At 33.3% G+C, this 72,089-nt stretch overlaps 1 long non-coding RNA gene across 1 annotated transcript; it reads left to right on the top strand.

Annotated features, from left to right (window-relative positions):
* The first annotated feature begins 16,889 nt into the window (after positions 1-16,889).
* Positions 16,890-40,875, top strand: LOC108358059 (uncharacterized). Its single transcript, XR_001846704.1, has 3 exons — positions 16,890-17,137; positions 29,564-29,583; positions 40,865-40,875. It is a non-coding gene; the product is annotated as an uncharacterized LOC108358059 (long non-coding RNA).
* Positions 40,876-72,089: the final 31,214 nt, after the last annotated feature.

The following is a 72,089-nucleotide window of genomic DNA, read 5'->3' as shown; positions in this document are numbered from 1 at the left end:
CATTAGCCCCTAAGTCTACATAGTCAAATGGAATCGTTGGGCTTACCTGCAATTAGAAAAAAAATTTCTTAACCAAGATATATAACAAAAAATCGTAAAGAATTTACTTAATTTTTATAATAGCTGTAGCTGTAATGAATGTCGGATGCAGTGTTGTCACAATATTTCTGCATTTGTTACCAAAACTCCAAAAAAGTTTACCAAATTCAGCAAAAAACTACCTAATTTATTTATTGTACTATGTAAGTAAGTATACTTATGTATATATATATATATATTAGAGATAGAATCGCTAACACATATCTGTTACGTTAGATATCGTAACGTTATAAGTCTACATTCAGGTGTTCGAAGCTTTTCAGGCTTTAAGCGCTCTATTAAGTTCATAAATGAATTGCGGAAGCTGCAATGCCTGAAAATTTCGTTACGCAGAGTCTAAGAGTATGGCGAAGAGCTGAATTTTCCGATTCGTTATGCCACATTGTAGTGTATTTTGCATTTAGACTTAAACTTTCAAAGGCGTTTAATTTTTTATTATTATCTTACATGTAGGGTCAACGGGATTTGTTAATTATTAAAGACTTTCATGGGGAGGATTGATAGGTTCAGTTATTCCCTATCGACTTTCGTGGAAGGCAGCAATTCTCCCAATCCCAAAAAGTGACAGCACTGAAGAATATATTACCAAGTTACCGAATTAGAAAACGTGTTAAAACATATTTTCTGCTCGTTATACGGTGAAGAAAAATACCAATTTCCTTAGCGCTATTTGGAAATAATTTATTGCAAAATTACTAGAGACGTAGAGCATTTAAAAATCGAATAGTTAAGAGGAACAATTTAACTACATACTAAATTCGGTCGGTTCAAGTCGAGTGCTTAAATGTTTTTCATCGATATCAAAGTCTTACCCATTACTTTATGTACATACTTTGGAATCTAAACGAATAATACATATCCATCTCGTTCAAGCTACACGATATTTATTTGTATCTGTAAATGGGACTATACATATACTGTACATATATAATTGCGTATGTCTGTCAAATTCACAGTCTTTATTCAACTATTTAAAAATATGTTCTTGGAAAACGAAATAAACTAAACTCAGATGATTCTATCTGTGTGCCAGATGAAAATAGAAAGATTTCTATTTCGTATGTACGTGCATCTGCTTTGTACAGAAACAAATCTAATTGGCTTTACGCGATATGTTGGCATTTCCAAAAGTTACTTGTACACATGCAAATACATATCGTGTAAGATCACCTTTATTAAACATTATTTTCTAACTAAAGGGTGATCCATATAGACCTTTTTTAATTTTATTATTAATATAATTATTTATTTATCATACAAATTTACAATAAATAAAGTAAAAGCACGAGCAACGTAGGCTATCGGCTATTTTTTCAGTTTTAAATAAAACATTTAGAACAGAACTGAATGTCGGAATCTTTATTATCACCCGAAATAAAAAAGTTCGCCGCGCCTCCGCTGTAGGTGGTCCATTCGGAAGCCCCATTTTTCAATTGTTATTTCCAGCATTGCGCGAATTATGCGAGTAATGTCGGCTTCCAAGTTTTGAATCATAGATGGCTTATCGACAAAGATTTCCGACTTCACATTACCCCAAAGTAAAAAATCCAGAGGTGTGATATCACATGATAACTTACTGAAACCAAATGTTGCCAACATAACTTACATTAATTTCAGGCAAAAAACAAAAAGGCTCTTATTATGGTGCGGTAGCGCTCGGTTTTTATAGTTATGTTCTGTCTGCGGCCAATATTTGAATGAAATTTAAAAAAGACAAATAGATGTCAAATGTTAGGAAGACACTAATAAAGATTCAGATATCCAGTTCCGTTTTAAGCAGTGTTGTCAACTTTTGATTTTCAAAAAGCACCAAAAACTTGAAAAAAAGGCGTTTTACCAAACTAAAAGCACCAAATTTTTTTGAATCAAAGGATGCTTTTTTCATAACAGTTTGTATTTAATAAAAGCAAAAAATTAACAATATTTACAAGAATACATACATAAATCAATACACAAAACATTTTCGATCATAACGATTGTATAGCCTCTACACATGCTATGATAACTCATGCTTACGACGTAATACCGAAGTACTATTAAAACTACTGTACCTCGAGAAAAAAATCGAATCGCAACACACGAAAATAATGCCCTAAGTAGAAATGAGCAAAAAATTTGATATTTTCATTATATAACCTCAAATATCGCTAAAACCTGTGTTGTTGGCAATCTGGGGGTAGGATATCTAAAAACTCTAGTACTAGAGCAACTGTGCGGGCAGATTTGGATTCAGCACCAAGAAACGATGTGTTTTACTCAGGTGGTAAAAAAATAAAACTTGTACAAACAATTAGAAAAGAAAAAAAGAAATACTTAACTTACCTGCGTACTACCATTTTCAACGCGACTTGAATTCAACAAGGTGGGTTTGCAACTTTAGCTTTTTATCAATCATGGTTGATTTTAGTGCATTTATATTTGTATATTCTTGTAAATTCCGCATCTTCATGAGACACCGCAGCTTATAACATTTCAAATTATTTCAGATTTTAACTATCTCGGAGTAATATTAGTTCAAAAAAAAGCACTAAAAAAGGCACTTGGCACTAAGTAATTTTTTTGGCGTTTTAATTTTCAAAAAGCACTAAATCTAGTGCTTAAAGCACCAAGTTGGCAACTATGGTTTTAAGTGTGAATCACCATATATAAAAAATTTAAAGAGAATTTTTGGCCACTAGTATGGTATTAAAAAAGTCCCGGCTTATTCAATATTCGTGAAATCAAGGTTTCAAAAAATTCTCAACGAACCTTGGATATTAAATTTCATAAAAACCTAATAGTTTTTAAAAAATCCATCTGCCATATTGTATCCGCCATTTTGAGCTTTTAGAACTGATGTCGGATTCGTAGTGAGCAACAACCAAAAATCCTTGGATACGCAGTTTAATAAAGTTTCAAAAATTACAATGTAATATTCTACTGACCGATTCATAGGGGTGGCTAAAGGTTGTTTTCCCCCATAGAAACCATAAATAACTTGATCTAGACAAACGGCAGAATACGGGTATGATTTGTTTTTGTCTCTACTTTCCGAAAATGCTTTATTTTTTTATGGGTGCAAAGTGTAATTTTGTCGGACGGTTTTATAAATGCAATGTCTTACATTTTAATTTGTATCCGAAGTTCTTAAAAAAGATTTAAGCTTGGGGATTTTTCATTTGACGTACCTACCCGCATGAGCATAAACGACTTTCAATTAACTTATCTTTGTATATATGTATACAAATATATATATGCAAGTGCACTAGGCTGGCCCTTAAAAAATCAAGTGAACGATTTTTTTCAGTCTCATCCCCTCAATCGCTAATAAAACAGTCACAGAAATCACATATAAATTTTGGTCTCGATGAGTGGCGTAGCCAGGATTTGGCTTTGGGGGGGGCATATGAGCAAATTAAAAATACAAAATACGATACAATTTACAGTCGAAAAGTACAGTTTTTTGTAGATTATAGATTATTTTCCAACACTGTGGGGAACTAAGCAAGCTAATCCACCAACCGATAATTTTATATATTCATTAAAAGATAATTTGTCATCAGTTTGAATAAAAAAAAAATTATAACTCGGAAGGGTAAAATAGTATTGTGTTATTAATTTAAAAATAAAAAGTTTCATTTCACTGACGAAGGCGGTGGGGGGGGGGGTATCTATCCCCCCAAATCCCCCCTCACCCCTGGCTACGCCACTGGTCTCGATTGAAGGCGGTTAAGTCGTGTCGCACAGACTCAAAAAAATTAAAATTATTATTTTTTCATCAAATGCCCAAAATCGATACTAGCATAGTCTAAGATATCACATATAAATTTTGGTCTCGATTGAGGTCGGTTAAGACGCGTCGCAAAGGCCAGATGCCTCTATGGAGACTCAAAAAATTAAAAATATGTTTTTTTTTTTCATTTAATGTCCGAAATTGATACTGCTAAAATCAAGTATATTACATATAAATTTTGGTCCCGATTCGAGTCGGCAAAGACGTCTTCATAGGGTAATCTGAACTTTGACCTGGGTGCGACACGCCTTAACCGTGTGCAATCGGGACCAAAATTTATATTGATGTTGAGGCTTAGGAAATCTGATGTAAAAATTTGCTTCCTACATTTAAGGACCACCCTAATGTGCATATGTATGTGTAGTGTTATGCAAAGCGCCGAATAATTACGTAAAAATAAGTGCTAAAGCTTGTAATACATCTTTTTGAATTAGCATAATATTAGTTACTAAATAAATCTCAATAGAAACAAATTCCGAATAAATCACAAACACTCAATAATAAATCCAGTATACGATCAAAATACATCTTTCTCAGGTACAGCACTTACTTTTCAACAGAAGTGATACACCATTTGGCGTATCCCAACGACACAAATATAAACCGGCAAGGAAGTCTTGAACGTGGTCCTTCGTGGTGCTTATATTCTACAATTACCCCCACCTCATAGCTGCAGATAATCACATCTGTCAATCACTTGAATTTTTAACAGGCACAATGTTCACCAATCACCCAAAATCACAAATTAATTTCAATAAAATTAGTGTTTCCACCCATTATTTCGTCAATCATTGATCTTCTGCTAAGTAAGCTTTTGCCTAGAGCAGTACTTATGTATGTACGAACGAAAGTAAATATGTATATACATGTATTATTTATTCACAAGTATCACATGCACACAATATTCGCGATTCGTTACTAAAACTCAATCAATCTCATCCTTGTCAATTTTTGGTGGTGGCTTTATGCGGCACAAATTCGTTAAGACCCAATTTACGCCATCACGTTGGTGTTTAATTAACCACCACTGATTGTTAAGGAGTTCAAACAATGGTAGGTAAACAAATTTATTATCGCAGAAGCACAGGTGATATAACATCATTCGAATTTTAAACACACCCCGACTAGCCAATAACGAAAAGCGTGTATGGTTCACAGATGTAAGAGAAATAAATCGACATCAAAAATTGTGCGCAGTTTTAATAAACGTTAAAGGAATTGTTCAAAATTTTCGGTCTATTAAAAGAGACTTGCATCAGCATAAATCTTAGTAAATCCCTCTTTTTTGAAGACCTTAGCAAAAGCGGTAGAAGGATTCCTTTAAAAGCACACAGGAAGCAACACCTAATAAAGTAACAAGCAAACAAATTAGAAAGAAAAGCAAATCAGCAAAAAACACAATTAAAAAGAGAAATTTTCATAAGGCAAACGAATAATAAGGCTGAAAGGAGGAGGTCCTTTGCCGGCACAAAAAAAAAATCATAGCTTATTTTAATTATGCGCAGCGTGAAAAAATCACCTTGACAGGGGTTTTACGCAAAAGCGTCGCGTGGCGTGGTCGTAAGCTAGTTGGTCAGCTAAGAAAAAAGGAAGAGTTAACCTTAGACTTTGTTAGCTTTAATCAACGCAAATGCTAGCAAAGAAAAAAATTGACAAAACAAAAAGAAATAAGAGTTTTTATGGCAGTTTTACTACCAGATGCAAGAAGCCGTGTCCGGATTTTGATATTAATATTTACTGCAAAGTGCTGCAACACTTTGAGATGTAGAAAATCGAGAAAATACAAAGTATACCAAAGTAAAGCAAGATTTTCGCTAGAGTTGAAAAGGTTTACATCTACATTTGTATATAACAATGAGATACATTTTTAGATCTCATAAATAAAAAAAACGTAAGCCAGCATTAGTGTAGAGTGGTAAAAACTTAGCATGCTTTTTGATAGAATCAATTCCACGATTTAGTTTCTGTAGATCTACATTTACTAAGCAGCAAAAAAACCAGAATGACCCATTTTTATTGTGTTTAAGTGAACGTTTTTATTAATTTCTACTAAAATAGTGTAGAAAATTCTTCCAAAATCAAGGAAATGCTCATTAAAAGAAATAAGTTTCATTAATTTAATTCTTGAATTAATTGAGCGAGGTTTCTTTTTAATTATTATGAGAAAACTTTTTGATAAGTAATACTTTCTGAATGACACTTTGTGTGATGGGCAAAATTGTATTTATTACATAAATACTAAGTGTTATAGTATTTAGGAATTTATGTGAAAGTTCATAAATAATAAGTTATTACAAAATACTTATTTTATACATATTTAAATACGATTTCTTGATGCAAGAACACCAAAAATATCTGTTTTAAACTTTTTTTAAAAGTTCACCTCGTACTGTTCCCAGGTAAAAAATGAAAACAATTGAGAACGTCCTAATTTGAAGGTGATTTGAAAGGTGAAGGCAACTTTTTTTTGTCCAACGAAATTATTTTTCCACGATTTTCTTTCGAGATAATCCAGTTTGTCGATATCTACACTGTGCGGTGTTTAACAATAAATAAGTTGAAATAAAATAAGTTGAAATAAAATTAAAAAAAAAGAATCAAATAATTATATTAATCGTATAATTAAAAAAATAGAAAACAATTCAAAATAACCAAATAATTATATTAATAATGCAATTAAAAAAAATCAAAAATAATTGAAAATAATCAAATAATTACATATATCATTTAATTAAAAAAAAATCAAAAATAATTGGAAATAATCAAATATAACAAAATAATTATGTAATTAAAATTAATTAGTTGATTAATTAAATTTTTTTAAAGTAATTAATTATTAATTATTAAAAAGGTCGTATTTAATCATTAAATGGTTACCCAAAACAACATGCTTTAATTAATAATCATTATGATTATTAATCATTATTTAACAGGTCTGCTTAGGACTTTTACTAGCTAAGAGGATACTGCAAGTTAAGATACCATTTGAACAAATTGGCGTTTCTGTCTAGGTCGCAGTGCAAGTATTCACCACGTAATAATAATAATAATAAAGAGATATACATTTGTACAAGTTTGTGGAGAAAAAGGAATTACTATACGGAGTAAATTGGTTTTTATTGTACTAGCTGTGTGTGTACTGAGTAAGAATCGCGAATACTACAAAGTATGGACGTGTTAAAAGCTTTTTTAAGTAATTTTTTTTTATAAATTACATACAAAATTACGTTTTTTAAATTACAATATTACCCAATAAACATTAAAGCAAAAGTTCGAAAATTATCTTCGATATACAATATGAATGTCGTGTAATTGAACATAACGGCTCATTTGTTTTAGTATTGTCATAACTCAGAAACCAAAAACTCGAGAAAAACAGCTTAAAAGTTTTTAAATTAATACGTATTTTGTTCTAGTGAACTATTGGTAATCGGTACAGCTATGAAATTTTTACAAAACATAAATAGAAGAAGTAGCGGTAATTTTAACATTGGACTTGGTTAAGAATTCTTAAATAATTCGAAAACGAATTTCTTGAATGGGGGAAGAGGGCGGCCTTCGACTCGATAACTTGACCACTCTCCAGCATATCGGCGCCTTCGTTAACCAATGTATTCTACCTTTATGTTGAATTCCAAATCCAGCCCATTCCTCTAGAAAATTGGCTTCGCCACTTTTGTGTCTCGTTTAAACTTTAAATAAGCTTTTTGCTATAAACATTTATCTTACACTTGTAGGTAAACTTACTGCAAGTTTATTTCAAAGCCCTTTTAGAAGTAGTTTATTGGACAGATTTCAGCTATTAAAAGCACTTTGTATTATTGCCTTCAATTTACAATTTTAAAGCCTGGACTTCCAAAACGTACCAATACAATGTTTGGATACCGTTCTAGTAATTGTAGGTGTTCCTTTTCTAGCCTATTTCGTTATTTTATTTTGCCTTTTTTATAAGTTCTTATGTCCTGAAAATCCGTTCCCTGCTCATAAGCGTAAATTGGTAAGGTTTTGGCTGAGGTACATTCAAATCGGTCAAGCTCACGTAAATCTTAATATTTTTGCGAGATATTTTGGTGGAAGTCTTAAAATATAATAGATTTTATAATTCCAGTGGAAAAACAGTACCAATTAATAAATGTTAGTTATATTCTTCTTCTTATTTGGCGCTGTAATCGCCTAAGCGATTTTGGCCGAGTTCAACAAAGCACGCCAATCGTTTCTTTTCGTTGTTAACTGACGCCAATTGGAAATGCCAAGTGACGCCAAGTCCTCCTCCATCTGGTATTTCCTTCTCAGTGGGGGCCTCCCTCTTCCTCTGCTACCACCAGCGGGTTCCGAGTTGAATACTTTCGGAGCTGGAGCGTCGTTGTCCATTCGAACGACATGGCCAAGCGAGTGTAGCCGCGCATACTTTCCTTAAGTGGATTTTTTAAAGTGGTAAGTCAGCTAAATAGTACCAAGGTGATTTGTTTAGTAGGTTGCATGAGTTGTGGAATTACAAGTAATTTTTAGCAAAAAAAAAAGCCGACTTCAACTCTCATATAAAAAAAATATATCGGATCTTAACCAGATTAGTAAGGGACCACCTCTGAGACTTTACCTTTCCGATGCAAAAAGAATTATCGAAATCGGTTGACGTGGTCCAAAGTTATGCGGTAACATACATAAAAAATAAATAAATAAAATAAAAAAATAAAAATATTCCGACGAACTGATAACCTCCTCCTTTTTTGGAAGTCGGTTAAAAATGTTTATCATCGGGGTGACAATCCACTTAAGCCAACGAACCATCCATCTAAACCACAATTAAACTGTCAATGTTTCTATTTACACAATATTGTCACTTTCTACTTGATAAATATGATACATACCGCCCTATTATGAATCGTACGATGCACGATAAACGCTTGCATTATTCTGGGCGAAAATCGTCACATACGATACCGTATTACTCGTCACGTAAAAAAAAACATATTTCAGATTATGAAATACGTCAACGTACTCTTTATTCAATTCAGCTTATATGACTTTCGTATGGTTTTCGATCCGTGATTTGCACAACGACGATAGGCGGTTCACAATAAAAAGTGAACAAAAACCACAGCCATTCATTCACAACAATACATCTGTTGGGTGTATGAAAATGATAACACGAGAACTAATTTTATACGATACGCTTGCAAGCGTTTATCGTCTATCGTATAAAAATTCATAATAAGGAAGATAAAGATGTATTGTATTTTGAAGTGGATTGTTTTCGTTATTTTCTTGTTAAAATAAGTACTTGTGTACCGGTAAAAAATATTAGAAAAATATTTTCAATTCCATATTTTACTAGTTTACAGCGCATATTTTAAAATATTGAATGCTTATTATTTGCGCATATTTTCGATTTTGTAGTGCATGAGATACCGAGCTCTAGTTATAAGTATTCGAAATATAGCTTCTTAAAGGAAACACGAGAATAAATCAGTTTTTCCGCTGGCACACTTATTTATCGATAGGTGAATGGTGTTTTATACTAGAAAACGATTGTTCTACACTTGTGTAATGTGTTCAAAATTGCTAAGTGTGTAAGGACAAAATTTTAAGCTAGTACACAGGACCACGAAAAAAATGCATGCAAGGTTATTTTGATAAGACTATTTTTAAGTAGTATTTTATACTTTAATCTTGGCACCCATGCGGCTTTGTGCCGCTGATTACGATTATGAAGTCAGATTTTCAAAATTCAAAATGGCGATCAAAATCTAAAAACAAACAATGATTCTTATATGATTTGGTACCTTAGACCGCCACATTGGATCCGCCATTTTGAATTTTGAAAATCTGACTTCATATTCTTAACCAGCGACCTCAAAAACCGATTGGTACCTATATTAAAGTAAATACGTCAATATTTGTAAAAAAAAATATATCAAATAAAGTTCGCCGTGTTTTTTGAGGTTAGAAAAAAATTTTGACAAGACCTAAACGGACTTTAGTGAACCTAAACCCATATAAAACACCTAGTCCGGTCAAAAGAAACTTTTTTGTAGTCCTGTGATATTTATTATTTATTTAGTATTGTATTATTCTTTTTTTACGTTAATAATAATAATAGATTGGCGCTTACACATACAATCGAGAGGATTTTCACCGATATGAACTCGTTTTTCTTTAAGATAGGCCTTCAATTCAGCTTTAATTTCATATTGTTAATATCTCTTTCGCTGGAGGAACCTAAAATTATTTCTTATAAGACTTTTAGCAATATTTGTTGTAGGCCCATCAATGTTGCTTCATATATAATGTGACCCACCGTACTTCTTTCGGAAGTCCAGTACTTCTTTTTGAGCCATTGTACTTCGTACTTCGAATGTACTTCTTTGCAATATTTTGTACTACCTTCTAAGTTGATTTTTTGTTTAACTGATTCGAAAAATTCCAAAGGTTAGTCATCTCAGTTAAAAAGGGTACTCGTAGATCAACACGTATGTAAATTATGACTGTCAATCACTTCACATCATTACTTTCACACAATTTTTTATTCTCAGGTCCTGTACTTCTTTGAGCTATGAAATAGTTGGTCACATTATTCATATACTACTTAACCGTTTGACGTAGTCTTGTAGTCGAACAAACAAAAAATTAACATTTGTCATTTTCTGATAGTGTGACTTGTGAAAAATATGATATTAAATTTCCCGCGCATTAATGAAAAATCACATTTTCTTCTTTTGTCTCCAATTTTTGAACGCTAATGACACGTTTCAACTTATAGTTTTCTCATTCAGACTTTGCCAACATTATACGAACCATGCAAAATAAAACTTTTTTTAGGCAGTTCGCCGAAAGTTTCCACCTTTGTTGACAGTGAACACTGAAAAACAATTCAAATATCAAATTTCAAACGTATGTACATGCATATGTATGTACATACATACATATAATGGTCCGACTCTGTGATGGTTTCCCGGTGGGGTGTGTAGTGTCCATAATGATGACACCAACATGGCGCACTAGATATTACAGTGGGGTTGTGTTTATGCCAATTTAAAAATAGTGTGCGCATACATTAATTTTTGACGATTTATAAATATTTTCTATTTAGCAAAAAACTAAACTTCTGGAAATTATATTTTCAGTATCAAAACTATGTAATCCTTTCTATTCGAAGTCTACTCGTGTATATTTACGGTTTTATGTTGTACACTGTAGAGCGTAACTTAGATGCATTTACTTTTTCGAAAGGAAAATATCGATAAACGTTAAAAAGCCGTTCTCTCAAGTAGGAACTAAAACCATCAAAGGGATAACAATTTAAAGTTTTTAAAGGACTACAAAAAAACGCAACAAATTTTCACGCAAATTTCAAACTTTTTTCTTAGAAGTGTTAGAACTTTTTCGAGTACACAATTTTATAGCCCATTCAGTTTTAGTCTAATGTGCAACTTTCAAATGGCTAAAAATTACTGTTGATTTTTTAGAATTTTTTCGCCGAAGGTTTTCCATATATGTACAAATAAATTGTGTTTATTCGTTATATGGAATAAAATGAGACAAAAAAATTTAAAAAAAAATCAACGGTAATTTTTAGCCACTTAAAAGCTCAGTTAGACTAGACTTAATTTTCGTGACTTAATTTTACTCAATATTTTGGCCAACATATAACAGGAGAAACGGTTTTGGCAGTTAGTTAAAACTTAGCTTACCGTAAGATACTTAAGAACCTGTAGGTTTTAGATTCTTAGGTTACGGACTCACGGAAATTGCGAGCGGTGAGAGAATCAGGCTTGCCAGAATTTCTTTTCTGTATTTCTTAAAAATAAATGAACGCAAACATATTTTTTACGTGCATTTTCTTGATGTGGTATTTTAGGCGGCAAACTGTCAAACAGCTGAAAAAGAAAATACAAAAACAAAATAATTCCGCTTCTGGCTTAAGTTGACGTGTTGAGTAATCATTGATGATTTCTTACGGTAAGTTAAATTAAGTCTAGACTAACTGAGCTTTAAAACTTGCACATTATCAGACTAAAATAGAATGGGCTATAAAACTGTGTACTCGAAAAAANATCATCGGGGTGACAATCCACTTAAGCCAACGAACCATCCATCTAAACCACAATTAAACTGTCAATGTTTCTATTTACACAATATTGTCACTTTCTACTTGATAAATATGATACATACCGCCCTATTATGAATCGTACGATGCACGATAAACGCTTGCATTATTCTGGGCGAAAATCGTCACATACGATACCGTATTACTCGTCACGTAAAAAAAAACATATTTCAGATTATGAAATACGTCAACGTACTCTTTATTCAATTCAGCTTATATGACTTTCGTATGGTTTTCGATCCGTGATTTGCACAACGACGATAGGCGGTTCACAATAAAAAGTGAACAAAAACCACAGCCATTCATTCACAACAATACATCTGTTGGGTGTATGAAAATGATAACACGAGAACTAATTTTATACGATACGCTTGCAAGCGTTTATCGTCTATCGTATAAAAATTCATAATAAGGAAGATAAAGATGTATTGTATTTTGAAGTGGATTGTTTTCGTTATTTTCTTGTTAAAATAAGTACTTGTGTACCGGTAAAAAATATTAGAAAAATATTTTCAATTCCATATTTTACTAGTTTACAGCGCATATTTTAAAATATTGAATGCTTATTATTTGCGCATATTTTCGATTTTGTAGTGCATGAGATACCGAGCTCTAGTTATAAGTATTCGAAATATAGCTTCTTAAAGGAAACACGAGAATAAATCAGTTTTTCCGCTGGCACACTTATTTATCGATAGGTGAATGGTGTTTTATACTAGAAAACGATTGTTCTACACTTGTGTAATGTGTTCAAAATTGCTAAGTGTGTAAGGACAAAATTTTAAGCTAGTACACAGGACCACGAAAAAAATGCATGCAAGGTTATTTTGATAAGACTATTTTTAAGTAGTATTTTATACTTTAATCTTGGCACCCATGCGGCTTTGTGCCGCTGATTACGATTATGAAGTCAGATTTTCAAAATTCAAAATGGCGATCAAAATCTAAAAACAAACAATGATTCTTATATGATTTGGTACCTTAGACCGCCACATTGGATCCGCCATTTTGAATTTTGAAAATCTGACTTCATATTCTTAACCAGCGACCTCAAAAACCGATTGGTACCTATATTAAAGTAAATACGTCAATATTTGTAAAAAAAAATATATCAAATAAAGTTCGCCGTGTTTTTTGAGGTTAGAAAAAAATTTTGACAAGACCTAAACGGACTTTAGTGAACCTAAACCCATATAAAACACCTAGTCCGGTCAAAAGAAACTTTTTTGTAGTCCTGTGATATTTATTATTTATTTAGTATTGTATTATTCTTTTTTTACGTTAATAATAATAATAGATTGGCGCTTACACATACAATCGAGAGGATTTTCACCGATATGAACTCGTTTTTCTTTAAGATAGGCCTTCAATTCAGCTTTAATTTCATATTGTTAATATCTCTTTCGCTGGAGGAACCTAAAATTATTTCTTATAAGACTTTTAGCAATATTTGTTGTAGGCCCATCAATGTTGCTTCATATATAATGTGACCCACCGTACTTCTTTCGGAAGTCCAGTACTTCTTTTTGAGCCATTGTACTTCGTACTTCGAATGTACTTCTTTGCAATATTTTGTACTACCTTCTAAGTTGATTTTTTGTTTAACTGATTCGAAAAATTCCAAAGGTTAGTCATCTCAGTTAAAAAGGGTACTCGTAGATCAACACGTATGTAAATTATGACTGTCAATCACTTCACATCATTACTTTCACACAATTTTTTATTCTCAGGTCCTGTACTTCTTTGAGCTATGAAATAGTTGGTCACATTATTCATATACTACTTAACCGTTTGACGTAGTCTTGTAGTCGAACAAACAAAAAATTAACATTTGTCATTTTCTGATAGTGTGACTTGTGAAAAATATGATATTAAATTTCCCGCGCATTAATGAAAAATCACATTTTCTTCTTTTGTCTCCAATTTTTGAACGCTAATGACACGTTTCAACTTATAGTTTTCTCATTCAGACTTTGCCAACATTATACGAACCATGCAAAATAAAACTTTTTTTAGGCAGTTCGCCGAAAGTTTCCACCTTTGTTGACAGTGAACACTGAAAAACAATTCAAATATCAAATTTCAAACGTATGTACATGCATATGTATGTACATACATACATATAATGGTCCGACTCTGTGATGGTTTCCCGGTGGGGTGTGTAGTGTCCATAATGATGACACCAACATGGCGCACTAGATATTACAGTGGGGTTGTGTTTATGCCAATTTAAAAATAGTGTGCGCATACATTAATTTTTGACGATTTATAAATATTTTCTATTTAGCAAAAAACTAAACTTCTGGAAATTATATTTTCAGTATCAAAACTATGTAATCCTTTCTATTCGAAGTCTACTCGTGTATATTTACGGTTTTATGTTGTACACTGTAGAGCGTAACTTAGATGCATTTACTTTTTCGAAAGGAAAATATCGATAAACGTTAAAAAGCCGTTCTCTCAAGTAGGAACTAAAACCATCAAAGGGATAACAATTTAAAGTTTTTAAAGGACTACAAAAAAACGCAACAAATTTTCACGCAAATTTCAAACTTTTTTCTTAGAAGTGTTAGAACTTTTTCGAGTACACAATTTTATAGCCCATTCAGTTTTAGTCTAATGTGCAACTTTCAAATGGCTAAAAATTACTGTTGATTTTTTAGAATTTTTTCGCCGAAGGTTTTCCATATATGTACAAATAAATTGTGTTTATTCGTTATATGGAATAAAATGAGACAAAAAAATTTAAAAAAAAATCAACGGTAATTTTTAGCCACTTAAAAGCTCAGTTAGACTAGACTTAATTTTCGTGACTTAATTTTACTCAATATTTTGGCCAACATATAACAGGAGAAACGGTTTTGGCAGTTAGTTAAAACTTAGCTTACCGTAAGATACTTAAGAACCTGTAGGTTTTAGATTCTTAGGTTACGGACTCACGGAAATTGCGAGCGGTGAGAGAATCAGGCTTGCCAGAATTTCTTTTCTGTATTTCTTAAAAATAAATGAACGCAAACATATTTTTTACGTGCATTTTCTTGATGTGGTATTTTAGGCGGCAAACTGTCAAACAGCTGAAAAAGAAAATACAAAAACAAAATAATTCCGCTTCTGGCTTAAGTTGACGTGTTGAGTAATCATTGATGATTTCTTACGGTAAGTTAAATTAAGTCTAGACTAACTGAGCTTTAAAACTTGCACATTATCAGACTAAAATAGAATGGGCTATAAAACTGTGTACTCGAAAAAATTCGAACACTTCTGAGAAAAAATATTTCAGATTTTATTTACCAAATGAAGTTGCGTTCGTGTACAAAATTATAAATCCTTACCGATACATTTTGTATGACCGATAATAAATGAATATATGTAGTAGGGCCTTTTTCAAAATTCACTTTTGGACCACTGTACAAAAGCTATCACACTGAATGAGGGTATGGGTATGACCGACCACACACTACGCATCCTTAAGTTTCATTCGCATTTTGGATTTGTTGACAACGTACTATTTGAAAAAATTTCCCCTCTTACTACATAATTGTCACATTATGTTTTGACATTCCATGCTGTCATAGATCACATTACTTAAAATATGCTTTCAGCAAACACACAAGTAGAAAAAAATCACAACTTTTTTTTTTTTTGGAAACGTGCGGTTTTATGCTAAAGAAACTATCCCAGTGCTTAAAGAGCGAGGGATCAAAATACTGTCAAGATAACATGCTACTTTTGGCTTGGAATCATATCGAGCCCTAACCGCGAAAATAACGTAAGCGACATCTTTTTCAAAATTTTCTTTTTGATGCAGAAGTGTATCTAGATGGTGTAGGAATATTTCGCGATCAAAAAATAAAATAAAATAAAATTCGCTTACGTTATTTTGGCGGTTAGGGCTCGATATGATTCCAAGAATTTTGCAATATTTATTTATGACTTTCTGTATAATGACGCTTGCTTTTATTTCAAAATGGATCCTCATGATACAAAGTTACCGATAAATGAATAATAGCTTGAGGTCTAGTTACACAATGCTTAGGGTCTAGTTATAGTCTATTAAAGTTGATATGGTATATCGCAGTATATTACACCGTGTTTACAATACGAACAAGTGTGCACGTCCTACAATGGACAGAAGTTAAGATTAGGTCAGAAGCATAAAAAAACTAGTTTCAAATAACGAACTTCGATTAAGATCGCAATGTAGAACAAGTCACGTGGTTAGGATAAGCTGCATACTTGGACCATAAACAAAAATTACGTTTCGGCTGGTAATAGTCTCGGAAAGCTTTTGGGGGTCTACTCTATATTGCGATTTGAAAGGCGATACGGATAAATACAAATTCATAGTACCAACTATTCGAATACAAATGATTTGCTTTTCGAATCGCAATACAGAGTAGATCCCCTGAAATCTTAGCTTCTCAAATGGTAGCTTAAAAAAAGTGCGATAGTGAGGATCAGGAGTTAGTCTGGCTTAGGAAAATATCAAGAAAATCACAAAGATATGTTGCTCGAGCGATGGAAAAACGAAGCTATGCCGTCACGGCTAAAAAGAAACCATTACAGTACAGTTTTATCAGCAGCTTCATGAAAAGTATATTACTATTTATAAATAAGGTTCTTTACAATGACTCATACGGACAATGGAGATGAAGAGTCCGATCAAACATTATCCCGTCCTTAGGTGACAGAATCTTTTATGTGTTCGTAAGATCCGATTTTTTGCGAAATAAAGTTAGTTCACTTGTCTAATAATAAGGGTACTCATCATTCGCGCAACTTTCATATTTGGGCAATTGGGCAACTTTGCGCAGTGTGTTTCATGAGGAAAATTTTATATTCTGTGCAATTTCAGACATTTAATTATTTGACAATGTTCAATTTATAAATTTGAACAATTTAAACTCGAATTTAAGAAAATATTTAAGTCTTACGAAAAAGCGTTGAGCACAAATCAAAATGAAATTAAACAAAATAGTTGATTGAGGGTTGCACATCACACTGCGCAAATTTGCGTGACAAACTTTCCACGCAAACTTGCCCTTTTTGTGCAAATAGCTTTCCATACAAATTTTGACATTTCATTTGCGAGGGTTTTAAATTGTACAGTTTGCCCAGTTTGCGAGAGTTTTGCGCTTTTAAATGAGTACCCTTAATGTGTATTTGTGTATTTATGCTCAACTTGTCACACTCGTCACAAAGTCAAGTCACACCCGTCACAGTTGAATTTGAAACATATAATTTCCTACAGAGGTAAGCAACTTCGGCGCAAATGTTGAAAACGTTTATTTAACTATACAACGAAGCATTTAAAATCATAACCAGAAGACAAAATTAGCAGAAAAACTCTGATACAAGAAAGCAGTAGCTAATTTCGGATTAAATTGTTTTTGAAATTTTTTTTCAAGGCATTGTGTATGTATATCTCGGAATCCCTTTAGAATACTCGTTTTTAAGAATTGTATATTACAGTTTAAGAATTAAGCCCAAAAATGTGAGTTGAAATGTCACACCCGCCACCGTGGAATGAGCCATAGGTTAAAAAACACAACTAGCACATCTAAGACGATGCTTTCTCAATTTTCGTAACTATGGTAACAGTAAAATAACATTATATCAACTTCCACCTTAGTAGATTCAAAGATCAAGAAAAATGCTTTGACGGATGAAAACTTTCAGACCTACAAGGATAACACCGTCCGAGTTATCTAGAACACAAACCAGGAAGTGCTTTTCTGCATTGTAGCGACAAAAATGTATGCAAGTATATGGTACAAATTTTGGCAACGAGGAACGAGTGAAAACACTTGATATATATTTCTTTTTTTGTATAAATGTACATGTTAAGGCATCTAGAAACAAGGGCCGATTGACATCATTCAGTTCTCTTGTACCTCGCATGCGATCAAAACGGAAAATATAGTCAAGTATGGTAAGCAACGTTAAAGACTGCATATTTCGGTTTATAGATTTGTCAAAACGTGTATTATCCAAAAGTTAATATTTTTATAGCTTCTTTGGACCTTGATCTTTATTAAAATACTTTAGTTTACTTTTTAACTTTGCAGGATTTGCCAAGTTTTCCTTACGTTTAACTGACTTCCAAAAAATGTAACGTTAAAGGCCACCTAAAACCACATTTATCTTTAAAACAGCAAAAGATAGGAAATAAATGTCTGTATATAAAATGTAGCTTTTGGGGTTTGTTATCAGGATAAATGAAAAACTTTAGGTTTTTGCACAACGTTTCAGAAATATAGAGAGAAATATACGTGGGACTGTAACGTTAAAGACAAAAATGTTTTTCATTTGAATTGGCATAAAAATCTTTATAATTATAATTAAGCAGTTATTAAATATTCTTCATTTTTGTCCATAGTTTGGCTTATTGATTGATAATAGAAATTAATCAAATAATTATATTAATCGTGTAATAAACAAAATAAAAAATAAATGAAAATGATCAAAAATTACAAAATAACAGGTCTGGTATAATTGAATACGTACCCAATTTAACGGTTTACGATATACCCAAAAAAAAGTTATATTATTTTGTGTACTTTATTGTATTAAACTGTCGAAGTCAAATAATACAGGGTATGAATAAATCGTTTGTACTTGGTACAACTCAGGTAATTTTCGAACTAGTTCGGTTTCTGTTAAGAAATTCTAGTTGTAAACTAGTATTTTTCCTGACTAGTTTGGGATTTCACTGCAGGGAAGCTCCATTAGGACCTACATTCGGCCTTTGATAGGCGACGCATATGTGCGTTCTTATAGAAAACCGAAACATTTACATCATCAACATCGCTATTAACTTATCAACTAAAGTGGTCTTCTCTTACGCATTCCACCAGATGAGAATTTTGTAGAACAGTAATCATACATACATAGAATTTACTATGGTGTCACAGACTAAGCCCAGGTCCGCTGCCTGATCGCTCAGGCTATTAGTGTATTGGCCTTCTTAAATAAAAAGCCATGCTTATCTGACTATACAGAATTAGAACTCTGCACTCGTCGAAGTTCGTGGCTTGCGTCACTTAATTCTATTGCGTGAGAACTGTTCTAAAACCACTGTTTGAACAGCCCAGAATTCTTGAAGGATTCTACTTTTTTAATTTTTCTGATGCCTTGAATCCTTTGTAGTGTTGTTTTCAAAACCTCTAATTTTTAATCAATGTACGCAACCAATGATATGGACGAATAATTTCTTAACGTAACGTAAAATAATTAAGAATAATATTGAAATAAGAAGTTACTTATTTATTTAGTCATTACACAATGAAAGAGTGTAATTTGATAATGACTTCTTTGATATCTTCAAATGCACTTTATATAGCTTTTAACGCGGAATTACTTATTACAGTCCTTATCACCTGAATAAACCACCCTTGCGCATAATTACTCAAAGTTTACCAAAAAACATACATGTACATATGTATACAAAGGGACATAATATGCTGGAAAGGCTTGAGTGAAAGCGCTCTCTTTGAAGTGTGAAAATCAACTTATCTTTCTGGTCCATCAGATCCGCCGACTAGCTGCCGGCTTTTCATGGTACTTTCGCTGCTCTTGGTTGCTGCTAAATAATTTAACACATTTTCTTGCTACTTACATTCAATTTGCACCCAACAAATCTTACCGTAGCAGCTTCCTTTCGTATTTTATTTAAATTTTTTTTACTTTTAAGAAGTTTTGCTTTCATCCGCCACGGTACACAATAATAGTGCGTCGTTTGTTATGCAGGTTTCACTTTGTTTTGCTTTTCTTATGCTTCCAGCGAGCACCAAAATACAGTGAAATATGGAATTTAGAATACTAAATGTTGAATTCGAAATGAGAAATGTGGCAATGCATTTGTTTTATTTTACTTTCCCTCGCTGCCGTTGTTGGTTTCCTTGCTGCTGCCGCCGAAATTGCCGAGGTGAGAATGCGTTGACGCTTTTTCAGTTTCGCACTTCACTTATGGATGTAAATATGAAGCCCGCCGCAAAGTATGCAAGCTTGCTGCATTCTGTACGGGGATGAAACCTAACCTGTCTCTGCAGCAAAGTGGTATTGCGCTTGTTGGTGTTACTGCCACGTTTGGTAGTGGTTGTATGCAGGGATGCCGTTTGGATCTAAATAGATCCAATTGGATACATTTTTAGACGAATTTTTGCGGGATACTTATTTTTTCCGGTCAGTATAAATGTGGATACTTTTTTAAATTAGGCCAAAATTTTATATTTCCTTAAAGTTTTTTTCGTTCAAAAATCGATTTTCATTAAATATGGTAGAAAGCATTACGTTTTATAAACGTATAAAGAAACGCTACTTAAGCGTGAAATTAAAGCATTTTATTTTTTGTGAACGAAGCAATGAACATATGAAGAGATCTCACCAAAATAGGTACAAGCGCAATTGCTTTAATTAGCTTAAAAGGATGCTTTAAGCAAGATCTTAATAAACATATCGTCGTTTAAAGTACAAAACCGCGTATCAACAAAATGCAAAACCGCGTATCAAGATAATGCAAAACCTCGTATGTGACGTTGCATACATTATTTTCTAGAGAGTAAAACCACTTATATTTCAAAATGGTTCTCTTTTTTGTAAAGCAATCGCACTTCTGGCTAGTATATTTCAGGACGAATGGATAAGGATTGAGCCAAGAGCTTGTGTCAGCAAATCCAATTTTTGGCAGCAAACGTCAGTTACGCGGTTTTGCAGAATGACGATACGCGGTTTTGTACTTTAAACGACGATATATATAAAGTAAATTATACTCTTTCTGTAGTAATCTCTTTCATATCACATATTTTCATTTGTTAATTTAAAAAATTTGATTTATTTAAGGAAACTTTTATGAATTTTATTTGCGCATATTGAGAGAGGTAACCAGATTCCTCTTTTAATGTGTGCAAATTTGCACGCCTTGTAATAAAACTAATCATTGCCTGTTTACTTTTACACACAAAATGTTTAAAATAAAGTAATGTTTATTATTAGTAGGAAATGTATTTGTAGTTTGAAAATTTTTGCAATTTTAAACATTCTATATATGTGTATTTATGTGTATATTTTAAAGATCTCAAGTTCAAAATCAAATACTGAACATCCTATACGTATATTTATACAGATTCTTGTTGAAAAATAGATACTTTTCAGTAGTAGTTTTACATGCTCTTTTTAGAGTGTACTTGCTATTTATTATATTTACTTTGCAAAATACTTATACACAAAAAATGTACTTTATAAATTGAAATTACAAATGTTTGATTTTATGCACATGTATTCCAAGTCCTTAGGATGGGTTAAATTATGTCTTTTTCATGAAAATGTTTGGTTTTCTTACAAATTATGAGATGTATATGTAAAAAAATGGATACATTTGGATACATTTTTGGCTTGGTCAGGGATATATTTTCTTGATACGGCGCGGCAACACTGGTTGTATGCCATATATTCTCTACAAATCGCCCATTTGCTGCAAGAGTGTCATAATCCAAAAAAAAACGTTTTTTTTTTTAGTTAAGTATGCATAAATGACAACTCATTTCATGGTTGTATCGATTATCCAAAAGCTCATTAGAAAAAAAATTGTCGAATGGTTTGCTATGGGAGCGGACCTAAACTGTAAACTTTAAAGCCGTTTTTCTCGAGTTTTTGAATTTTTGAATTATGACACTCTTGCAGCAAATGTGCGATATGTCCTCCGCGGCACTGTGCGGCAGCATCAACGTATAAAATATTCAGAAAATTGAAAATTTCTTTTTCAGCTTGATATTTTATTCCGTTTGAGAAATTGGATCTGCATTTTAAGATTTTCATATCTTGCACGTCAACTCGCGCCCACCCAACTCGCTCGACGCAATTCGTCCTTTTCGCCTGAGCCGTATGTTTACCTGTGCGCACGGCGGCTGCTTTTGTTCGTGCTTGGCTTTGCACGCGAGTGCTTTTGTTGCAAGCAATGGCACAGCAATAGGCACAGTTACACTGGTCCGTTTATCCATCTATTCGCGATACACATGCATGTGTGAATAGTCATGTAGAGTTTTCACTTTTTGCCACCTTCGCACATCATGCTGTACATTGTCCGCCTCAGCCACATCTACACCTTTGTGGCAAAATCGCTCTGCGCGGCGCACTGCCTGGTGTCATTCGCAACAGCACTTCCTTGATGTTGTCAGCGCACTAAAGTGGCTGCTTCGTTGATTGCTTGCCAATCTTCTTCCTCCCTGCGTACAGCCGACCGCATGTATCTACATATTTTGTTCTTAATGCAAGCGGATTTTCACGTTCCGTTAAGCGTTTTCTTCCAGCACTTCTCCATTTACTTTATGTTCATTTTAACAGTTTTCTCAATTTTTAAATATTTTTTTTTTCGCTTTCAACCTCGCTCAGCTTATCATTCAAGATGAGAAGTATAGGTTATTATTGTTGCTGTTATTATATTCTGTCAGTGCCGTTGGGCCTGTGCTGCGCTGTCGCAAGTAGCTTCTAAGCTGCCTGATTGACTGCGATTTATTGGGGCTTCCAGCACTGGGACATACAAACACACATATCGCACACCGTCTTCAAAAGAGTCACAACTCAAAATTTTGCATTTTTGAAATTATGCGCTAAAAATGTACACAGAGCTTTTATTTACCTTTCAGCAAAAGCTGGAGTAAAATTTTGTTATAATTTGTTAAAAAGCCACAAGGTAAAGTCGCCTTTGCCCATACGATTAACATGTGCTACGAAATAGTTTTTCGCATTTTCTGACGAACGTATTATTTTGAGTTGTGACTCTTTTGAAGACGGTGTGCGATATGTATGTATGTATGTATTTATGTACAAAACATGCATGACAGACATACTAGTGCACGTGTCAAAGGTGAGTTCAAAGTTGAGGAGCGATTTTATCTTTAGTTATTTGCTTTGCTTTGTATGCTTCGCTAGAATAAAATTTTTGAGTTTCAATAACAGGCAATCCCGCGGAGATCAGCTTGACTGGGATGCCTCTTGACTAGCGCTACACGGTTGGAAAAATAGGAAACAATTGTTTCGATTCAATTCATCTTAGCTTAGACGTTTTATATCTATAGTATGTATGTGCAAATGTACTTTCAACTTTTCAATAGCAATTTTATTTCTATTAGGATTTTTATCCATTGGATGGCCTTTATATAAATAGATAGCGCTTTGAGATGTTTAATAATACAGGAGGGTTTAAAATATCAGCTCGCAGTTGAGTATTTTTTTCTTGAAAATGTTTTCTAATCGTGGTGTAGTGGTCAGAAGTGCGCACCAGCACTCTGCAGGCCCTGGGATAGAGCCCAGTTTCTGACTAACATCAAAAACAAAATAAAAGATAAAGTATCCCCTCGGCAGGCAATGGCAAACCTCCGAGTGTATTCTGCCATAAAAATATATATATAAATATGTTTTTCATGGCAGAAATACACTCGGAGGTTTGCCATTGCCTGCCGAGAGACGATCGCTGTTAAGCAAAAACCTTTTTCTAAATTTTTTGCGATGTTGCTTTGACCAGGGCTTGTACCCAGGTGCTGGTGAGTGAAAGCGCGCACTGCTTACCACTACACCACATCGGCCGGATAGTGGATAACTTACCTTTGCAAAAATACCAAACACGTTCGCATTGCAGACAACGAATTTTTCTATTTTTGCCCACTTAGAAAAGACATATAAACACGCATGATTCATTTAAAGGGAAGTCAAAATCCGCTGTTTTTTTTTTTTATACAGCCCGTTTTAAATTGAATTGAATAATTTTTACAATACGTTTTAATTATTGTTCGCTTCTCTTTCGGTCAATCGCGAAAATTTATTATTTACATAACAAGTTTCGGCTACAAGCAGCAGAGCAATTGCTCTACTGCAAAAAATCGAAGCGGCGTTACCCAATTTAAGTTTTTTGTAGAGGGTATTTTATATCATAAATTTGGGGTTATATACATATAAAGCAGTTGGATATCAAACAGGTAGTAGCATTAGAGCAAACACAACATTTGCGTGTATTTTGTTGTTGCTTCTGGTATCGAAAGTGTCAAGAACTGTTCTGATTTTTTTCTTATAAATCAAATCGTGGCATGAAAAATCCAAAAAAAATAAAAATTAAAATTGGAAAAATTAAAAATGTTTGCAACTTTCTTTCTTAGTAAATTTGTATGCTTCTCGAGACATTGATCTATCCGGCAGTAATCGGCGGTTGTGCTGCTTAGTTGGGCGAACGTTCCAAAAGCGGCTATTCAATCGCTTGTTTCGCACGGAAAAGGGAGGTATAAACGCTTGAAAGAAATAACGTTGAGTCAAATCGGTTATTTGTTAATGCGGTTCTAGTGTAGGTATAAACCATGAACCAACTAAACAGATCACCCAGCACAGCAACCGTGTATTTGTAATTGCATTTGAGAAAAAAATAATAATTGATGACGTGATTTTTTAATCGGTTGTTTCATTTACACACATGGTTTCGATCCTCTTCATTCACATGGCGGCGAAAAAATGACGTCATACCAAAAAAAAAAATACTTTTTTCTCGCACGCCGTCCTGGGTGATCTTATTCGTTCGTTCATGGGTATAAACAATGTAAAAGGCACGATCGGCAATTCACACAGGCTATTTACCCGAAAGCTAAGTATGTACTATAATAACTATATATTTTTGTTTTGCCTGACACTGCCCTAGATATTAAATGCCTTTAACAAGAAGATGTTCATATGTACTAAAAGCAACTAATGGGTTGTAGAAAAAGCATTTATTATTTAGAGTAAGGCACTCTGCTCATTAACCGCCTTATCTTAGTACATAGTGCAATCGTTTCGGTATACTAGTGTATGCAGCTTTTGCATCGTACACACGTTTTCAATGAAGCTCTGTATATTACGATTCACCTTCATATTTTCGCCTAATCATAAAAGTTGCATGAACCGAAAAGCCCAACATTTACCTTTACATTAACAATAAACAGATTTGATTCAACACATATTTCTTTCTAACGTTTATTCCACAGTCTTTATGGCGTACTCGATAAAACCGTATCGAAAAGTAAACAAACTCCGTTAGTTTAATAATAAATATGCGCCGTGGACCGAAATGGAAGCGAACAGTAACGGTATAAACAAGCTAATTTTAGGGTGCTTACATTTTTGTGTTGTTGAATAAAAAATACTTATTTTGAAATTTTTTGTCATTTATAGCATTTTCATTGTAAATGAAACTTTTTCAAGTTAAATGAAACCCTTTTCAAACAAAGCGAAACCTTTTTCAAATTAAATTAATCCTTTTTCAGGTGAAGCGAAATCACTTTCAAATGAAATGAAACCTTTTTCAGACAAAGCGAAACCTTTTTCAGATTCAATGAAACTTTCTCCAAATTAAATGAAACTTCACATTTTGAGAATGTTTCATTGAAATCGAAAAAAGTTCCGTTAATTTAGATAAAGTTTCATTGAATCTGAAAAAGGTTTAGTTTAATTTGAAAAAGGTTTCGCTTTGTTTGGAAAAGTTTTCATTTAATTTGAAAATAGTTTCGCTTAACCTGAAAAAGGTTTCATTTAATTTTAAAAAGGTTTCACATAATTTGAAAATAGTTTCATTTAAACTGAAAAATGTTATAAATAGAAAATGATTGAATACACTTAGGTCTCTTTTTATGCGGCTTTTTTTTATTTGTTTGCGGTTTTTCAAACCATTATTTCGCAGTAGCTATTTTGTTTTTTGAGAGTTTTTATTACTTTTTTCAGTGTGTTAGAGGCAATGCTTCTGAAAAATAATTTGTCTGTGTATTCTTACATAATTCATGTATTTGTTGTGGTATTTTTATTTATTTTTGTTTAAAATACAGATAAAATTTTATTCGTTCCATTAATGTTCAGTTTTACATGGAATAATAAGTGTCACTGGATTTTTTTATGCAGATTGTTGGAATTTTTTACATGGAGTATCCGAATTTATGCGGTTTTTGAAAATGCTGGAACGCATCCCCTGTTTTTGTATGAAAGTAAAGAACTTTTTTATGTGATTTTTTTTTATGCGGCTTTCTGAGGAACGCTTGTGCCGCATAAAAAGAGACCTAAGTGTATTAATACTAAATTAGTGCAAATCACATGGAACCATCCGTGTTTGTGCTGGTGACTTATGAAGCGTGCGCAAGTGTGCAGAAATAGACTCGTCATGTATATATTCGTTTAAGAGCCTCACAACGATATCCCTACTATGGTTAGGCGCGTAATATGCGAGCTGGGACAATCGCTTTAAACCATGCCTCTTGATGGTAAGTTAAGGTATTATTATGAGCACGAAACAAATGTTGCAGGAACAAATTAATGACTTGCTGCTTACAATATGCCCAAGGCAACGTAATCATTGCATTTGTATGCACTTTCGTTGAAAAGCTCTTGAAGTTCGTCATTTCATCTTCTTCGATACCCGTTGCCCACGTTCCTTTCGTCAAGAAAAGATACCTATCAAGCGACATACAAATCCTCTTCCAGACCAATGTAAAGCACACTGCTCTGCCATCCAGTAATAAATCTAATCAGAACCGTTGAAATGTTTGTAAATATTTGGAAAACATCGAAATTTGACTAAATTTCAAGTTTTTCCACATCCTTCTTCGTCGTTGAAAATTTCACTTTTCTTCCAACAGTTAAGACTTCGATGGCTCCTTTGAATTATGATTGACATCTTCACAACTGAGGCCGCCTACTTTGGCTGTGTCGCTACAAAATGCATTTCTTTACTTTAGGTAACTTTACTAGCAAGACCGAGGGGTATGAACATGCAAATGCATGTACATAAGTATTGCAGCGTGTGAGTGTGAGAGCATATGCCATGACCCATGGGCCAATTAAAAGTTCGCTTGACTTTGTCGTAATACGCTTCATTTGATAAAGTTTCATGCATCAAAGACAGTGTTGCTGTTATTGCTGCAATCCATTGGCCTTTACTAAAACGAGGAATTAAAAGTTTTATGCAAGCCATTTGACTTTTATATGTAAATGACGATACCAACAGCCCAGTGGAAAACTTGATGAAGAAATGGTACAAAGAGAAATTTTAACTCAGCGGTTAAGAAATTTGTGCAAACAGATTTTTAAAAACAAGAGGACGGAAATAACTTTTGGACGTTCGAGCGCAATTCGAGAACACTTTTGCGTAGCAAAGGACATATGTAGTACATTTCGTACATTCACTTATATTTCGTATATTCATATAATTCAATTAACAAATAATTGTTTTCAGGAACTTCCGGCATCTGGTAAATTCACGTTTGAAGTTTTTAGACTAAAAATTCCTATTTTGCCTATTTTCGAGCTATTGGGTAGGTTCAGAAGGCGCAGCAGTTGAGCGCAACCGTTGCTAAAAAAATCAGTGATCGTTATGCGTCTTCTGAACGGCTTGATACATTAGCTGTCAAATTCAACTCTCAAAGGTACCCACAAACATGTTGTCTCAAATGATCAGACAAATATTACGAACATCTAACACGCAACTGTTCGGTTGATCAGAAGTACACAACAACGCGTTCGCAACAGTTACTGAGCTCTTGCGCCCTCTGAACGTGCCCAATGTAACGTGAAGAAACAAGTAACATGATTTATTATAACAATGCTTATTAAAATTATTATAAATATTTCTATTTTCTATGTTAGCCAGGCGCTAGTATTTGAACTTAAGAATCATTTTTTAAACTAATTTTAAATCAAAGAAATTTGATTCAAACTTAATATTTGAAGACACATTTACATATGTGGCTATCAGTGTTGCCATTTTAGCCGTTTTCCGGCTACATTTAGCCGGTTGCGACTGCAAACAGCCGCAAAAATTCGGTTTAGCCGGCAGCAGATTTGTTAGCCGTTTTGCAAAAAAAAATTAGCTGATTTTGCTCTTCGCCTTATTTTATTAAAATTGAAATATACCAGTCGGCAATTTGTCATCAAACTACGTACCCTACCTCGGAAAAGCAAACAACTTTATATTAGAACGTTTGCTCAGGTGTACTGAATTCTGGCAGTTTGGAAACGCGCAACACTTTTAATATTTTCATCCAACTTCAAATTTTTTTTTTTACTTTTTCAAGAAACAAAAATTTTTCTGCTAGTGAATCTGCTGGCATCATTTTATTTAAATGTCATAAACTTGTTAAAAGTGAAGTGGTCGGCAACAACAACGAATGTCAATAAATTAAACTACCTTCTGCTTTCACAGCTTTACGTGTTCATTTCTCAAAATATTGCCCTCCGACTACGCAAAAGTGTCATACTTTCAGCTAATATAGCCATTTTGCGGGACAAAAAGCAACCTACTAAAAATTATCCAATATTTATAAGAAGGCAAAATTGTTTAATAGAAAAGAAAACGCCATAAGTTTGTAATTTATCTCTGTTTTTATATTTAAGTAATACAAACATGACTTCTGCTGTAAAGCTTAGCTACTTATAACGACAGTTTCCCTTGTTAAACAAAAATATGGTGGTAGCTTAGCTACGTATAATCTTTATTAACCAAAAAATATTCAATGGATTTACTAGTCCTTCTATTGTAGGTTATGTATTTAAAAAAAAATTTAATTCTAGTTGAAACATTTTAGCCGTTTTTAGCCGTTTTTTTTTGGCCAATCTAGCCGGTCGCCCTGAAAAGTTCTGGCAACACTGGTGGCTATACCTGAGTGTGCAAAGCTGCTTGCTGCTATTCGTTAGTGTCCAAGAGATCCTAGGTTCAGCTGCAGCTGTGTGGCTTTCCCTAAATATGAAAGAGCATCCGTGAAATTCAGAACGACAGAATATTCAAATAGAAATATTGATTAACAAAAATTTGTTTAAAGTATCTAAACAAAATGCCGATTTGCGGCAGCGCAACATTTCTTATGCCGGATTTCCACTAGGCACTGAAATGGCAAAAAATTCCATGTGGAAATGAACTTAATGACTATTTTTTTAGCGTAATGACAGGAATACTTCTAATGCACAAGTTTGTCATTACAATTTTTGCCATTTAATGCGAAGTGGAAATCCAGCATTACTTTATCTATTCTACCATTTTCAACTTGTTCCCTAGGTATACATTCTTATCCAACCAAACATTTTCATAAAAAATGTACTATCTCCAGCATCAATTATTGGGTAAACTCCAAGAACAATACCTCGTAACATATTCATTGTAAAATATTAAATCTTCTAGAAAGAAGGAAATTTTCTTTAAGAATTAACAATTTTAGAGGCAACATGTTGTCACACTCTCCAATGATCAATAAATTTTGAATTCAAAAGTTTGCAATAAACGCAACGACGAAAAGTTAAAGTGGAGGCGGAAGAGGAAAACAGCTGTCCAGGAAATGAGCAGCAATTATGCTACGTACAGAGTATTTATTGTTGCCTCTTTCAATCGTTCATTCGACCGTTCAAGTGTTCGCTCACTGATTGAAACTCATACATATGTATGTAACATTAGGATAAATACTTCATGAAAAAAGGATTCTGCCGCAAGGTTATCAAAAAATTTTGCGAAATTTATGATTCTGATAAAATTATTTTTTCCCCAACGCGGTCTCATTCGTGAGGTGAATCGTGATAATAATAAATATCTTTAGGAATATATATACAAAAAAAAGTAAGTGCGCCTGGGCTACACTGTAGAAGTGAAGCTTACGTTACTTATCTATCTATATGTACATACACACATCTGCTTTTGCTTAAGGTTATATTTTTTCATTTTTTTTCTATCAATGTAGATCCCTACCTCTACCACTATACGTTTTAATAACATTCATGTTATTCTGTTTTTCCATTATCTTCATTATTACAAACTTTTATTTAACTTCACTTGTATATACTTTGCAATCAATATTTAACAATCTACCCGATGAGCTACAGACTTGAAACTTCAAACTTAGCTCAGTACTCGAGGACAATGCAACATAAAAGATGACTTAATCCGCTAGGTGGCGCAGGAGTCGAGATATTTGTAAAACCCGCATTTATAGTCTGATTTGGTTCGTATTTGGGTACATATAGTTATTACTTATATGAAAAGAAATAAATCCAAAAAAAATTTTGCCGCTAGGCGGTGCAGGAGTCGAGATATTTGTAAAACCCGCATTTATAGTCTGATTTGGTTCGTATTTGGGTACATATAGTTATTACTTATATGAAAAGAAATAAATCCAAAAAAAATTTTGCCGCTAGGCGGTGCAGGAGTCGAGATATTTGTAAAACCCGCATTTATAGTCTGATTTGGTTCGTATTTGGGTACATATAGTTATTACTTATATGAAAAGAAATAAATCCAAAAAAAATTTTGCCGCTAGGCGGTGCAGGAGTCGAGATATTTGTAAAACCCGCATTTATAGTCTGATTTGGTTCATATTTGGAACATATATTACTTATATGAAAAGAAATAAATCCAAAAAAAATTTTGCCGCTAGGCGGTGCAGGAGTCGAGATATTTGTAAAACCCGCATTTATAGTCTGATTTGGTTCATATTTGGAACATATATTACTTATATGAAAAGAAATAAATCCAAAAAAAAATTTGCGGCTAGGTGGGGCAGTCGAGATATTTGGAAAACCCGTATTTATGATCCGATTAAGTTCACATTTCGAATGCATATTGCTTACATGAAAATAAATAACTACACAAAAAATTTGGCAGTTATGTGGCGCGCGAGTCTTATAAATCATTACAAAATCGGCATCCGTGCTCCGAATATGTGTATTACCTATTTAATTGAATACATTGAAAATTTTGTTTGTTAAGGTCAAATCTAGCACGTTAGGTAAAAAGTGTAGCTTAAAAGCAGGGTGCGGAAAGTTTTCTTCGCATTGAAAGAAATGGACAGAATGAGGAATATACGGACAGTATAATATTAACTGCAAGATTTCAAAAATCTAAAAAGTAGAAAATAAAATTATAGTTAAAAAACTAAAAACACGCTTTTATTACAAGAACTAAAAAGTATAAAATAATTTATAGATATAGCGATTCCGTTTTATGTGTCTCTCTCTATATCCTTTCCTCTTTAATTACCTTTATTTTAATCTTTCTTCCCCTATCCTCATCTTTACTTTTATCGGTATCCTCATCCTCATATTTGTTTTCACTTTTACGTTTATCATTTTCTTCATCTACATATGTATTCCCCTTCACCTTTGCCCTTATACAAGTGAAGTGTTTAAATTTACCTTGGTCTACATTTTTGCCTATATCTTTACGCATCTTTATTTATGTTTTTATTGTTACCTTTGCCTTTATCTTTTTCTTTATCTATGTACGTATTTACTCACCTTTACTTTCATTCTTGTATTGGTCTTTTTCTGAGTGTTATTCTTTAACCTTTTATTAGCAAATTTTTGTTAAATTAATACCATGTGCATACATACAAGAAGCACTTGTTTCAGCCCCAACCATTTCCGTTGCACCATTCCCATTGCACCATTTCCGTGTGCAACTTCCGTTGAATTTACCAATTTACTCCCAGCCAATCAACCGCCGCTAAAGAAGTTTCACTTCAAAAATGTAAATACAATTTTCTGGAAAACTTGAAGAACCCGATTAAGACGTAATCAATTTTTGCGACCAGGGTACGAGTATTGTGAAAGAGCAACTTTCTTTGCTTTTTTTAAAACATAATTGGATATTTGCACATATTTTCGATAGGTGCAGTCGTTCAAGAACAAAAACTTACACGTCTCGTATATTTCAGTAATTGGTATTGGGTTATAAAGAAAATACCAGGTTGGCCGAGCTTTGCTCGGAATGCATACATTGTTTAAAGTTTTCAAGATTTAGGTATCAAATAATAATAATATTATAAATGGTATTTTTTATGTAACATTACGCTTATCTAGTACCTCTTTCAATATAAATTATGTCGATAACAAAACAATATTTGTAATGCGGTAATATTTTAGCCAAGTACCTCAGTATTCAATGAACCGAAATTTAAAAAAAAAAATTTAAAAAACTCTGTTAATTCATAAAAATATTTTTGCCGAGTCAGTACCTTGTTTTTAAAACAAATAAAAAAAAAATTGCACTTTTTGAAGCTAATAATAAAAAAAAATATTTGATATCAAAAATTAGGTGGCAACCATATTAAGAAATACGCCAGGTTGAAGAGTACATATTTCGAGTGCAAAACAAAACAATGCAGCCTCGTAGCCTATGCAATTCCAGTATAAGAGGAGGAAGTCTGAAGTAGCTAGAATGTACCGTTGATTTATGGTAATTTTTTTGTTGGCGGTGCCAGTCATTTTCTTTCATATAAATTGTCTTCGACGACTTGGTTACAAAAAAATTAACGAAACCTTCAACAAAAAAAAAATTGCCAAAAATCTACTGTACGTTCTAGCTAATTCAAGCTTACACTTATTATACGGAAATTTATTAGCATACAAAGTAGTTTATTCTTATTTGTTATATTTAATTGTATATTAAAATAAAAGTAGCGGAAAAAGCATTTTCATTAAAATTTCGTACTTTTACGGGTGCTAAGTGAAAAATGCAGACAGGAGGCTGAAATTATGCCCAAACTATTTTTTTTTTGTTTTTTGTGTCAATAAAGTTTTCATATGGGCGTGAACCCAGGGTCTGCGGAATGGAAGCGCGCACTGCTAGCCACAACGCGACTTGCGATTAAGTAAATCTAAGCTTTTTTGGAAATAATGTTTTAAAGTTTTATTTTTTTATTAAAAAAAAAATAGTGGTTTTTTCAACGCAGTCGCATTACGAATGTTCCCGAATTGAACAAATACATATCGATCAAGTTTTGTGGTTCTCTGAAGGAGAGAAAATTTGCCTTTAGTTTAATGGAATGAGAGGCAGCCTAATGCACATACATACACAGCCAATTGCTCTCAGCTATTCACTGACAAATAGAAAAAAGGCCAACGCAAATCTTTTCAATTGCACTGGCTTGACGTAATTAAATCACAATATGTTGTCAACGCGCGTTAAACGCAGCTCTTCCAATTTGGTATCATGCTCCCAGCTGTTGTCCAGCCGCCGGAGAATGCCACTTTTACTTTTACTGAGTTTCGGTTTCGTTCACAAATTGTCTGCTTGGTCAAGCACACACATCTTTCAGTATCGCTGAAGAGGAATAACGCCAAAGGAATTTGAAGGGTGGATAATTCAACGACCAACGCGCGCTAGTACACAATCAGTTTGGGCTCAACTTTAGTACTATTGCCGTACCCTAAGCGATTTCTTTTTTGCAAAGCTTTATTCCCACGTCATAGCTGTTAAAGGATTTTCTCTTTTTTTTGTACTGCTGTAGAGATGTCCACCCAAACGTATGAGGTCGTTGAATCATCCATCTTTCGATGTATATCTCAATAACGAATAAATTCTCTTTTGCTGCTTTTCTTAGTAGTTTGTTAGTGTCTTTTATCATACATTTGCTTCATTTTATTTTCATATGTGCATTTTTTTCTAACTGCCCACCGCCTGCTCATGTTTTATTTAAGTCAAGTTTACCTCTGCCACACAAGGGGACACGCCGGCAGATAAACAAGCATGCAATCAGGGTCACGTGGATACATGTGGACAATTAGAGCTCTACGACTGTCCGTTGCGGCATTGATTGTGGCCAAAAATGATTGACAGCCTGCTCGGGCGGCATCAACCCAACTTACCTGTCAAACCCCCTCCATCGCCATAATAGGCTGTTAAGTTGCCAATTTTGGCGGTCATTTCATATCAATCTTCGGCTATTGGGGCTATCCTTTGACAACGCTTAAAACAGACGATTTTACACCTCGAGTGTCGAAAATGTCATAAAAGGGCGTCTAGCGTTAAAGCTCTTGCTGATATTTGGGCCGTTAGATTTTCCATTAGACAAATAGTTTATTTTACCATACAGGAGCGAAAAAAATATTTGTAATGCGAAAAGGAGCGAAAGAAAGAAGCAACAAAGAATGATTACAACAAAAGGAATTGAACACCAAAGCAAATTCACACTCACATCAATCATCTTATGCAAATAGTTTTATTGAATTTCGTCTTGTAAAGTACCTTAATCAAAACAGAGAAAATAAATTATTTATTAATTCAGTTGATTGGACCAGATGAGAAAATTGTAGGCGAAAAAAAAAAATTTGCAGTTTGATGAAATGATTTTCCCGAGTCAAATTGAATCAGTTCCGAATGTAAGTATTGCAAAAATTTTATTTAAAAAAAATAAATAGTCAATAAATTTTTGTTATAGTTTTGTAGCATTTGAACCAAAAGAAGGAAGATACACCTAAATTTCTTTAAGTTGTCGCTAAAGGAACACAAATGATTAGAGTATAATATAGTTTTTCAGTAAGGGCGATGGCCGGGGTTATCTTGACTTTACGGGTTGCGCCTTCAGAAAACCCAAGAATAAAAAAATCTAGCGGGGCAAATTGTAGGCTCTTGATGGCCAATACAGTACACCACCATATTTTCAAATCGTTCAACCTGAATGTCCGCTGTTTGAAACGTAGCGCCGTCCGGCTGGAACCCCATTTCATCTACGAATATCATTAAATTACAATAAATCGGTTATTGAAATCTTTCTGCTGCGTTAGCCGCCGACGGTAACCAATCGTTTTTGAAAAAACGAACCCATAGTCGAAAGCAGGTGAACAAACCCCAAATATAAAAGTTGCAATTAACACTGCATGCAAGTATTTTGGAAAGTTGAAGGAAAAGATCACTCCACTCTATACACAGATCAAATTCTAATAAGCTGGCCTTTTCCACTTGTGAACACCGCGCTTCCGGTTGACCACGGAATATCAGTCTTTACTTCAGATGTTGCTAGCTTTTGCGAATAGTGTCAACTTTGTGTGTGTTACTTTTAATTTTCTACAGTTAAAATCCTCAATTTCGGTAAGCAAATACAGAGAATAAATACATATATGAAAATTAAAATATTTACCAAACACGGAATCCGAAGTAATCCGAAAAAACCGACTAACTCATTCTGTTACTGAACTTATTAAGTTTTGTGAACCTTGCGTAAGCTTTTAAACTTTTATTTTTGTGGTTTCTGTTATGTATCGAACTTTATTTTAAATGAAAATTATTTGAAACAAACATAAGTTGCAGAAAATGTCATTTTGAATTTTGAACTATTCTTCCATCCATGAGTTTATATACGAGTACAGTAGTGTTATTTTTTTCATAAAAATATGGTTTATGCTTTTTTAACCAAACCATATTAATCAAACTTTCTACAGAGCTTAGAAAAAGTCAACAATTTTTGTATTCCAATTTTGAATTTCTCATATTTGAATTTTTAGAAAATTACTACAAATCAACGCGATTTTTTAGCCGCTGCACTTTATTACACTGAAACTTAACCGGCTATAAAATTCCATAGCCAAAAACTTTCGTGGAACTAAGTTAAAACTTCAAAATTTTAACGAAATTTTGTTGAATGTTTTCTAAGCTCTGTACAAAGTTTGAAAGTTTTATTAATACGGTTTTGTTTAAATATGGTTCATGATATTTTTATAAAAAAATAACAAAAAATAGCTATTAAAAGCTTGTAAATATTTAACAAAAATCACCATAAACTCATTTTTGCTCCCCATTGTATGTATGTCGGATCTGTTGCCGATTCCTCAAGCATGATGGATAGTTAGAGGGAAAAAACCTTAAAACCCCGAGGAAACACCCCGTTTTATTCTTTATTGAATTCTTCATTTTGTGGCCGCCATTTTGAGTTTTTGAAGTATGACTTCACATTCGTACTCAGCGATTTCAAACAAATATATAGGGACAAAATGATGTTAGCTTTTATCAAAGTGCTCCTGAGAAAATAGTTTTCTCCTCCTAGATTTGGATTTCAACCCACTGTGCGCCGACCAAAAACTGTACGAAACAGTTGCATACCGTCATCATCAATATATTTTTTTGGAATTGCGTTTTTTAAATATTGCTTTAGTTTGTTGTCATATCTCTCTCCTTACCAAATTCTGTGTAAATTTCAAATGATGTATTTTGGAACGAGTTTACGTTATCCCTTATCAAACCCTGTCGGAAGCAACGACAACCAAAAAGAATATAAATTTAAAATTTTTGTTTTTGCTGACGATATATACTGATCCGGCGCGAGTTAATAAAATTTGGAGGCCTAACTCGATTCTTTAGCTATTTAAAATTTGCACATTATTACCCTGGAATTTAATGGGCTATTAAACTGCATACTCAAAAAAAACCTTAAAAATCTGAATAAAAAGTTGAAAATTTAGCTAAAACTTTGCAGATTTTTTATACTTTTTACACAAAGTGTGAAATGTGGATTTATATGGTGCTAGTTATATAATGAGATAGACTTTTATGGAATAATAAACATTAAATAAACAAAAGAAAAATAGCCAAAATTGATGGAAATGTTTATGACTTAATCAGCTGATCCCAAGTAAGTAGCTGACATTGAAAGTACATAACTTAAATAGTACGATAAACAATATATAACGGAACTTTTGCAAGGTACAAAAACTTCAATATTTTAGAAGAGAAGCTACTCAAAATTAACATTTATGATAAAGTCAACGCCCACTTATAACCAAAAAATTCAGTCTCCATCAATTTCATTTCGAAGGTTTTCTAGTCTTTATTTTCTATTATGTGAAATTTTTAAAAATGAAAATAGAGCTCATTATACAACAACCACCATATAAATCCATATATCAAACTTTGGGCAAAAACTATAAAAAAAACTGCAAAGTTAAAGTAAAAAAAATCCAAAATGGAACAAAACGGTGCCTGGCTTAATTAGCTTATCGCAAGTGTATATGCAAGTAACAATATACATATATGTTATCTATATTGTGAATAAGTAATTTTTAAGCAAAAAACTTCAATTCTCATTTAAAAATTTAAGATTATCGTTAATTGCTTCATGATCAGATGATCGGACTTAAACCAAATCAATATGGGACCACCTTAAAAAAATAATTATAGAAATCAGTTAACGTGGTCCAAAGTTATGCGGTAACATACAAAAAAAAATTAAAATATAAAAAAAATATAAAAATTTCCGAAGAATTGATAACCTTTCTCCTTTTTGTGGAGTCGGTAAAAAGTATGTCACTGTGCGCCGCTTAAACACGTTTGCAGCCAGTGTTGCTTAAACGTCCCGAGACGAAAAAAGTAAAAGTCCCATATAAATAATTTGAATGGGAAGACAAAAATAATTTTCACCGTAAAATAATCGTTCCGTGAGACGAAAAAAATATAAGTCCCAGATAATTATTAGGAGAAGATGAAAAGGTTTTTGGTCTAACGGTCAATAATAACTATACAGCAATATTTATTTCATTTCTTATAATCGTTATGGTCCCTGACATGAATGAATGGGTCTTTAACAAAAATCATTATACGCCTGATCTATTCAAATGGAATGAAAAGGGCAACAAAAAATGAGACGCTCGCTAAGCAAATATTCAACACCATAGCAGGAGCGCTTAGACACACATTAACGCGCCTTAACGCATACACACATCCATATGCATGCACGTCGCGATTTGAGGCTTTTAAAATGCACTTACATACATACAAATGCATTAAGGCATCACTGATCTACACCCATCCATAGCAATTTACATATGTGGCGAGAAAAACAAACAAGAACACAAAGCAATAACAATGTTATGCTAACGTTAGGCAATTTCATGTTTGTTGTTAGGGGTACATTGCCATTGGAGTCGGGTGGAAACTCATACAATTGTGTGAAAGCGTATATACATATGCATGTTTGTATGCATCTATCTACAGAGGCACTTCAAGTTGACTTATTTAAATAAACTTAAGTGTGCTAATGTTGTCTTTGTTGGCACTCGACCCCTTCCATTACGAATGTGAAAATGTGTGCCAGTGCATGCTGATATTGTGTGGCTTGCATATGCGTACATACATATATACGAATGCAAGAGTGTGTATTTACATACATACATGCGTACATATGTGGTTGCCGGTATGGCTGAGTGAATGTTGCACTTGAAATTTTCAAAGTGGCGGGCACTTGACGAAAAATACAGCAATGCCAGCAAGTGGGTTAGCAGGCTGTATGCTTCTTTTAGCTTGATTTTTGTTGACTTTCATTGCTGCTTGTTGTTTGCTCTTGCTTTTTTGCGAATGAAGGGTAAATGCGCGAAATTGTTTTATGCAAATATGTTGCGCCATTTTCATGGTTACAAAAATAACAGCAAATGGGCAATTTTGCGATGGCGGTAGAGGCGGCAAAATGAAGCAGTTGAAAAGAAATTAGCTTGCATTGTAAAGATGATGAACGGATGCTAAAGAGGGAAAAGTGCGGAAAACACTTATGGAATTTAGTGTATGTACATACATACATATGAACTTACATATGTATCTGGAAAGAGGATAACAAAATTTTCGGCATTTTAAGTAACAAAATGCAACTAAATCAGGAATAAAATTAGGTACTCTGGACTAAATATAATATTGCAAAAAACAAGTAAAGATATATAAAAAAAAAAATTCAATTAAACCGAAAAACACGTAAGAAAGTCTAAGTTCGGGCGGAGCCGAACATTAAATACCCGGCGCAAGTATTAAATATATGTTTTTCACGTTTCCGCTACCGCTAGATGGTAAGACGGGGTGTATAAATTTTGAGTAAATTAGCGTCCTTAAATTTCGAAATATTCCAGTTTCAAGCATTTCTGAAATTTACCGTTATATGAAAAGCGGCCGTAATTTTAGTCCGATTTTAATAATTTTCAACGTTTTGCTTTTATTTGGCACAATAAAAATAACGAGTTTGGTACAAATTGGTATAACGGTTACCGATATACATATATGTGATCATAAGTGGGCGGTGCCACGCCCATTTTCCATAATTTTATCATAAACGTATTTCTTGGTAAAGAATTGTTGCAAGCATCAATTTAGAATAAATTAGCTTTAATATTTTCTGATTTATCAAAGATTTTGTACTTCTCTAAATTACCGTTATATGGGATTTAGTATGCTGTACCAAGGCCAACAACTGTGCCAAGTTTGAAAGAAATTGGTGCAGCGGTTACCAAGATATGCACATGTAACCATAAGTGGGCGTGGCTATGCCCATTTTTTTTAATTTACAATATTCTTATTTTTTGTCTGAAATATATTGTAAATATCAATTTTGAGTGAATTATCTTCAGTAGTTACTAAAATATCGCAGTTTTCGTATTTCTGGAAATTACCGTTATATGGGAAGTGGGCGTGGTTACAGTCCGATTTCGCCCATTCTCAATAACAACCTACCTTGGATTAAGGGAAACCTACATACCAAATTTCGTTGAGATATCTCAATTTTGGCTCGATTATCGTGTACACGGACAGACGGACAGACGGACGGACAGACAGACATGGCTTAATCGATTTCTTTTTTCATCCTGATCATTTATGTATACATTTGTCTATATCTATCTCGATTCGTTTTGGCTGTTACAAACAACCGTTATGTGAACAAAATTAATATACCCTTGTGGCCAAGTGCGCTCGGGTATAAAAAAAAGAATTAAAAAATTGTAAGTAACAATATGCGACTAAATCAGGAGTAAAAAAAAGTAAACTGGAATAAATATATTATTAAAAAGAAAACACAGATATATAAAAAAAAATTTAATTGGAACAAATAAATAAGAATTTAAGAATCCACAAAATAAGATAAAGTTCATCAAAATGAAATATAAAATAAACTTTGTCCATAAGCATCAGATGCGGAATAGAGGTATTCGAATAAATATTTACTGACACTGATAAGCGCTGCTAATACCAATTCCTAACACCTGACCATAAAACTGTCAGAAACTTAACGAGCTTGTACAGTAGGGTGGTCCAAAAATGCATGTGAAAAAGTAAAATCGGAATTCTTATGCTCTCGCCCCCTAGGATTGTTCTATACCGGAAAGAATATACCCTTATTTTTTTTTTTAATCAAAAAATATTTAGAGGACGCTCAAAGCACCCAAAGTTTTCCATGTATTTTATATGGGGAAAAAACCACTTTTCGTAGAAATGGTATAGAATAGTTAAAAATAAATATTTTTCTACCAGAAAGCTGTGCTTATCTGCAGGAGATTCTCAATAATAATACCCAATTTTTTATTTCCGGTACTAGATGCCTTAATGAGCACTTAATGGAAAGATTACTTCGTTTTGTGTATCTTGTTTTATTTCAGTTTGGCTCAGGATGAGTATCTTTAACGCAGTCGTGGTAGCAAAAGAACAAACAATTCGTTTGGTTTGTACTCAGCTGCAATTGAACAAACATTTTTTGAACTTGTAGTGAATGGGCAGTGATGCGTTCGGTTTGTTTTCGTACTCTGATGAAAATACTTTAATAATAGACTACGCAAGCAGATGTTTGCTAAAGAGCAGGTCTTAAAGCCTCAAGAGTTCTGGAAGACGGTAATTTTTGCAGATAAATTAAAAATTAATATACATTTGTGTGTCATAATACTTAGCGGTGCGGCTATGCAGAAGAAGGAATTGATTGACTGGTTTTAATCGTTATGTAACTTGTTATTGAGAAAAAGCCCTCGAAAATTTGCATTAACATCTCTTTGGAAATCTTTCTTTAATCCTGCCAGCATCGAAGAAAGCATGATAAGGAGATGCTGTACCGGGCTAACTTTACAGAAATTATAAATATACATAATCAAGTACAATTTATCTTACAATATTATTATGGTGATTTCGTTTCTTCTAAAAAATGTTGCCCTACCCCGGTGCAAAAGGTGTTTTATTTTACACTCAACCCTGTAAACAGGCATGTTTTTGCCTTCTTGTCCTTGTCTCTCGCATTTCATAATATTGTTATTTTAAACAACCATCTGATTTTCACGGGAACCATCTACCATGACAAAGTTTCACAAGGAAGAGAATGTGAGTTTTTTAAAAGAGTGTGATATTTTAAGAAACGAACACAAAATTTATTCACGAAAAGAGAAAGGGGCAATCAAAAGGCGACATTTTTTGGTAGAAACAAAATCCCCATTAGTGCCGTTGAGTTAATTGGTGAGCAAAAATTGATTAACACGGAAAAAAAAATATTTGTTTAACTGATTGACTGTGTACATTATTTAATAGTATACGCTTGGAGTTTAACCCTAAAAATGACCTCTTATTAAACAAATGAAGGCACTGGTAATAAAAAAGTAAAAGCTGCAAAAGCAGTGGCATTTCAAATCATCTGAATTTGTCAGCATTGAAGACTGCTAAGATTTTATGCCGGAACGAGCGTGCGATACTTGTCAGCAACACGCAAGCAATCCTTGCAACAATACAAAATAGAAATTATAAAAAAAAAGTTTATTCCAACTGAAACCTTTGCGCCCCTTTCTTCTTTCCGTCAATCAATTTCCAACTCCTTTCGCGGCTTTGCATTTGTGTCACATTGTCGCGCCCGTTTCGCACTTCATTTGCTTTTTGTGTGGCTAATTCAAAATACTTTGCATACTTTTCGGAGTTTCAACGCTTTTTTTTCTTCTTGTTACAAACGCGAACTCATATTTATTTGTCTCCGGCATTAAATAGGCAAACAGCGTAAAACGTTGGCTAAATGTGCATAAATGTCGGAATTTAGACCTTTCTGTCGAGCATAGCAGGGTTGCATATTAGCTTTTTGCTCCTACATTTACTGCTTTCCCGTGTAGGTACACGGTTAAAAGTTTCGGTTTTAATTTTAAACTTTTTGGACTTCATATATGACCAAACTAAATTTAGTTTACCACACAAACATTGAAGTTTAAAAAAAGAGAGCACATAAGCTGGGTTTAGAATTTAAACAATTCGGTTTAAATTTTAAACCCAAACATTTTCTATTTCGTTTGCTTTACATTACACTTCAGGAAAGCTTTTTCATAATTAAGAATAAAAAAGACTTAAATATTATGCTCCGTCTGATGGGGATTGAACCCGGACAGCCTTGGTAGTAACCAATTATATCAAGCATCTTGGCACACTCAGCTTGAGTTTAAATCAACACCACATTTCGCTGTGTTGATGCCGTCAGTTCATAAGATTTGCTCTCTCTCTCTCTCTCTGAGAGACATATAAAATAAGGCACATTGAGGCAAATATTTTCTATTTCGGTTAAGATTTTAAACCAAATTTTCTATATATGAAACCTAGAAACTAGAATTAAAAAATTTTGGTGTGATTTTCAAACAAATAGGGCCTATATTTGAAACCACGAACTTTTTGGTTTTAATTTTAAACTACTCATAGCAAAACATCATTTTCTCGGCTGGCTGGACGTAACTATAAACCAGAAAATATTAAAAATTGCTTAAAACTATTGACTGGTTTAAAAANGTGATTTTCAAACAAATAGGGCCTATATTTGAAACCACGAACTTTTTGGTTTTAATTTTAAACTACTCATAGCAAAACATCATTTTCTCGGCTGGCTGGACGTAACTATAAACCAGAAAATATTAAAAATTGCTTAAAACTATTGACTGGTTTAAAAAGTAGACTATAAAAGATTAAAAAGGCAGTAATCCCAGCGCGGTTTAAAAATTAAACCCAAATTTTTTACCGTGTATTTATTGCTGTTGCTGCCCTACTGCCACCCGCCCACTCATGGCAAATTGCGGGTAACAAGCATCCATTCAGTGCTCCATCATAAAATCATCGAGGTGAAATTCTTTGCTAAATCCTTTTCAAATAAAAGAATAGAAAAAAAACCAAATAAATGAAGGAAATCAAAACAAATACGGCAACACAGAAGCTTAGAAAATTTAACCAGAAACATTTTTTATTGCTTGTTTTGAGCCGAACCGCACAGCTCGCACCCTTTACCAACCCTTTCAACAAGCACATCTAGTTTGTATTTTGTTAAAAATGTATAAATGTTTGTATAAAATGTACTACATACGTACGTATACACAGTGATGGCCACATAGTCAGAGACACTAAATCCTTTTAAATATTGACTATTTATTTTTTCTTCACATGTATGTTGTTAACCCTTATCTTTATGGGATATTGTTTATTGCAATTAACGTAAATACTGATACTTTAGACATATCTTTCAGATTCGAAAAACCGCTATTTTCCAAACAAAGACCTAGTAAATGTAACAAACACAGACACATGAGTAGCACCGCCAGCAAAAAAAAAGTTCCAAAAATCAATGCGTATCCCTAGCCGCTTGAAAGTTGCACAATATTGTACGAAATTGAATTCGCTATAATTTGTATGACCTTTTTTTTAAGCTGGTGATTTTTTATAAATCTTGTACATGGCTTGGAACTTTGAGTTACTTGGCGTTCGTTGTGGTAAAACTATGTTTTTGTAAATAAATAAATAAAGGAAACATAAATAACCAAATTTTGCAAAGAAGTAGTGTCCCTACCCAGTACGGAAAGAAACTAGTTTAAATATCGATGTTCAACTAGTTTTTTACCCACCACAACTAGTTGAGGATCCGACTTTCTTCCTTGGAACGAACTGTTGACTTTAACATAGCGATTTCCTAGGCATCAATCAATTATCCGACTCTGCATTTGCTTTCAACTAGTTAAAAATACTTTCGTTCTGCACTTCACAGATGCTTTTTCATATTTAAAAACCACAAAAAAAGCATTTTAACATGTTTTCTCTGTTGGAAATCGAACCTGGACCTTCTGGAAGCTAACAAGTAACAGCAGGCATCTCTGCACGCTCAGCTACAGCCAGACATATAAATGTGCTTTCAAATGTGCAGTTTGAATTGTGTGCAAGTAGCAAGTAGATTTTCCGACTCTGCAACTTTAAAATACATTTGGCTTAAAAAACTTCAAAGTCAGTAGGGCATCATTGCAAATTATTTACAATACACAAACAAAATACACGCATTTGCATTTGTCATGGCTTGACAAATTCGCAATACCGAAAATCCATAGCATAAAACAAAGTTTTACCATTTCAGTTTAATAAAGATCACTCACAATCCATGGCATATTTCCGCAATTGCATAAATTTGTCAGCTCTTATGCACCGAATCGCGAATAGCCCTAGTATGTTTCTTTTGCAGATGTCTTTTCATGCTGAAATAGTCAATTGTCCACATTTAGATGATTTTTCAAATAATATTAAATTATTTGCAAAGTGTAAGCATTTGGTTTATCCATAATCAATCAATTTGAAGTTAGTTGCTACAGAAGTAGAAATAAATTAATTTTTCTAAGGTAATTGATTGAGCTATGCCGTACTGGGTAATTACATATGTGGCCACTACTGTTTGTACTCACATGTAAATATATATGGATGAAGAATGAAGAATCTGCATAAATTTTCTATTCTGTCTGGAGACTGACGAACAAGTCGAAGCCACCGTTTTTGTCACCCTTTAGGGTGCAATTGAAGTGGTGATGACAAGTAAGCCTTGTAAACAGTGACAACAATAACACCATTGCAATGGTGTGAGAAAATAAAAGATACAGAATAAAACAGATGCAGCAACTCCTCAGCGGTAACCACAAAAGTTGGCGCAAAGCACACCGAAGAGCGAAGAATGCGGTGGAAAAATCGTCGAAAGAAAAGTTTTCAATTTCTTTTAGCGGTACTTTTCGCTACTTAAACCTCAAGTGTTCACGCTGAATTTGCTTTCGTTTATATTCCAACTTCCACCCAAGGCGTACAAAGCCTACAACTAAATAGCTTTTAAACAAAGTACAAAACTTACATAGATTCTTTTGGTTTTATTTCTTGCCATTATGTACAATTTCAGAGCAAGTTTTTTTTTTAATTTTCAATACCAGCACCAGTAGTAAAAAACATCTACAAATTGTGTGATAGAATTTCATTCAATAACAGAAATACCTTATTTACAATTCGTTTTTTTTTTCTTGCAACCACTTTGTACTTTCTGCATTCCTAGTTCACTATTAAATTGCTGATTACAGCTATGCAAATATGTATTTTAGTTGACTCTCTAGCCTATCCAATTACAGGTTGCAGTTACATTGAGCAACAATCCTCCGCATTGCGCTGACTGTTACCGCAATATTAGCGATAATTGACATTTATGCTATAGCATACAACAGGTGATTATCATGCAATTCGCAATAAGTTTTAACGAGCTAGGATTCGCGCAATAAATCTCGGATAATTTATTCTCCTTTACGATTGTAAATTCGAAGTGGCTGACAATTTATCAAAGTTATTTGGCTATGAGAATGCATAGTTACATACATACAGTCATGCAATAAAGTTTAGGTACAGCGAATTTTTTACAATATGGGCAACTATTTTTTCAATATTTTATTTTTCGCTAATTTTTTATAAAAATATGGTTAATTCTTCAACAAAACCCCCAAAATTCAAAGTTCCAAACCTTTTGCAAAATTAAAGAAAATTCTGCAAAATTTCATTCAAATATTGCACTTTTTATTTACGCTCTCTAGAAAAAAGCTGAGTATGCAGTTTTTTAGCCCATTCAATTTTAGTATAATGAAGTGCAAGTATGAGGACTACCATTGATTTTTGGGGAATTTTTTTGTTGAAGGAATAAAATGAGCGACACCTTCAACAAAAAAAATTGCTATAAGTTATACAGGTAAGGATAAGTTGCTGTACATACATATGTATCTCAGCTGTAGCGGTGTTCGATGGTTTGCTTCTGATCAAACCGAGGTGAAGAAAAACAGTATTTTTGATAAAAGCGAGTGGTCCACAATATATTGAGCGCTTGGTGATTATACAATTTACCTTTTCTTGACAAAATGATTTTTTAGTCCGGTAATAAATGTCGCCGACGGCTGCTGTGGTGAAGTGGTTAGCAGTGCGCGCCACCATTCCGCAGGGCCTGGCTTCGTGCCCAGTTTCGGAACAATATAAAAACATAAATCATCAAAAAGTTGTTTCTAATAACATAACATAATAACATAAAAAGTGTTTTCTAATAGCGGTCGTCCATCGGCGGGCAATGGCAAACCTCCGAGTATATCGTCGCTAGGAGTCGGTGTAAAACTGTAGGTCCCTCCTCTTTGTAGGACAACATAAAGGCGCAAGTCATAAAACGGAAGAGAAGCGCGGCCAAACACTAACATGTTGTGTAAGCGCCGATCTATTTTTTAATAAATGACACCAAATGCTTTTCAAAATCAATTGAAGCTATTTTAATGCTCTACGAGTAGGACTAAATAAGTTTTGAGACCAACCAAGAAGAAAATTAAGTTTATCAACAGTATAAGAGATATTCATAGTGTGAACGAGGTTTCGGTTGCCGTCAGCGCTTATGCCCACGTGACCCACTGTGGCCAATAAGGACTGAAAGCCACCATGCGTAGTACTGAGTTGCGTGGTTGCATACTTTCTAAAGGCGCCAAACGACGCTAGATATTGAAAATGCATACACCTGTGGAACATTTTCCGTATGTAAGCGACAGTTATGCCCATTTTGTCACCTCAGCAACTTATTAGCTGCAATAATCACAAACACTGTGGTAATACTAGTTGGAGGCTCCTGTGTTAATGTGAATTTCAGCCGCAATCATTGGCAAACACACCTGTACACACCTTCGTATGTATGTTTGCGCGCGCATTATAACCTTACTTATCTGCTGACGCCTTGTTTGGAAAGGAATGCGCGTTTTTCTTTTCTATACTTACAGTTGTCCACAAAATAATAGGAGTGCGGTTTTGACCAGTTTTGGCTATTTGTCTTGTGTCTATTTAATATTTTTTTTTTTTTTTTTTTTTTTAAAAGACTAGCTGGCTATACAACAAACACCGTATAAATTCAGATTTCAAACTTTGTGCAAAAATTATAAAATTTTCGCAAATGTTTACCCAAATTTCAAACTTTTTAATCAGAACCTTTAGAAAAGTTGCGGTGTGCAGTTTTGTAGCCCATTTCATTCTAATAAACAAAGTGAAAGTTTCAAGTTGCTGGAAAATCTCGTTGATTTTTGAGAATTTTTTTCGTTGAAGGTGTTTCACGTTTTTTCCATACAAAGTATAATCGACAATTTTCTTTTACAAATATGGAGGACACTGCTAGCAAAAAAAAAAATTAGCCAAAAATCAACGGAATTTTTGAACAGGGTCTTGAAACTTGCACATCTTATACTAGAATTAAATGGGCTACAAAACTACATTCTGATTAAAGATTTTGACTTTTGTAAAAAAAAATAAACAAAATACAAATAGCCAAAACTGGTCAAAATATCGCACTCCTATTATTTTGTGGACAACTTTACATATATGTTACATATCTACTGCATCCAACACATCAGTCGGGCTCATGTGTTGTCCTCTATGATTGCTTGTACGTCTGCGATTATTATATTGCATTCGTTTGCATCATGCTCCACCGGCATTAATCACCTTCCCTGTTTCTTTTTTCTAAGTTTTTGCTGTTGCTGTCAACCTCACTATCGTAAAACTTCTATTTAACAGAATTTTTTGCTGAAGCTTCTCTTTTCTTACTATTATTATAATGCAAAAATCATTGAGTAAAGTCTTGAAGCAGAATTATATCAGAAAATTCGAAGAGGATATTAAACTGAATCCGAAAGCTTTTTGGCGTTTTGTGAAGTCTAAAAAATCGTGTTCGAGTATTCCCTCTGCTTTATTTTATAAAGATACACAAGCTGATTCAGCATTAGTAGCTGCAAATCTCTTTGCGGATTTTTTCAGCTCGAATTTTGAGGCTGACTCTAATTTGAGTAGTAGTGATTTTTACAGTGGGTTTGGTGCTAGTGGTTCCGCGCTAAACTTTGGGGCTCTTGAAATCTCTTTAGACGATGTTGAACTGGGGATTCGTCAAATCAAACTGTCGTCGCAGACTGATGTTGATGGTTTGTCGTCTCACCTTTTTAAGAATTGTTCAGCTCTCGCCTACCCAATATGGCTGCTTTTTAATAAGTCTCTTGAGCAAGGCGTTTTCATTGATGCGTGGAAAATCTCCCTTATTACGCCAATTTTTAAATCGGGCAATAAAAATGATATCACCAATTATCGTCCTATTTCCAAAATTTCAACTGTCTCAAAACTTTTTGAATGTATAATAAATAATAAAATTTTCTTTTCCATTAGTCGTCTCATCTCAGTAGATCAGCATGGTTTCATGTCGGGGAGATCAACTACTTCTAATTTAGCAGTTTTCTCCGAATACTGCATTGAAGCTTTTAGTAACCGGGCCCAAGTTGACACCGTGTATACTGATTTTTCGAAAGCGTTTGATAAAGTTAACCATCGTATATTGTTATCGAAGTTACAGAGTTTTGGCTTCCACTCAAGTTTTTTAAGCTGGATCAAATCGTATCTCTCAAATCGATCTTGTTCAGTTGTAGTTGACGGGGTGTCGTCGTACTCTTTCATTGCTTCTTCAGGCGTTCCTCAGGGAAGCATTTTAGGGCCTATTCTTTTTGTGATTTTCATCAATGATATTACTAGTTGCTTTAAATTTTCAAAATTTCTTTTGTATGCTGATGACATGAAGATTTTCAGTAGTATTACGTGTTCCGCTGACTCGTTGAAGCTTCAGAGTGATCTAGACAATGTTGTAGCTTGGTGTCAGAAAAATATGCTTCCCTTAAATATTAAAAAATGCTCCCATGTCTCCTATTCCAAATCCCGTTCTCCTATCCCTACTTCATATTATATTGCAGGCTCACAACTAAGCATTGTTTCCAAAATCACTGATCTTGGGGTGGTCTTTGACTCGAAGTTCTCATTTCAAAGCCATCTTAATTATACTTTATCTAAGTCTCACTCTATGCTGGCCTTTGTCAGACGTTTCAGCTCAGATTTCTCGGATCCGTATACTTTAAAAACACTTTTCACCTCACTGGTGCGCTCGAGGCTTGAATATGCTGTTATCATTTGGCGTCCGTATTATTCCTGTCATATAAGTCGATTGGAGAGAGTGCAAAAAGTCTTTATTAAGTACGCTCTGCGCCCCCTTCATTTTGAACTTCCTGTTCCGGCTTATGAATCTAGATGTATGCTTATTGATCTCAAGACATTAAATTGTAGGAGAACCTTCCTATCTCTCACTTTCATTTTTAATTTAATATCCGGGGTGGTTGACTGCCCCTTTTTACTTGAACGCATATTTTTTCTTATTCCTAATATTTGTTTAAGGAATCATGCCACATTTTACGTTGGGCTAGCGAGGACCAATTATGCGGCTAATGCTCCTGTTGTTAGAGCTCTTAAAGAGTTTAACTTGCTCCCAAATTCTTCAATTTTGGACTTCTCCTTCTGTGAAAAAAGATTTAAAATGCTACTAAATGACCTGTTAAATTAGTTGGTAGTCTATCTTAACCTGTAACTAGTCTGTAAGAGATGTAATAATTTCATGACTAAATAAATGTATTAAATAAATAAATAAATATAAAATTATATTGGCACAGTAAAGGCAAAATCGTAGTGGCATCTTTGACAATGGCTCGCTTCTCATTCGCTTGGCAAGCTTTACAATCACTGTATCGATGCGGCGCAAAGTAACAAATTTATGTATTTTCTATGATATTAGGGGCATTCTCTAAGTCTTCCAAGATTGTGCAATAACACGAAATGCATAAATCATATCCCAAAATATGTCGCGGTACGAAAACAATCCATTACAAATTAGTAGCGTGTGTCAAATATAAAAAAATGACGTGAGCGAAATGTGTTCCAACCACAAAACAACCAATTCAGAGTCGCATTTTTTCTTGCTATGCTTCGTTGCATGAAAATATTACATAGGTGCAGCATATTTTGCAGGTACTTCATATAATTTTTTGCCAGAGTTTTGTTGTTGTGATATAGCACGGATAGGAAGCTTGAACACTGCCAACTATCTTGAAAACTCTTTCACTGTCCTTCGAAAGACTAATTGAAAGATCTGCTAACGAGGAGGTCGTAGCAATATGCTGTTCACCTTTTAGCAATAATTTCTTTAATAATTAAATTACATTAAAAAACGGATGTGTATATTTTTCTTTTCAAAACAATATATAGCAATCAATGGAAGAGAATTAAATAAAAAATAAAATGAAAATAAAGCCTAAAGAAATAAAATATTTTTAAAAATTATGAGAAATTGAAATCAATTTTTTTTATAAAACAATAAAATTTAAAAACTAAATTAGAAAAAGAAAAAAATAAATAAATTGAAAAAATATATATTTATTTTTAAAATAAAATCTAAAAATTAAGAATAATAAATTAAAAAAGAAAACAAAAAATAAGACCAAAAAATTTTATGAAAATACATACATGTAGTTTTTTAAATAATAAATTTAAAAAAAGGAAAACAAATTAACAAAAAAAAACAAATTATATTAAAAAATACATACATATATCACATAAATTTCTAAAAATTAAATGAGGCTAAAAAATACTTCTTTTTTTTTAATAAAATCTAACAATTAAGAGAAAATTAAACAAAAAACTAATAAAAATAAATAAAAAATAAGCTCCTAAAAACTAAATTAAAATAAAAAACATTCCCCTTTTTAAAACAATGACATGTAAACATTAAAAGAAACCTATTTTGAGAAGAAACAAAATTAGAAAAAAAAATTAAAAATTAAAAAACGGCTCTAAAAATTAAGTGAAATTAAAAAAATATGTTTTTATGTTTAAAACAATAAAATCTACAAATAAAATTAAAAAAAAAAAAATGCTATTTGAAAAAAAGAAGAAAAAATTTCCGCGACTCGAACTCGGATCTCTCGTATGGCACGCCTGTGCTTAGATCACTCTCAACATAGCTTTCACCACTGGCGAAAAACTTTTTACTATCTTAGCCAGAATCGTCCCATTAGCGAATCCTCCTAATGTGTATTCTGGTAGTCTCGTAGATATGTATATGTAAATTGTGTGATTGTGTCATTTGCGTAGTCGGTAGTTGCACTGCAAGCGTACAGCAGGCCCTTTTACTTTTTGCTGATAATTTGTCTCTTTTCCCGAAAGGATTCCATTCCATCGCTTTAGGCTATAGTTATGGCAGATACGTTTTTTGAAGCTTCTTTGCATTCGAATGGGTGTAAATGCAGTATATTAAATTTACATACACTGAGATAGGGCGTTTAAATAATTTGCAGAGTTATGGCGTTCTTGAAAAATTTATTATTTATTTTTTAAGAGCATAATGGCCTTATTCATAAATAAATAAAGACGCATTATAAAAGGTTTATAAATTGAAAACGTCAATTTATAAAGCTATTTAAACCTACTTTATTTTTTATGAAAAGGCCATAAGGATATAAAATAGCTTGTAGAGCATGATAAACTATGGTTCCTGAAATTAGAAATTCCTTGCGCTTTTCTATTTTTATCATCTTTGTGAAAGTGAACCCTAAAAGTGCATACGATTAATTTATCAGGAAGGGCAATACTGTAAAATATTCACTAGCCCTATGACGCCTACCGGGTATTAACTAGTTAAATGTTCATTCAACTTTTTTTTATATTGTCTAATGTCAAGTTTCATCTTGGTTACTGGTTTATTCAGCAGCCTTTTTATTCAGTCATGCTTTATTTAAGTTTGCTATGGGACTAAATACTCCCCTATCATTTGATCACGTTTTCTCACATTATGAGCCCGAGTCTCTTTATGAAAATGATAAAGAACATCGCACACTCAAACGCACTGAAACACTAATGTAGGATTTCTTTTTTAATCACTGGAATTTAGAACAAGGTGTTATGATATTCCAAATTGAACAGCTGCGCCTAAGTATAAAGCCAGACTTCTAACATAGACTTTATGGATAGGGGGTTGTCTCTATATTCGTATCTGAGGCATCCGTTCTAAAAAAGCGCGGCGGTAGCTAATACATACATATGTATGTACTACATACAGACAAGTAACACACATATTAAAAATATGAGACTACTCTAGCTTGCCAAAGCCCAAAAATCCATAAAAAGGGGTAATAATGTCAAGGGAGTAGAAGACCACAAACTTCCTTTAATCAAGCGCATAGCAGGGCTAAGAAAACCGCGTCCCAAAAAGACAAGCACGCATTTCAGTGGGCGCTAGAACACATTGTTGGTGACTGAGTAACGGCGCATGCAAAATCATTATACACGCATTCAAATAATGATGACTGTATTAGGTAGGAGAAATACAATACAATGAAGCAGTGCTTGTGTAAATGACTTTCCTTATTTTGCATGCAAACACATATGCTTATGCATGTTTGGGATATATTCAAAGAAAACCTAAGGTCCATTTATTACTGCGACGTGTACGATGAGTATGTGACCCGGCGCCCAATTACTTTCACTCCTCCTCTCGACATTTTACATACCATTTACGAGTAATGTGTTGCGTAAATAAAGTTACCGAAAATACAACCACCCAGACAGTTCTAACTTAATATGGCGAAGTACGCTTGTGACGATTTTCACTTCTGCCGTTTGTCGAGTTGCTGTCGGTGGGTTTGTGCCTGTCTTTTTATTGCAAATTTATAGGCTTCAACATAAATAAATCTGTAGGTTTTTACGCTTTAGGGCTACTCGCCAACTTGACAAAGGTTGCAACACCTGTACCTACATACATACATATGAATGCAAGTATATATGTATGTATGTACCTACCTGACGAATGTATGTACCTTACTGTACATGTGGAGATGTGAAGAATGTGATGGGATAAACCACAAAAAATTCTTGTTGAATCACAACTGTCTACGTATCGAGGATATGGTCATAATTTCTACTGAATCTCCTACGTGATTGCACACTCTAGGATATTTGTATTGTTAATGTAACAGCAACTGGCGAAATTAGAGAGTTTCTCTGCACGTTTTTTTTTTTTTTTGACAATCTGTAGGGTATCAAGAGAGGATGTGAGGAAATTGTCAAAATGTTACGATAGTAAAAAGTTGATAAGAATAAAGGTAGATATATTATTTGGGATAAATGCGAACATGATGCAGTGTCAACCAGAAAATAAGTGTATTTTCTATATTACAAAAATCCATTTTAGATAAATATGATTAGAGGTCATGAAGGTGATTTGGATCCCGATATTTAGATCAATGTTAACACTATTGATGTTAGCCGATTGTGACGATTTTTTATTTTTCAGTTTTGGAGGTTAGCTATTCAAAGCGGAAGCGGTGAGCTGATAAGTGGCAAGCGCCAAATTATTGATAAATATGTTTAATACATAGCCGGTAATATATTCACAAAACGCGACTTTTTTGAATGAGGCATCCAGAAAGGGTGTAAAAAGCACAAAAACTAAATTTTACTCTCAAAACTATTCAAAATATTGTCCCTCGGAAATGAGATAGGATATAAATTTTGTAGGTATGCGATTCCTAACAGTTCTTTGGCGCATGATGCGTCAATTTGGGGGTGACAGTTACTTATATTGCTAAGGGTTTATTCAAGTGACCGAATGGCTTTGTGTGAAACTTTTTCATGACTTACCTTCGCCCGTCGAGGGGCGTCAAGAAAACTATTTTGGATGTAGTCTACCCAAAACTAGAACCTGGGTGCTACCTAGAGGTAGTACGCTGCTCCACTTGTGTAGTGTGTTTTCGAAACTACCCAACAAGCATTTCAGTAAATGTTTTTAAAAATAACTTAAAGTAAGTTTGCTATAATAAGCGTTAAACAAGCATTTTTAATATTAAGCTTATTAAAAGTTTTTTCAAATAAACCTTTATTAAGTTTTGAGAGCGAATGTTTATAAATAACTTAAACTTATAAATGAAATGCAAATGCCAACGACATGAAGTAGTAAATATTTCATTTTTTTCAATCGTAAGTGACGTGTTTACGTTTTTATAAATATATTATTAAAAGAAAAAATTAAATAAAACCGATGCGGTAAAAAAAAAATCCAATCCAGGACCCGCTGCGCTAATCGGTGGAGCATTGAGTCTTAAAATTATGAGTTCTCCTTATCCTTTCTTAGTTTAACATTCAATTAAAAATGTATTAAATTGTTTTCAGAAAAGTTCATCACGGAGAATGGCGGCGATGAAGCGGAATATATAGCTGCATCGATGTCGTTTTTCCAATTTGCCAATAACCGCATGTAATTGAAAGCACGCAACAATGTAATTATTAACTTTTTATGCTTAATTTTTGTGTGTTATCGTGAATATGTATGCTAAAATGTCTATTCCCTATTTATATTTTCCCGACTATAGATGAGTCCGCCAAAAATTCGCATTTCTTTTAGTTTATAGATGTTAAGCAATCTATATATGTGACCTGGTCTACAGAAAGGGTGCTTAGGTGTCAAAAAATCAATTTTCACTTTTTGGTTGATTCGGATGGAAGATGAGATGCTTTTTCACGTGGTGAAAAGCAGAAAATCCTAACTTGCTTAGAAGTGTACTAAAAATGTAGAGAAAGAAGAGTAAAAATACGACAAAATATAATTTATTGGTAATGAACAAAATACATTGAATTATAAGCTATAAAGACATGATTATACACTAGAAAAANCACTTCTTCAGTGTTACTTTTTTAATAATATATAAAATAATAATATATAAAATAACTATAATAATATTCCGACCAACAACAACACTTACTGGACCNCGTCACTTCTTCAGTGTTACTTTTTTAAATGTTCCACACTAGCAACTTACACGATGAACTATAATAATATTCCGACCAACAACAACACTTACTGGACCAACAACAACACTTACTGGACGTCCGGCGCGGAGAACAATTAACGAGATAATGAGAAACTGACGAAACGAGTTGCTTACTTTTAACAGCTTTTTCACAGAAAACTAGTTTTCGCACAAAAGCTCCCTTTCGTAGACCAGGTCACATATGAGTTTTTAATGAAATATCTTTAAATAAAAGGTTATACAAATTTTTATAAAAAGCTTTCTTTTGAAAATTTTTAGTAAGTTTATATTCATACGCTTATAAACAACTTTTTTTGAACCTTTATTATAAGTTTACACTCTTACGCTTATAAAAAGCTTTCTTTTGAACATTTATACTTACAAGTTTATACTTCTACGCTTATAACCAATGTTCCTTTTCGATTATATTACGCTTACTTTCAAGCGTTTTATAAACAAAAAATCAACGTTTTGTAAGCTTAATTTTTATAATTGAAAACTTAAAAAAAACTTGTTGGGTATGCAAGAAAGAATCACATTATACTTATTTTTAGAAAAAAACACAGCTAATTTTCATAGCTTCTATGCCGTAAAGATTTTCTCCGCAAAAGCTTGCAACCATTTTATTACCACAACAGACACGCACTACAAATTATAAGTACACCAATAATAAGCCGCCGATTAACCATGTAATGAGGGAACACAAACACTTGTAACGATGTCATGCGTGATAGATATTAACAACCCAATATTGGAGTAGATTTTTAGAATAGCTAACGTCAAGAAGAACAATGCCAAAAACGAGCTTAAGCAATGTACGTTCCTTAAGGTTGCAGCTGTATATAATGTACATGTGAATGCCTACAAATAAGGTACATACTTTTGTATGTATATACATACATACATGTACATAAATGTAAGTACTACTTGTTTATTCGGTAATATTTTTCTCTTTATAGGCAACACAAACCATTACAGAATATTTAAACAGCATTTCTTAATTAATTCTTATTGCTTTGTGCATAAATGTTAAGAACGGAATACCCGACAAGTACCCGAGTACAAAATTTTTTTGCCAAAGGAAATAACTATGCTTTCCTTGCTCAAAAGGTTCTTAAACCATTGTCGTGAACGGAAGGAATTAAAATTAAAAGCAATAATAAGGGAGGAAAGGACAAAAAGTGTTGTTCTATTTAGATCTTAAGTATCTTTTCCACAATTAAAAGTTTGTTTGTTTACTCTGACATATATATGTATGTACATATGGATGTGTATTTTAAATAGTTCTCTGTATCATGAAAGTTTATTTTCCATAATATTTAACACGGAAATTCGATACAACTCAAGATAAGTAAGAAGTGTTGAAGAGGATGCACATTAATATCAATTAATTGAGTGACGTTTCGCAAAGAAGAAGGAAATAGTCTTAGCCTGCATTGCATGGCCTAGTTGTAGTTGTCCTTAGTGCTGATGTACGCATTATTATGTGCACGCCAGTGACTCAAGCAAACGTTCACAAGTTGATATCTTTTATTATATACACAGTGTTTTACAAAGTTAAAATTGTGTTATCTTTTTATCAAATTATTGTTCATACTATTTATAACCACAACCATATGGGTAAATAAAAGCTACACAATTTATGCAAAATTTAGCAAAATTTGTTTTCCTATTTCGAATTTTTTTAGTCTGAGTTTTAAGAACATTTGTGTTTTATATATGAAATCGTGAGTTTCATGCGGCTAAAATTCGCTTTTGTTTTTAATAGGCTCTTTTTACAATATTTATTTTACACTTTATACAATTTACAATTTATAAAACATGTATTCGTAAATGACAAGAAAATGAGTATCATTTTGGGCCATTTTTTCATGTGAGTAGGTTGTAAAATATATCTGCCTTTTAAACACAAGTTTATGACGTAGAATAGTAAAATGCGTATCGGTTAGTATACTTTTTTCTAACAGTTGCTAAATTTATTTAATACTTTAACTTACTTTTAAAAAAGTGACATTCTGGAATATATTTTACAAAAACAAAAAAAAAAAAAATTAAGAGCTTGAAAGCAGTTTCATATTCTACAAAAACTTTCACGTCGGTAAACGATTACAGAGGATACATTTACCAATCTTAGAAATATATTCGAAATACTTGCCATGTACACATTGTTTGGAAATTACCCATATAAGAAAATTAACAATTTTTTATTGAAAAACTTTGTGTATTTAAAAAAAATTACCTTGTGTACAATTGTCTGGGTCAGTGTACATGTAATGTGCTTGTATGTTCCACAAGGAGAGAATAAGCGATTATACATAAGTAGTAGGTCCGCCACAGCAAATTAAGTAAAATGTAGCAATTCTCCGGCGGCCCGTTAAGAATTAGGGTAAACAAAAAAATTAAGTAAACGAATAGAAAAGAAATTCCAAAAGTTGGGCAGAGAAGACAACAATGGGAACGGGGTCTCAGATTTTCCAAGTGTTGGGCAAAGATGTTGCTCCTATTTTTGGCGTGCGTTTTGATGTCAATGGCTAAAATAAATGCCGTCACTGAGCTAATAAGGTTTTCAGTTAAGTATTAAAAAAAAACACTGCTGTTAAAAAAATACTAGTTTAGGGCAAGTCCGGAAGATATGAACTTCCTTCGTTCTGAAGGATATGGAATTTTTAATTTTAATTTTAATGTATATGCAAAAATTGTGATTACGTTTGTAGATAGCTGGATGATCATTCATTTAGGTTTTTCATTCATTTATATTTATTTTGTTTGTAGATACAAAAACTAACTATTTTGCACATTACTCGAATAAGTCTATCGTTCTTAGAATCATTATATTTTTGTATAAACCCAGCAGGAAAACTAATTAATTTAAAAGTAATTAATAAACTACTTTTTTTTCAATGATAACTAATTGAAATTCTCAATATTTTACTTGCAACGAACTCATTTATTTAACATGGCGGTGTCCTAGGAAGCAGTCAATTACCTTTTCCTGCATGCATTTTCAACTAATTTAAAATGCATTTGGATTAAACAACTTTAAGGACAGTCGTTTGAATTCGCTTTCATTCTGCACTTCACATATGCTTTTTCATAATTAAGAAAATCCGAAATTTAAAATTAAATGTTTCACCTAATGAGATTTGAACATGGATACTCATGGCCGCAACCGATTGTAGCAAACATCTTTGCACGGTCAGCTACAGCCATACACGTAAATGTGATTTCAAATGTTCAGTTAGAATTGTGTGCGAGCAGCAAGTCGACTGTCCGACTCTTCATTTAATTTTAACTACTTTAAAATGTACTTCAAAGTCGGTATGTTTCTTTTGAAAACGCTTGCGTTCTGCACTTCGCAGATGCTTTTTCATACTTCCACGATACAAATTGTTTCCTTGAGTAAACAAAGTATCGAAATTCGAAACATTTACTGATTGCATTTGTTTTAAAGTAGTCCTTCAATTAGTTGATTTAAAAAAATCACTTGCTTCCGTCAGGGAGTTGTACTACGGAACAAAACAAATTTTCATAAACTTACAAAGGTTCAGCCAAAATTTCCGAATCTCTCGAAAATTTCAGAAAAGAATAAAAAGGAGACAGAATCATAAAAACGATTACTTTCATGTGACAATATTCAATGCATTTCTGGACTTCTATATACATCACATATCTCGAAGAAAAACTCACCAATCACGAAAATATTCTGAACGAATTTATGGCACTGTTCAACCACGAATCGCCTGAAGTAGTTGAACTATTCATCAACCCCGTTGAGTTTTGTGACCAGCTCCTTATATCTGGACCTCCAGAAGTATCCGCTGAGTTGAAAATGTGGATAACATATCTGACTACCAAAGTCAGCAGTAGTTAGGCCTTTAAATGTATTAGATACAACAACATGTTTCTGAAGATTGTTGCTACGTCAAACGCCACAGAAACAAAGCCAAAAAAGTAATTCCTACTCTACACAGGGCACAGTAGACCTACCGATCGCAGTGTCATAACCAACTATCTATCTATACATATACAGTGACGAGCAAAACTGTAACATGGTGTAACAGTTTTTATTTCAGTCATCGCTATATTTCCAAGTTCTAACGACTTTCATTCTTTTGTTGTATATTCTGGTTGGTACATCCCTACTCCCTCTCTCATAACGATTTGAAGTCAATACAACAATAAAAAAACCCAGCAGACAAAAATGTAAATTAAGGCAGATGTTACAGTTTTGCACTCTCAGTTTCGCATTTGACAGTTATCTCTTACTTAGTTGGAAGTCAGATGACTTTTTTCTCTATTCTAATTTATTGAAGAAGTGATCACCAGTAAATATCATAGTTAATCAGGAACCATAAATGTAAATAATAGATATACTGCGGAAAGGCGGGACCGCACGAAAAGTGGCAAAAAAATGTGGAATTTGCTATTTGAAAATGTTAAGACTGAGAAAAAATATAGCCTAAAGTGTTCTCAATGACAAAGGAAGTCTGTAAAAAATATTACGGTACGATATCTTGTGAACTTAGCAACAAGTAGCGATGCAGCCACTATTACAGAAGTGCTTAAGGTATTAAAATTGAATGAAAATCAGTAGACAGCAAAGCGAAGAATTGTCAAATTGAACGCTAAGGCATAATAAAAGAAGTAAAACCCAATTTGATCAAAATACATGTGCGAGAGTGGCAGCATTGGGTCAAAGACCCAAATTAAGGTAAGCATGTAAGGCAAACTGTGAATAACAGTGGTCGGTCAATAATAGTTTGGGGTTGTATTTCAAAAATTGTCTTGGTCTGTTAGTACACATTATGCGTAAGGAACAGTATCTGTTCATATTTCAACAAAATTTGCAAGATGTAGTCGAAAAATGAGAGTTTCTGCTGAAAAATCACCCAACACATACTGCATATATTCGCAAAGACAGGATGCAAAAGCAAAAATTTGCTATTTTGAAATGGCCTCCACAATCCGCGGATATGAGTCTCATTGAGAATTTGCGAAAACAACTAAAAGCACAGCTTACTAAGTATCTAAGTCCGTAAAATCGAGTACATGAGCTGTGAAAGCAAACTAAGGATATACCTCCAGAATTTTTACAGAGATACAAATAAGGTATGCCAAATGGCATCCAGAAAATGAACCAAGCAAAAGAGTACTGAACATTGTGTTAGTAGTTCTTTTTTCGTGAAAACTGTTAAAAAGCTCTTAAAAATATATGAGTGTAAATCTGTAACATCTGCCTTAATATACATTTTTTTCTGCTGGTTTTTTTATTGTTGTTGTATTGACTTCAAATCATTATCAGTTATCAGAGAGGGAGTAGGGATGTACCAACAAGAATATACAACAAAAGTATGAAAGTCGTTAGAACTTGGAAAGATAGCGATGGCTGAAGTAAAAAGTGTTACACCATGTTACAGTTTTGCTCGTCACTGTAATTCCTACTACTTCCATTATAACAAAATATTTACGTCTATCTTTTCATATTTTTTTTTAGAAATCGCTTGAATGTATTAGACACTCTGGCAATGCACCGTGGTACTGGAATCACAGCTAACGAAGTTATCGATGTATCAGATCTGTAGGAATTTCCGTTTTGAGTTAAAAAAAAAAAATCGTCTCCAAGTCCATTTTTTTTACATTGTTCAGGAGAGACGAAAAATCGATGTAGTTTCGTATTACCTGCCATTTGCATCAAAAACTAAATTATAAAGAAAAATGGACTTGGAACCTTTTCACCTTTAGATAGCGATTTGTAAGAATGTTTACAAAATAAAATTATTATTACAAGTTATGGCGTATTTGTATTTGTCTGCAGAGAGCAATGAGAAGGAAACATTTTTCGATAGAAAAGAAAACGCCATTAGTTTTATATTGTATACGAGTTTAATCCTGGACGAACAGTTCACGTCTCCACTGACCAAAAGCTATCTACGCCCCCGACTATCATTAGTGTTTGATATACAAAAGACACACATAAATATTTAGTATTTAACGCAATGCCTTACAAACCTTGGTACATACTAGGAATGGTATTTTTTAAGTCCCGAAAATGTGCCTATAATCCCGGGATTTTCGAGATTTATAATTTACACTATTGGCAATAATAAAAACGCCTTATGTTGACTAGGTTGGCTATATTTCCTTTTGTATATTTAATATTTAATATTTAATATTTTTTTTTATAAATGTGTTGCTCAATATACATATAATACCTTGCAGTAGGCAATTTCACACTAAAAAGCAATATATTCGCGAAATCAATGGCCAAATACAGTAAAATTGCGCTCTTAATTTTTTTCTCTGACGTCAGGATTTTTTAAAAGAACCTTGAAATTTGAAAGATATGAGTAATTCAAATAATTTTTAGCAAAAAAAAACCGACTTAAAATATATATATTTCATGATCCACTGATCGGATCTAAACCAGATTAGTATGGGACCACCTCTACACTACCTTTCCGATGCAAAAGAATTATCGAAGGCGGTTGACGTGGACCAAAGTTATGCGGTAACATACATAAAAACAAAAAAAAAAATATTCCGACGAACTAATAACCTCCTCCTGTTTTAGAATTCTGTTAAAAATTATTTAAAAAATTCGATACAATGTACTTAAAAAACAGTATGGATATCAAATTAAAGAGAAGATTCTGTAAAGTTAAAGCAGATAACATTTTTTGGTGCATAAGGGACGATAAGGTATTGAAAATGCCCTTTTATAATTTCATACTTGAATATTCTTGAAAGTTAACAATTCTTGTTTTTAACAAATTATATGTTAAGGACTAGCTTTATTAGCTTAAACAAAATAAAAAAAAAGATTAAAGGGGCGTTCCTATGCATCCTTGTGAACCCAAAAAATCCTACAGGATTGTTTCTCTCATTTGGTACCCATATTTTTGTTTTACATTGCACTGAATTTTTTAAATAAGTTTTAGAATTAATCATATCTTTGAAAATATAGTCTTGTTAAAAAATCATGACGTCAGAGAAATGCCTATTTATATGCATTATATGTAATATGAGGTAGACTTTTATAAAAAAATTCAAATAATGAATAATGAATAAACAAAAGGAATGTAAATAAAACTGGTCGAAATAAGGCGCTTCTTTTTACCTCCCTTTTATTCGCTCGGGATGTAACTATGTAATAATGATGCGCCTAAAAGATACAGCGATTTCTATTTTCAAGTTACATACCTGATGACAGTACGAATGGAAATTAAAATAGCGAGGTTTTAGTTTTTTAAACTATAATTTTATATTACTGCCACTAGTATTATGAAGATCTTTGAGCCAGACAATAAATTTTTTAACTTATTTTTTTTTGCATCAAGCCTTTTTTGGCATACCTTAAGTTACTTTATCATATATGTATGTACATGCCTTTCGTGTTGTTAGTTATAAAATAATTTTCACTTTAAATAAACAAGTACGTTCTAAGCCCATTTACTTATTATTTATTGTATGATAGGAGAGCCTCTCAAACAATATTGATGCAATTTCCTCGATTCAAGTTGTTGAAAAATAATAAATATCTAAATACCGGGGCTATTTAGTACATCCAAGAATTTATTCTATCATTCTTGTAGTACATCCATATGTGTGGAGTGCACGTGTATGAATGTTTTGTATACGCTCTGTTGCACGATATTACATTCCGAGCCAAGATGTTCACTTATAAGTTATAAGTTATAACCCAACAAAGACTGGAAAAGAAGTTTTAACCGTTTGAAAAATCGTATTCCTCAAGGAGATTTTCAGCATTGTTTACCATTTGAATCTAACATTTACTTGAATTTTTCACAGACATTGCTTATTAAGTTAAGAACGGGATGAAATTGCGAAACACACTGTATGCAACTAAATTTTTACATCAACCGTAGTTTAGTTTGTTAAACTAACAGAATGAATATGCTATTAAATAAACTTTCCAACTGCATTAATAAAAATTTGTTTCCTATAAAAACTGTATTTTTTTACATACATCAATGGCAACACTGTACATATACTTCAATGAGATTAAAATAGAGGTAAATGCCATTTTAAAAAAAGGTATTTTCGTTTGAGAACGCAATTACGCAATGAGAAATAACGTTTGATATTTGAGAAGAGGACTTATTCTCAAATGCATTTCAATCGAATATTTAACGAATATGTTTATTGGGAAGAATGAATGTAGGTATATATACATACATATGTACATACGTATGTAGCGCCGTTTGGAAAAGCACAACTGCATATTCTATAAACAAATGTTATTATCTTTTGTAATGTGTTCGCCTGTTGCATTGTTCTGCGACGACAATGCCAGCCTCATTCTCTCCAACAACACAGAGATTTGCCCTTTTACCAACGACGCTGCTGCCACCACTTGTGTTTTACTTTCATTATTTTCGTTTACTTTTGTTTTCGCCTTGGCATGTGTATGTGTACTTACGGTTGTGCGATTAAACTTTGTTGTTGACTTTGGCATTACAATTCAATGTTTGTTTTCGCGATTTTCTACTTCGGCAAAGATTTCTCACACCTAAACGCTACACAGACGCTAAGTTGCTCAGCCTGAGTATTTTCCGAACATAACTTTCTTGGCGTGCACTAACAATGCTTGAAACTGTTGCATGTCGCACACTTCTGTATGTATTTTGAGTCTTTGTCGTCTGTGCAAACATCGGCAACATGTGCATCACAGCGGCTTAAAGCAGTGAGTGCACAGCCGCCGGTAGCAGCTTCGCATTGAGGTTTGGTTGAACTTGATGACGAAAAACGTGCGCCATCGAACGGTGTGCAGTAAACTTCAGTAAGTTTACCAACGTTTCGTTGACCAACAGGTAAAGACAAATAAAACACGTAGGTATATGAGACAGCTAACGCAGAAAATCGTCCTCTAAAGCCTTACTGGAGACTATGGAAACAATGAGTAGAATTTAGAGCAACGGATGAAATAAAGGTAGACGTGTGAAAATCCGAAGCTACAAAATGATGAATATTACTTTGAAAATTATACACATGCGGCAAGAAAAACTCTCAACATTTGGGAAGCGAATTACACTTACAGCGAAAATAGAAAACATTTTGTGGAAGTCTGACAAAATTAGAACATTTGGATCCGGAATAACTACGATTTCTAAAAAGTTGACAAGCATTGCAATTTTCCTAAGTCGAAACTTTTTAAATATGTTTACACTTTAGGTTTAGGCAACTTTACTAAACCTCAAACTATTAATTTCTTCGTAATTCTTGAATTAAATGTTTACAGTTTTCGCTATATGGGCAAATCCTGGCGTTACGGACGTTTCTTTTAACTTTTTCGTCGACAAAGAAATTATAAGGTAGCAATTTTTTGGGTTATAAAGGAAGGTTTAGAGCAGTACTTATGAAAACAAAATAATGGAAATTTGAATTTCAATTAATGCCGGTGTATTTGCTTTCGATATTTGTGTTCGGGCGTTACTGAAAAGGAAGCGATTTTGATATGACCATCAAAGTCCACCGATTTGCGCAAATTGTCATGCATCGAGAGCACAGTCTACAAAATACTTTGGAGAGAAGATAATGTAGTTAACAAAATGTATTATAAAAGCAAACTCTTCAAAACAATAGTATATGGGTTATTCCATACAATATTTACACCTCAATATTTTTTTTGGGGTGAAATATATTTTTCTTTAATTCTTTATCGAAAAAAGAAGACACCTATTTTTATACCCGAGCGCACTTGTGCACAACGGTATATTAAATTTGTTCACATAACGGTTGTTTGTAACAGCCAAAATGAATCGAGATAGATATACTTAGACAAATGTATACATAAATGATCAGGATGAAAAAATAAATCGATTAAGCCATGTCTGTCTGTCCGTACGTCTGTCCGTCTGTCCGTCCGTCCGTGTACACGATAACTCCAGCAAAAATTGAGATATCTCAACGAAATTTGGTATGTAGGTTTCCCTTAATCCAAGGTAGGTTGGTACTGAAAATGGGCGAAATCGGACTGTAACCACGCTCACTTCCCATATAACGGAAATTTCCAGAAATACGAAAACTGCGATATTTTAGTAACTACTGAAGATTATTCACTAAAAATTGATATTCACAACAATTTTTAGACGAAAAATAAGAAAATTATAAATTTTTGGAAAATGGGCGTAGTCACGCCCACTTATGGTTACATGTGTATATCTTAGGAACCGCTGCACCAATTTCTTCCAAACTTGGCACAGTTGTTGGCCTTGGTACAGCATACAAAATCGCCGAAAATTTTTAAAATTGGACGATAACCACGCCCACATCCCATATAACGGTAATTTAGAGAAATACAAAATCTTCGATAAATCAGTAAAAAATTGAAGCTAATTTATTCAAAATTGATGCCTGCAACAATTCTTTGCCAAGAAATACGTTTATGGTAAAATTTTGGTAAATGGGCGGGGCACCGACCACTTATGATCACATATATGTATATCGGTAACCGTTCTACCAATTTGTACCAAACTCGTTATTTTTATTGTGCTTGCCAAATAAAAGCAAAACGTTGAAAATTATTGAAATCGGACTAAAATTACGGCCGCTTTTCATATAACGGTAAATTTCAGAAATGCTTGAAACTTCAATATTTCGAAATTGAAGGACGCTAATTTACACAAAATTGATACACCCCGGCTTACCATCTAGCGGTAGGTTTTGGAAAGGTGAAAAAACATATATTTAATATTTGCGCCGGGTATTTAATGTTCGGCTCCGCCCGAACTTAGACTTTCTTACTTGTTTATTTTGTCTCACGGAGAAGTATTTTTTTCAATTGCTTGCAGTTAATAAACTTTTTGTCGGAGAAACTTAGTTAAGGTATCAAAATGTGTGAGATAGATTAAAATAAAAAAAAATTTGCATTAAAAAATCGCAATTTGATTTTTTTTTATTAACTTCATCATGTTTGATTTTTATTTTTCTTTTAACCTGGATAGTTGTGAAACTTTATGGAGTACGCTGTAAAATTTTGAGAATGGAAACACCAAAACTGTAGAAGTTACGAGTTTTTCATACCTGCGTACATAAACTTTAGTATAAACTTTATGTACCCAGGTATGAAAAAACTCGTAACTTCTACAGTTTTGGTGTTTCCATTCTCAAATTTTTACAGCTTATTCCACAAAGTTTGACAACTATTCAGGTTGAAAAACAAATAAAAATTAAGCATGATGAAGTTAATAAAAATAAATAAAAAATTAAAAAATGCAATTTTTAATGCAAATTTAATCTATCTCACACTCTCACTGAAAGCCGAGGTAATTACGCACATTTTGATACCTTAACTGATTTTCGCCGACAAATAGTTTATTAATTGCAAACAATTAAAAAAAGATACTTCTCCGTGAGTTCAAAATATCAGGGAATTTTTTTTCGAGATTTTCGAATATAATTTTTTTCGATAAAGAATGTAAAAAACAATTTATTTCACCCCCAAAAAGATATTGAGGTATAAATATTGTATGCAATGACCCACATGTATGGCCGTTCGGGACGTTACATTAAAACTCTAACTTAAGAGTAAAGCTCTTTTTGACGTTGAAAAATTTGATCTTTTAAAGCAATATTGTTGTATTTTATTAAAAAATATAATGCTTAAAAGCAAGGCTATATAGAGCTTTGTTTCAAAAAGTAAGAGGGGCACATCAGATTTCTCAAATAAGTGTGGAAAGAAATATGAAATAAGTATATTTTGTACTATGCCATTTTTTACACAAAAAGGCGAGAATTGGATTTACATGCATTTTTTCCGAAATTGGTTGACTATTTCTCGGATTCGCCCATACCAGTTAGAAGTTGAGCTTCATCGCTTGTTGAGCTAAAAAATTTCTACAAAAAAACGAACATCTACAGCGGAAAAAATACCTAGGAAAACTTTCAAACATTTACAATATACCATTTTTTTACGTTTTGGCGGGTTTTGTAGCTTTTGATTCAGACTCATGATTCATAAAAAATAAGTCGGATTTAAAGAGCTTTATGTTTAAACAATTTTTTTATTTATGAAGCATTCTTAATTTTTTATGAACGTGGATATAACTCAATATATTTTTGCAGGTAATTAGAAAGTAAGTTAAGTATCAGCTTTATTCTGGAAATTTAATTTATAATTTTATAACACGCGTATACATATCGTGCTCTTTCTCAAAGGTTTGTTAATTCAATATTAGTCGCAAAAAAAATCAAATACCGTATACTTATCTTTCATAAAAAATGGAAATCTCTTTTTTAATGTTCCCACTTTACAAATACTGCACTGTTAACTAATAGTTTAAGGTCGGTGTTATACAGAAATTTTGTTTGGCAAACTGCGTGCAATTGTTGTTGCAGCAAACTCGAAGAGAGCGAGTTTGGCGGCTCTCACAGCAAACTTATTTTGTTTTGTAAACTGCAGCAAATTCGGTGTTGTCATATACAAAAATTTTAGACAATTGTTGCTATACACAAAAATTTCTGTGATACCGAAAGCCAGAGAACTGAATTTATGCTGTAGGAGCTTCAAAGATGAGGGCACAGTTAATTGCCTATACGATATCATAAAAACTACATTAATTGTGCGCGTTATGTACATCTGAAATTCTCATTTCGTGTTGGCAATGGCCATGAAAACCATAATGAACGTGCAACCCTGTGCCAAACTCGACATAACCACCTCCGAGCAAACTAAGCAGCCGCCATTTAATTTGGCAAACAAACATAACCCCGACCTAAGGTGTTGTGAAACAAAATACCTTGAAAGCCCATCGGAGGGTATTTGCTAGTTGAAGATATTTCTATATCAAACATTTCCCAAATACTTTCGTTTGATACCCATATTGTAATATTGAGCTTACCTTGTTAGTTTAACTGAATTAAGTTTTTCTAATAGGTGGCAACCCGCTCCACATAGGTAGATTTTCAAGTTTTATGCGGCAAAAAATATTTTATTGCCTATATCTATTCAAAATTGTTTATCAAATGTAAAATTGAAATAATTTGTATTACAGATAGGTTATATTAATGAAATATATATATTAGCCAATAATTTACTATGTAAAATATATTGACTACCTTTATTTATAAAATGTGTGAACACTATAATGCACAATATATAAATCAAAATCATTGGTTTATTAGTTTTCGCTTTCAGAATCTTCGCTGGCCTCAAACTATTCCTTTGTCACATCTTTGACAACAGATTTAGAGGGTAACAGCAGCTTTATTGTGTCTGGGGAAAACGATTTGATATTTTTTTCTTTTTTTGGTCATGAGCTCAACAACAACCGGTTATATATGCCACGGTTACATACTTCACGAGAAAACTTCCGGGAATATTTTTCTCGGTAGTGTTTGTTGTCCTATTAATTGTCCTATTGGTAATAAGGAATTAGTATATTGTGCATTGTGGGATTCATAGGATGCCACGCGTAAAGCTCCTCATATAATTTGGCGGTGTCCAATGCATATTCGTCGTATTTTGTAGAATCCAAGGCAGTTAAAAAATGCGTATAATTCTCGTCACGAAATTGTTATCATAAATTTTGTGTTTCTAGTTCAGCTTTCGTCACTCGAAAATTTTACCTCAATGAGGTGTTTTATTTGATTTAATTTATAGGTTAAAAATAATATTGGAAACCATATATACTGGCTACGAAATTGGTTCTACAAAATACGACGAATATGCATTGGACACCGCCAAATTACTTCGATGGACGGCCAGAGCGAAAGTGTCTTGAAGTTCAAATGTCCCATTTAACCAAGACTGATTAGCTTTCAGGAAAATATCTTCCTTTCTATGAGCTTTAAGCCACTTTTTCTTAAGTGCNATACTGGCTACGAAATTGGTTCTACAAAATACGACGAATATGCATTGGACACCGCCAAATTACTTCGATGGACGGCCAGAGCGAAAGTGTCTTGAAGTTCAAATGTCCCATTTAACCAAGACTGATTAGCTTTCAGGAAAATATCTTCCTTTCTATGAGCTTTAAGCCACTTTTTCTTAAGTGCTGTTTTGAAATAAGATATGTTTTTCTTTAGGTTTTTCATATTATCAGCTGAGTAAGCATGAGAAGACAATAGGTGATTTTCTAAGAAATCTAATTTTTCGACCAACGATGCCAAGTTCTCTCCTTGCATTTGATCGTTGAGATATAGGCGAGTTACTTTTCTTGTGCCTGACGAACTGTCACCACCTACATTAACCAAAATGTGCCTTAGAATTGAACACAATACAACTCTTTTTTTATTGTAACTTTCGTACAAGCGTGTAAGAACCCCTCTATCTAACAAAACCGTAACTATCCGCAACTGAATTTTATGTAAGGAACAAAATAATTGTACTAGGTATCATGTTCAAAACTAATTTCCAGGCGATCGGACGCTGAAACGTACCAAAACTGGCTTTGAACACAAAAAAGTATCATTTATTTTTGTAGATAATATCCTAACTGAAAAGGGTTCAAACTATACATTTATAGTTATTGAAAATCATAAACACCGTTAACGAATATCAGATAGAAGTGTCAGAATCCATCACAATTACTTAACTCAATTGTGTTTAAATTAAAAATATTCACGCTAAAACAGGCGTTTACACAAAAGTGAAAAAAAAACTATAATGTGCATTTCAGATATAGCTAAGTTCCGACTACCTAACAGCAGGCGCAAAGTGTGGGATGGAGGGGAGGGGGTGGAATTATTGTTCCCCAGCCTATTTTTAAGCTGTGGGAGCGCTTTTTTATGTAGTTGTGACAACTATCTAAAACCCAATTATGGCCGGATAATTAGCTAAAATCTACCTATGTGCGCTCCAAAAATATTTTCGCCAGTAAACTTTCTTAAACCTCTTAAATTTCATACAAGTATTGTACAATTTAATTTATTTTATCAGTTTACTCTAATACAATTTTTCGACCAGGTGGCAACCCCGAAAAATATACTCGGCATTAAACTTTCCTAAACCTTTTTATATTCATACTCATATTGTAATGTTTGATTATCAACTTAATTAAATTAAAATATTCAACAGGTGGCAACATTCCACAAAAATATTTTTGGCTGTTAACCTTCTTAAACCTCTTTCTCTTAATTTACAATATTTACTTTCTCTTGTCAATTTACTTAAACTGAAATTTGCAAACAGGTGGCAACTGCTTATTTTTTCTATAACTTACGTTAGATATCTAGCAATACATCGGTGAAAACTGCATTCAATTTCATGGATTAGCTTTTGCGTGATGTGTGTACAAACAGACAGAAAAAATTGCAAAAACTGATGATTTGACTTCCGTTGTTCAATTGTAACGTACAGACATCGGCCTGTTATAATTGTATTATATTTACAGATCTACATACCAAGTTCCAGTACTCTGCCGCAAATTACTTCCAGAGATATGGGCAATTCTCAATTAGTTTGAATTGTGGCATAACTCGACAGGTTTTATTCACAAACATAATTTTGCCTCCTTTATTAACAAAAATCAGGCTACATATCCTCGTTAAAGTACAAAATCGTCATTCTGCAAAACCGTGTAACTGACATTTGCTGCCAAAAATGGGTCTTGGCCCAATCCTTATACATTCGTCAGAAAATACACTAGCCAGAAATGCGATTGCTTTATTAAAAAGAGAACCATTTTGAAATATGAGTGTTTTTACTCTCTAGGAAATAATTTATGCAACCTCACATACGCAGTTTTGCATTATCTTGATACGCGGTTTTACATTTTGTTGTTACGCGGTTTTGTGCTTTAAACGACATGTTCTGTGGATTATGTAAATTCTAAAAAAGTACCCCGTACAAATTTTCACGCCAAATATGCATATAATTCAGAAATAAAATTGGGAAAAGTGTGACTCTCCTATACTTTTTTTTATTTTTACGTTGCAAAATTTGGTGCGCTGATTGCTCATGTTTGAGTTTATAATGAACTGATAGTATTTTGAGAGCAGAATCGAATGCAACCCGTTAGAAGTATGTATGTGCTTACAATAGAAAAGAAGTTATGAAGAGTCAAAGTGATGTGGCTTTTATAGTATACTGTGGCTGGTGCGTACCTAAAACTGTTATCGGGCAACTTGTATAGTGTTCTGGAGCAAAAAAGGAATCAATCTAAACGTGGCAGGCCTATGTGCTCTCATTATTATTTCAAAAGTTACGATTCATGCACCAAAGAAAAAATTCATATTTTTTATTCGCACAACGTCTGCAATTGGAAAATTTAACCAATTACGTGTGTGCTCTATTGTTATTGTACTATTGAACTATGATCCTTGTGCACCAATTTTTTATTTGTTCAGTAAAAAGTTACAGAGCGAAAAAAAGAAAAACCCCCCAAAATAAAAGCAATGTACATACATGTATAATACCCAAAGGCATTTTTTGTCCATGTCATCAGACCTGCACCGTTTGTTTGATTTGCGAAAATAAGGTGTCCAATGACAGAGCTTGGACTGTAGATGCTAGGACTTATCGTTGATTTTTGGCAATTTATGTTCGACAACTTTTTTTTTATATAAAAAAAAATGCGGAGCACCGTCAGCAAAAAAAATGCCAAAAATCAACGGTAAGTGCAGATACTTAAAATTCGCATTTTGCTATACTAAAATTTGAGGGCGTCAAATTTGAAGAATTTTCATAAGTTTTGCACAAAGTCTGAAATTCGGATTTATATCGTTTTTGTTAAGTAATCAGCTATTCTAATATAATAAATAATAAACATTTAATAAACTAAAAAAAAATAGCCAAACTTATTAAAATGTCGCGTCCCAGTTTTTATTTGGTACACTGTATGTGTATCTCGGTAGCCGATTTATCAATTTGTACCAAACTCATTACAATTATTGACCCTGGCATAAAAAAGCTATGTATGTATATATCGAAAATTTTCGAAATCGGACTAAAATACCGCCCATTTACACTTATAAAAAACCGCGTAAAAACGTTAAAACGTATGGTGCGTTGCGTTAAAAAGTTGCACCACGTTGGATTTTGTATTATAGCAGCTGAAGGAACGTATACTAAAAATTTCAGATATTTACTCACGATTTAAGAAAAAAATATTTGGTTCATAAAAATATTCGAAGTTTGTGAGTATTGTCCATATGAAGTATGAAAAGTTCCGTTTGTATGGGAAGTGCGACGTCCCTTGTGTAATCGAGATTAAAGCTACCCTACGCAAGGCAGAGACTTTCCGATTCGCAATAAAGTTACCACTCACCCAGCTAGGGAATGCAAACACTTATGGCAAACTTAAGCGCCATCAACAGCAACAACGGCGACAATCAATAGTGGGGTGTTGTAAAATAAAGGTAATAATGTGGCTTAAAAAGTTATGAAACTCTCATATATGAGAGCAAGCATTATACAAACACAAAGGAGATGACAAACCAACAAAGGTCCTTCGTAAGTGGTGAAGACGACGCACAAAAATTAAGAAAATTACGACGAGTACAAGTATTTAACTTATACAAACAAAAACCGCGGAATAAATGAAATAATAAAGAAGTAAGCGCTGCAAGGCAAACAGAAAAACGCGAGACGTGCAGACAGGGAAGGGCTGCAAGAAAAATCGCTGTAAT

The sequence above is a fragment of the Rhagoletis zephyria genome, unplaced genomic scaffold, assembly GCF_001687245.7.
Source record: "Rhagoletis zephyria isolate East Lansing unplaced genomic scaffold, Rhagoletis_zephyria_1.1 Rzeph_scaffold_00008, whole genome shotgun sequence".
Taxonomy (NCBI): domain Eukaryota; kingdom Metazoa; phylum Arthropoda; class Insecta; order Diptera; family Tephritidae; genus Rhagoletis; species Rhagoletis zephyria.
The sequence above is the reverse complement of the archived record's forward strand: the minus strand, read 5'-3'. Positions and strand labels throughout refer to the sequence as shown.